General features: G+C 37.6%; 1 protein-coding gene across 1 annotated transcript; it reads left to right on the plus strand.

Annotated features, from left to right (window-relative positions):
* Window positions 1–13918: 13918 nt before the first annotated feature.
* Window positions 13919–58965, plus strand: gal3st3 (galactose-3-O-sulfotransferase 3). The gene is made up of 3 exons (XM_028474292.1): window positions 13919–14200; window positions 50904–51006; window positions 55137–58965. The coding sequence occupies exons 2-3, from the start codon at window positions 50924–50926 to the stop codon at window positions 56389–56391; spliced, it is 1338 nt and encodes a 445-aa protein (XP_028330093.1). The 5' UTR covers window positions 13919–14200; window positions 50904–50923; the 3' UTR covers window positions 56392–58965.
* Window positions 58966–72089: the final 13124 nt, after the last annotated feature.

Genomic DNA, 72089 nt, shown 5'->3' on the forward strand with positions numbered 1-72089 from the left:
CCTAACAGCTACTGCCTTCACTTCCTGGCTAAATTCAAGGTTACATTGAAAAATCGCTGACTAGGCCACTGGGAGTGAGGCCCAAGGCCAAGGCAGGCTGACTTGATAATACTGTATCGTGTTTTTCTGCAGTCAGTGTCTTCTCCTCGTCCTTCTCTTTCTCTGCTCTGTTTCAGGTGTCGTGAAGCTGATGATGGCAGTTCCTGATCTGTGGTTCACGGCTCAACTAGTCTGAGACACTCTGATGTTCTATCTCTCTATCCTGTTCTGTTGGTCCTTCTGTCCACTAACCCCAACCAGTTGACGCAGATGGCTGCCACCTCTGAACCTGGTTCTGCTGGAGATTTCTTTCTGTTAAAAGGGAGTTGTTTCTTCCCACTGTCGCTAAATGCTTGTTCATGTGGATCTTGTTGGGTTCTCTCTTTCTTATCATGAATTTTATATTTTGATAAGCACATTGAGATGACTTTGTTGTAAATTGCGCTATACAAATAAAGTTGAATTGAATTGAAAAATTGCTTGCGTAGGCGTGGTGTGTAGGGGGAGTGCTTGGACTGTACCCACGGCTGCAGTTGGATATGCTTGTAGATTTTCGAAGACCCGCCATTGTGTTACTGACAAAACTTCCGGTTAACTTCAAAACAAGAGCCCTACTTACAGTGTTAAAAAAAGTGTTAAAAAACTAATGGAAGACAAGAAGAGATGCTTTTATTTTGAAAAGGCGATGTTTGATTTTTAGCTTGAAGCCGGTCCCAGGACCATTTTACATTCTGCTCGCAATGCATCATGGGACGGTTGAGGATGACTAGTGTACCCAATGTGCATACTTAAAAAATGTCCACCTCATGATCTGAGTATTTCTCACATACTCAATCTTTTCATACTATTTAATGTGAATGCACTACATAATCATTTTGACGTCAGACTTAGTGTGAGTAGTACGTTAGTGTGACATTTACAACATGGCTAATTTATTTATGTAATCAGAGACCTCTAGTGGTTCATTCTGGGATCACATCACAAAAATTCTCCCACCCTCCCAGAAAGCAGCTGTAGTCCAATCAGTGAGGACTGAGGGGGTTTGTTTTATATTATTTTAGACTTTGCAATGAATGTAGTGTAGTTAAATTAATGGTCTTGTTTTTTCATTTTAATAAAAAGTACCAAATACTTCTACTGTAAGAATACTATAAGATAAAACGTGCCGCATCATGCATAAAAGTGATGGGTGCGTTATGGAGCATTAACGGGGAAGTAAGAGTTTTTCAAAAATCAAATATCCATTTAAAAAATAATAAAGCCTTTATTAAAAGTGAAATATTAGTTGTGGTTTATTTTACACTTCCATCAACACTTGGCCAAAGGCAACTGTTTAGCAGTCAAACAGTAGAACAGAACAGAACACAGCTCCTTCTGTCTGTGTCGGCTCATTGCCTTTGACCTTTGACCTCCACGCTGAGCAATACCTCTGATAGCGGCGAGCCAAAAAACATCAGCACAGCTTTTCTCATCTCCGACCGAGCCGAGACGCTTTTTTACCACTCGCCGCCCACGCTCTGCAGCTTCTGATTTATTCTACCTGAAAACCTTCACCTCTGTGTGGATCCACCGCGCTGGGTTCAAAGAGCTGCACACACACACACACACACACACACGAGAGGACAGTAAAAGATAAAACAGTATGTGTGTGTGTGTTGATAGATCTGCGAGGAACGCTGCAGGTTTTCTCTGCACTAATAAACGAGCCACTATTATCCAAACCAGATCCGCCCAATCAGAGCTTCCGTCTCACTTTATGAATTACTTGAGGAGAGTAAAGGAGCTCTGGTTTCAGCTACACTTTATATTTAGAGCACAGTAATCCACACCGCTCACATCTAATTGCAAACACAAGTGTAAAAACACCTTCGTACACCATAAGACGCAGATACTTAAATGATAAAGATGAAGGGAAAGAAGGGCTTGTTTTCTAGCGCAGATTAAACTGAGCTGTTGAAACACATCAACAAACTGAAACCAGGGTGACATCATCGATGTGACATCAGTGGCCAGTGTTGTGCTAGCTACTAAAAAACAGTAACATTATAGTTACTATATAGCGAGTAATAGTTGCCTTACTTGGGTGCTTTCATGCTGGTTTAGTCCCGGATTTGGTTTGAACATAGACTGCAGAAAAGATGGACGGGACAAGTGAAGCTTTTTTTTTTTTTAGAGCTCCCCCTGCTGACTGGCTGCAGTATAGGTCATTAACCCCGCCTCAATGATAACAAATGGGATGTGGGTCAAACTGTAAAGTTAAGACTCGTCACATGCTGTGATCATTAGTTATTATTAGGGATGTAATGATTAATCGTAAGGCAGTTAAAAATCGATTCATAGGTATCACGGTTGATAACGATTTTCTGAAAATTGAATCGCAGTACTTTTTTTAACCAGCAGAGGAGCTATCCACAAGTGTAGGCAGCGGGCGGAGTCTGCTAATACTTTATTTCTGGCCACCTTCTACTCTTAAATATGTTAATAAATGATTCATTACCCCTTAAGCACCGAAAGAATATCTGTAATATTACTTGAATATCTGTAAAAGTCACGTTTTTTCTATTAGCTCTGTCTGCTAGCATAGCTTCTCTTCTTCACTGCAAGATATCTGCATGCCAACCGACCACTGTGTTACCAGCGCCCTCTGCTGGTCCAAACAAATATGACGTAAATCAGTGTAATCAGGTTTTTTTTTTTGTTTTTTTTTTTAAAGTCCAATTGTTAAGGCACAAAATACATTTTCAGTTGCACTTTTAAAAGAAAAAGAACTATTATGCAGTTTTACATTGTTTATTATAGAACCAGAATTTAAATTAATAGGCATCATTTTCATTTGTATTATTCCTTTATTTATTTCATTCCAGATTTATTTTTAGTTAAATTGCATTGTTTTGAATTGTTTATCAAGGAATTCTTTTGACAATGAAAAATAAAAGGAAAATAGTACAGTATTTTCTAGTTTTTTTCCCAAAAAAAAATTTGTCTACATTCCCATTTTGTAAAATAAATCGTGAGAGAATCGTATCGTGAACCTAGTATTGTGAATCGAATCGTATCGGGAGTTGAGTGAATCATTACATCCCTAGTTATTATCGCCCTACATTGTGTTCAAGTGCTCTTTTTAAAAAATAAGTTATTTGAGGATGGAAAATGGGATTTGACGTCATATATGATGATGAGTGACAGCCTCGGATCTTGCGTAGCTCTCTTTATGAATAACATAAGCAGTTACATTGTGAAGCAGAGCCGAGACTCCATTAAACTTTGCCGTTCAGTTTTTTGGTCTTTTTTAATCCACTAGTATTAGTACTGACCTTTATGATCTGATCATCTGAACAAGACGTTGGTAGAATTTCTAGCGGGAAAGACACTTAAGTTGGTGGCTGCGTACGTCATCAGGGAAGTATGTTAAATGGGTGAAGCGTTTTACCAGGGCTCCTCCCATCCGACGCTACCGTGCAGACTCAAATTTTCTAGATGGCAGCGCCCCATAAGCGTTGTATTTTGGCTTCAAGAACGTTGAGTGGGAACAGCTACAGTGCACGCCCACTGGGTCTGAATGGGTGGAGGACTAGGCTTTACATCGATCTGACTGGCCGATATTTTGCAATTTCTGCAATTATTGTGATCTGCTGTAATAATGACTTAATTCGCCAACCTGCAAAATGACATTGTTGTTATGAAAGCTTTTTGTAGGTGCTCCCATTGCATTAATTAATCCGTCTCATTTAAAGCGAAGAGTTCCACACCACCGACATGTTTGCTCTACGTGAGATGGCTCTATACTTGTAACATTTCACTTGCATCTATTGGTCAGAGCGTAGCACTGGGCCCAGTCTGCATCTGCTTTTAGCATCTGTGTGCACACATGACAGCGCGCATATGTGTCCAAAGGTATCCAACTTACTGTAAAAGTTTAGAAGAAGTTTAGAGGTGTCTTGATGCAACTTTTTCTCTACGGTTTTTGGCCAATATCCAATATGCCGATATTTTACAGTTCATTTGGCTGATTATCGATGTTTCTTTCTCTCACAACTAACTGCAGAGATCGTTGAGTTTTTGTAATGGAATTAAAAAACAGTATTATTCTGCAGACTCTGTCATGTTGGCCCTCTGACAAACACAGACATAAGACAAAGCTAAAACATGATGGAACATCAGTAATCATTTCTTGTGGAACATAAGAAAAATACTTAAACAAATGTTCTTTCAAAAACATGTCATATATGTTGCGGCAGTTTTGATGAATGAGACAGAGTCAAGTTTTAGGGTTGCTGGTTCGATGCGGACACAGGGTTTATTATGTCAAAGGTTTTTGGGCAACAGACTGGTCTGTGGGGGGCTGGCTAGGGTAATGTAATTTAAAAAGAAGGGACAGTTAGTTTAAACTAATGGTGGGAAAAGTGCCGAAAATGTCTTGAAAGTGGAAAAAATGTCCATAAAATGCAATGGAATTTGTTGGAGAAGTGGCAGAAATGGGAGTAATGTAGCAAAAAAGCATTAAAGCAAAAGTGATGATTCAAATATGGCAAATTTGGTGTCGTTGCAGAAAAATGGTAAAAACAAGCAAAAATGGGTTCAAATTGCAAAAAAATTAATGAATTTTAAAAAATTCATGAATTTTTTTAGTTTCTTGAAGGCATCATGCCATCCACTCCCAGTGTCTTGTGACCCCAAGGTTGAGAATCCCTGCACTAACCAACTATAGCTTCTCCTTCCACTCATATTTGTGGCTTATTTTTCTTCCCCACAATTAATGATCACTTCATCCATTAGTGGTGATAATAATCATAATGCTGATCACGACACGTCCTACCTTCAATAAACCAATTCAACCACAAACCACTAACGAGCTGAGGAGGAAATGGAGAAAAACCGAGCCATCAATCAATCAGAATTCTATCGGCACCAAACCGTCCACTCAGCACGGAGGCGTCATGCTTTATTGCGTAGCCGCAAAACAAACTAAAAGCAGTGAGTCATAATAGCAGCAGGGTGTTTAACAAGCTGTGGACAAACTCTACAGCTCATCACAGAGAGGATCAATAGATCTACCTTCTACTGTTGAATAATAAGCCCACACGGACTGTGCGGCGTACATAGCAAACACAGTAGCTCATTAAACCGTTGAACCGTCACAGTCTAGATCGTTACTCAATCTGTCAGTCACCAACCCAGCAAACACGTCCAAATAGAGCGACTGTTAAATTTTAAATCTAAATGGTAAATGTAAATATAAATGTAAAATAAAAATGTTGGATCTAAATGGTAAATATAAATGTTAAATATGAAATCGAAACATAAATGTTAAATATAAAAGTTAACTCTCAATGATAAATATGAATGTTGATTCTAAATGTTTAATATAAACGTTGAATCTAAATGTTAAATGATAAATGTAAAAGTAAATCTAAATGTTACATGTAAATCTGAATGCTAAATCTAAATATTAAATCTCAATGGTAAATATAAATGTAAATCTAAATGATGAATGTAAATGTTACATGTAAATCTAAATGTTAAATCAAAATCTAAATGTTAAATCAAAATCTAAATGTTAAATCAAAATGTAAATGCTAAATGTAAATGCTAAATGTTAAATGCAAATGTTAAATTGAAATCTAAATGTTAAGTCTAAATGTCACGGGTGAAACTAAATATTTAGCTATTAAGCAAAGTGCCAAAATAAAAGCTCATCCTAGTGAATTTGCATATTAGCTTAATATTTAGTTTCACCCGAGACATTTATATCTAGATTTAATATTTTACATTTAACATTGACATTATATTTTTACGAGAAAAAAAACATCAACTTTCACAAGTATTGCTGTAAATCTGGTCAAAAGTAACAATACTGTAAGTTTTTTTTGTTTTTTTTTGTTTTGCTAAATGTTGCAAAAAGTTACTGTTTATGTTAGCATGTACAACTTTACAATCGGTGCGCCATACGTAGAGGACCATAACCCCGATTTGGAGTTTGGTTGTAGATGTTGGAGTAGAGCGGGCCGAAAGTAAAGAAGCAGAAGAATTTCAGATCAAAACAATCAGAGAACCTGCTGCTGCCTCAAAACCCCTACGGAGCTCCCGGGAAGGAGATCATTAAGGCGACACTCCAGCAAATGAATACTGCTGCTGCCAAGCTGGAGGACGCATCACAGACTCTGTTTTTAAAGCCAAACGCTGACGTTCTTCCAAAAAAAACCATTGAGCAGATGTCTGCACACTTAGAGGCCGAATGAAAGTTTAAAAAAGCCGAAAGAGCTCCAGATATTCAACTACGGTGTTTGTGAGATACATTCTTAAATCTAAATTGGAGTTAAAGCTTCTGGCAATGATCATTTTTTATCAAATAAAGACATTATGTCGGCGTCATAGGTCAAAAAATCAAATCTAATCATTTGCTTGGAAAAAAAGGTGGAAAAGAACAATTTGTGCTTTAAAAACACACTTATTGACATTGATGGAAAATATTCTTGCATTGAATTGTGGGATGTGGAGTCCCGTTGACCAGTGGTTCTCAACCTTGGAGTCAGGACCCGATTTGGGGTCGCAAGACACTCGCAAAAAATTTCAAGAAACTATTTGAGCCCATGTTTGCTTATTTTTATGCTAATTCTGCAACTACTTCACTCTTTCTCACCATGTTTTTGCTGCTTTTAATGCATTTTTGCGACATTACTCCAATTTCTGCCACTTCTCCATCAAATTTCAAAACCTTTTTTGCAATTTTTTTTCACTTTCAAGACATTTTTTGCACTTATAAACCCTTTCCACGTGCAAGCGTATAAATATAGTGCTTTTATTTTGAAGGGGATTAGTTTCCAAACAGAATCTCGTGTAAATTCGTGGTTTATCTGTAAAGCAACATTTATTCAATATCTAATGGGGTGGGATGATACACTTGGTTTACAATACCATACGATGGGCAAGGGGTTCTCAACCTTGGAGACGGGACCCCATTTGTGGTTGCGATACACCGGAAGGGGGTCACCATATGCCTCCATGAAACTTGGAATCTTTTTTGAACAATTTGAGCTCATCTTTGCTTATTATTACCCTTTTTCTACAACTACACCAAACTTTTCATCATATTTGTGCTCCTTTTAATGCATTTTTGCGACATTACTCCCTTTTCTGTCACTTCTCCATCGCATTCAAGATATTTTCAGCACTTAAAAACCCTTTCCACTACTTTTTACACCTAATGTTGCCTATGTTGATCCATTATTGTTGCTTTTAACCTATTTTCACCATATTTCATGCTTATTTTTGCCAATTTAATCACATTCATGACTTGTCATGTCCATTATTTGCCAATTTAACTACTTTTAAGCCAATATAGACACAACCCTTTATTACCACATTTTCTGACCGTTTTTGGCCAACTTTCAACCACTTTCTGTGGTTTGTAAAGTCCAATTTCACCACCTTTTCCACCATTTTTGGTCACTTTTAACCCATTTTATTTCTGAATAAAACAAGGATTTACATCTTTAAGATGACTATATACTATGGCGCAAATGATACTAAACGTGCTGGATAACAGTGGATAATATTCAGATAAATAGATAAATAAATGTGGTTATCACAGATTCATAGAACAATGAACAATCACGAAACTGAATAACCTCCATGCAATAAATTCCATACGTTTAGTTTAGCACGTAGCTGCGGTGCTGACTGAGTAAAGTCTTCTTGTCTTCTTTGATGAATGTAAAAATTATTTGAAAAATCTGCAATTAGTGGCTGCTTCTTGTTGTGCTTTAAATACCATAAACCCATGAGTTTGTGCACACGATTCATTGAAGAGGGTGTTAAATCAGTAAGAAAATCCACCTGGTAAAAGCTTGTATCCGTGACAATTAGCTACTCCAGTTAATACTAAACACTCTTTTGTTAAGAAAAGAATAGGAATAATGCATGAACGGAGCCTCCATTCTTAGCTTTGCCCTGGAGCTAACGAATCGCTGATCATTCCCTTGTTTGCTGCAAATTTACATTTCAACTGTGTGTGTGTGTGTGTGTGTGTGCGTGTGTGTGCGTGTGTGTGTGTGTGTGTGTTGAGATTAAAATGAGCTGAGCAGCAGCTTTTGTATTTGCGGGTAAGAAACAAGTCCACATGAGGGAGGAGGGTGACCACAGCAGACACTAGAATGTAATGTAGTGTTGTATTTACTACTTCTACTTCTTTCAGCTCATGCCTAACTGGTAGCAACACACATTAGGATTGAATCAATCTGAAGAGATGTTTTATCTGTAGCAGGAAGATAAAAAAAAAAAAAAATCATCCATAAAACCATAGGTGGAGTTTGAGTTCTTGCCGGGGGGGAGGGGGCAAAAGAATAAAATAGAATAAGATATATTGACCTCAAGTCTCAAGATTCAACCGCAATGTGTGTAACATGAATGAACAAAAATGACGAGTAACATACTTGATCATGACGACAAAAATGTGCGTTGACGCGTCGTTTAATGTTGTAAATTCATGATAAAAACAGGCCGGCGGCCGCTTTCTGCTTAATTTTTGGTGCAGTAGCATACATGAACTGCTGGGTGCAGTGTCGCTCCACTATTCACATTGCGAAGAAAAATTGCGCAACAGAAGAAGAACCAACCTAAAGTCTCAAAAGTTTGGGACCATTTGAGGTAAAACAACAAATGAATTCATCATATATATTTGAAAGTGTCTATTTCTACGGTTGCCGTACAGACGGTGCTATTGATACAATTACCGAAGCACAAGTACGTAATGTATTAGGTTTAGGGTTAGGATTAAGTTTAGGGTTAGGTTTAGATTATGACCTAATATTGCAACAATTTTTAGGGTTAGGGTTAGAGTAAGGTTTGGTCTTAGTCACGTGACCTTAACTGACCAATGACTGACCTATCACGTGACCTAAACTGGCCAAATAGGAGTGCTGCGTATGGATAAAATGTCGGTATATTGATACGGCAACCGTACGGATAGCCACTGCCTATATATTTTGTACAGTCACTTTGTTTTTATGGCACTTAAAATATTTCTATATCATGTACATTATATTAAGAATTTTATTTTTTCAAATGAATTTGGGAAAAATGTAATGAAAACTTTTGACCACCAGAGGGCGGCAAAGCTAAGCTCCCCAAGGTCGGGTCAAACTTGTAGATATGTTTAAGGCTAACCTGCCCTCAGATACAGAAAGTAGAGTTTCTCTGTTTACACGGAGACGGAGAGGGAAGTTATGCACAGGGACATCACTTTTGAACCGTCTGTTACTATATGTGATTCTAATGGATGCTTTGTTATAGTCTCAGGCAAATTGCAGGATACTCCTGTGGTTCTGGCTTCGGTATACACTCCCACATGGGATGATGAAAAATTTATATCCAAATTTATTTCCTCTCTACCTAATCTATCAGACCTTCCCATCATTACTGCGGGTGATTTTAATTTGTTACAAGATACAACTCTTGATGGATCATCTACGAAACAGACCACCCTAACAAAATCAGCTGCTACTTTGAAATTCCATGCTGACCAATTGGGACTGGTGGACCCTTGGAGGACCAGGTTCCCTTCTAATAAGGAGTTCTCCTCCTTCTCTCATGTTCACTGTAGCTACTCGTGAATAGATTTTTTCCTGGTAGATAATAAGCTGTTTCACAATACTGTCGCCTGTGAATATCACAGTACAGTAATTTCCGATCATGCCCCTACATCAGTTGACATTTCTTTTTCCCCCTGCAGACCGGCTCACAAATTCTGGAAATTTAATTCACAGTTGCTTTTGGAAGCTAAATTCAAAGATTTTCTTACCAAAGCAACACATTTCGTCTTTGAAATTAATGATATGCCTGATATCAGCAGTGATATACTGTGGGACTCCTTCAAAGCTTATCTGCGTGGGCAGATTTTCTCATTTGTAACCCATTTTAAAAAATAACTCTCTAAATTAAAAGAATTATCAGATAAAATACACATTTTAGATGCTGAATATGCCACGAACCCTTCAGCTGCATTATATGAGGAAATGTTGCAGTTACAATCTCAACATGATTTTTTGTCTACCAGCAAAGTTGAGATTCAGCTTTTACAAACAAAGCAACGCTTCTATGAACAAGGTGACAAACCTGGCAAACTTTTGGCATACCAAGCCCGAGCCGCCAGTGCCTCTAGACATATACCCAAAATAGCGTCTCCGAATGGGTTAGTCACAATGGACCCCAGGGAAATATGTAATACCTTTTCTTGTTATTACTTGACACTTTACTCATCTGAGATCTCCTCTTGTATTTGGTCAGAGCCTAATTCTTCGGAATGTTTATCATACCCTCAAGTAGACAACAATGTATTTAATAATCTAGGTGCCCCCATAGCAGTTGCCGAGGTCCTAGAGGCTATCAGCTCTTTACAAAGCTTCAAATCTCCTGGCCCGGTCGGATACTCCACGGAATTTTTAAAAACTTTTTCCAACATGCTAGCTCCAATCCTGGTGAAGGTATTTAACGATACATTCACAAATGGGAGACTACCTTCTACATTCTCAGAAGCATCAATAACCTTATTGCTTAAGGACAAAGATCCCCTCCATTGTGGCAGTTACAGGCACATTTCCCTCCTTAATGTTGACTTTAAAATTGTATCCAAAATACTCGCCATTCACCTTCAGAAGGTCACTCCAACTCTAATGAACCCAGATCAGACTGGCTTAGTCTCTGTGCGACAGTCTTTTCATAATACTAGAAGGTTATTAAACATTACATGCTCCTCATCACAGACTGTAACCCGGCCGAAATAATTTTATCATTAGACACCGAGAAAGCATTTCACCGCGTGGAATGGGGCTACCTGTTCGTTATTTTACGCAAATTTGGTTTTAGCCCCAACTTCATATCATGGATTAAGCTTCTTTACACCTCTTCCGTGGCTAGTATTAATATTAATGGAATAAAATCAAAATAATTTTCTTTATCCCATGGCATCCGGCAGGAACGTCCTCTTTCTCCGTCCCTGTTTGCTCTTGCAGTCGAACCTTTAGCCCTATGGCTTTGCAATGAAAGGAAATTTGAAGGGATTTCTAGATTTGGTATCTCTCACAAATTATCTCTATACGCAGATGACCTACTGCTTTCTCTCGCCAACCCAACCTCATCCATCCCTGCTATCTTAGATATTTGAGAACAATTCAGAAGGTTATCTGGCTATAAAATTAACCTGCACAAAAGTGAGTATCTTCCAAAATATCTCCCCTGCAGAGAACCTCCCACCCTCCCTCTTTTCATTTAGAAAGGTGACCCAAGGATTAAAATACCTTTGCATTATTGTAACAAAATCACTCCGAATTGTTTGCTAAAAATTTTCTACCACTCGTCGAGCGTTGTAAATCGGATTTTGCTAGGTGGTCTACTATTCCTTTGTCTCTTCTTCCCTGTTTTCTTTATATCTTTGACCACGTCCTGGTATTCGTCCGCAAATCTTTTTTTACCACCCCTGATCAGTTGATTAACTAATTTTTATGGTGCAATAAAAGAGCTCGCGTAAAGAGGTCAACTCTTCAACTCCTTAAATCTCTTGGAGGTTTGGCCTTACCAGACCTTCGCCGATACTATTGGGCTAGCAATGTCAATAAAATCTTTTTCTGGAACATTAAGATTGCTCTCAATGAGCGTCCTCTATGGGCCGCATTGGAACTAGCCTCCACGCCTATCGCATTATGGTCAGTCGTTTGCTCACAGTTACCTCTACCAACCAAACGTGTAGCACAGAACACCGTTGTTTCTGAGACCTTAAAAATTTGGACTCAATTTAGGAAACATTTTGGTCTACATTCCTCATTGATATTAGCCCCAGTCTTTCGAAACCCTTTATTCCTTCCATCTTGTTCTGACCTTGCATTTGAATCCTGGTCAAACAAGGGTCTACAGACCCTTGAAGACCTCTATAATGATGGTATTTTCTCTTCATTCGCAGACTTGTCAAAAAAATTCACTCTCCCTCAATCTCATTTATTTAGTTTTTTCCAGATCCGGCACTTTTTGCAAAATCAATTCCCTCACTTTCCTAACTGCCCCCCTGAGACCTTGATGGATTCCCTTCTCTGTCTAAAAATAACACAAAAATCTTTTTTAGAATGAACCCGACCTCCCTGAATTCCCTGAGAGCTGTCTGGGATCGAGACCTCTAAATAACTATATCTGATGAACAATGGAGCCGTATCCTTAATCTCGTTCACACATCCTCAATATGCGCGAGGCACAAACTCCTACAGTGCAAGATCCTGCACAGGAGCCACTTCACTAATGCAAGGTTAGCTAAGAATTATCCAGATAGAGCGGACTCCTGTAACAGATGTAAACTCGGACCAGCTGATCACAAGCACATGTTTAGGTCGTGCCCCAAACTTTTTGAATTTTGGCGTGCCATTTTCGACACGTTGGGAACGGTCCTTGGCCGCACAGTGAACCTTGACCCCCTTGTCGCTCTTTTTGGATTGCTGCCATCACTTGGTTGGCCCAAAACCTCACAACATATTATTGCTTTCACTACCTTGCTTGCGAAGAGGCTCATCCTCCTCAAATGGACGCATGCATCCCCACCTACACATAATAGATGGATTCAGGAAATTTTCCGATGCGTGGGACTACCAATGTCCCGTGAGGTTCCTCAGGGATCTGTTCTTGGACCCCTTCTGTTTAGCCTTTATATGCTTCCTTTAGGACAGATTTTACACAACTATAAGGTTGATTATCAGAGCTACGCAGATGACACACAACTATATCTATCACTGAAACCCAGATGACTATGGTCCCATACAGGTGTTGTGTGACTGATTAGAAAAAGTAAACTGCTGGATGAGTGAGAAATTCCTTCAACTAAACCATGACAAGATGGAGGTTATTGTCTTTGGTAACAAGGAAAAGAGGACTGCTATCAGCAAGTATCTTGAGTCTCAAGCTCTTTAAAAGCTAAAGACCAAGTCAAAAACCTCGGTGTTCTGATTGACTCAGATCTTACATTCAGCATCAGATCAAATCTATCACAAAAACATCTTCTACCACCTAAAGAACATCTCCAGAGTGAAAGGTTTAATGACTCAGAAAGATCAGGAGAAACTGGTCCATGCTTTTATCTCCAGCAGACTGGACTATTGTAATGGTCTTCATCAAACATCTACAGCTGGTTCAGAACGCTGCAGCTCAGGTTTTAACCAGAACAAAGAGATCAGAACACATTAGTCCAGTTTTAAAGTCTTTACACTGGCTCCCAGTCAGACTTTAAAGTTCTGCTGCTGGTGTATAAATCTGTGAATGGGTTTGGTCCAGAATACATCAGTGAGATGTTAGTCAGGTATGAACCCAGCATTTTCCTTAGTAAGTTAAAGACACTGTTTTTCTCTGCTGCGTATGATTGAGAACGAGATTTTAGGTCATTTTGTTATTGTCTTTGTTGATGATTTTAAATGTTTTTGTTTGTTTGTTGCTGACTTTAATGATCTTATAGATTTTAAGCTGTTGAATGTTTTCTGTTGCACTTGTGGATCATGTAAAGCACAATGAGTTGCCCATACAAATACATGTGCCTTGACTTGTGTTGGATGTAAGTGTGTGTGTGTGTGTGTGTGTGTGTGTGTGTGTGTGTGGTGGATGTAAAAGTGTGTGTGTGTGTTGGATGTAAAAATGTGTGTGTGCGTGGTGGATGTAAAAGTGTGTGTGCGTGTGTGTGTGTGGTGGATGTAAAAGTGTGTGTGTGTGTGTGTGTGTGCGTGGTGGATGTAAAAGTGTGTGTGCGTGTGTGTGTGTGGTGGATGTAAAAGTGTGTGTGTGTGTGTGTGTGTGTGTGTGTGTGTGTGTGTGTGGGTGTGTGTGTGTGTGTGTGTGTGTGTGTGTGTGTGTGTGTGTGGTGGTTGGGGGGAGATGTGGGGGTAGATGACTGGGTGCGTGTCAGTGCGCATCCTCGCGTCACGGGGACAAAACGCGCGCATTGGCTGCAGCTACAGACGACCCGGTGCTACAACAGCTCCGGTAGAACGGAGAGCCGCTCCGAGTCTCCACCGACGGACGGACGGACGGACGGACGGACAGACTGCTACAGCTGAGGGACCGGTGGGCCACCGACGGACGGACGGGCACGAGGAGGACCCGCGGACAGCGTCCTAGTGTGGGCTCTGACATGACAAAGGTGTGTGTGTGTGTGTGTGTGTGTGTCCGCGGCATCCCGGTCCACGCGGTGTGTTCGTTGTCGGTTTGTGTGTCCGACAATAGGCTCACATCTCCGGGGTAGAGAAATGATGATGAATGAATGATTTCCACACATTAAAGACCATCACAATAAAATGATTGATTCAGCTTTAAATGATGTTTGACATGAAATATGTTTAATATGTTTGTGTTTCCTCTCAGTGCTGATTCACTGCACAGACACAATGAGTTGAACTGTTTATTTAGTAGAGATGGGACGATATACAAAGAGATACATAATACAATACGATATATTGAAAAGGAGGAAAAAATAGGCTTTTTGAAACATAACCATGATTTTATTTGACTTTAACTCTGGACATGACGTAACATCTGTGTGTAACGTTTTTAACTCTAGTAAATATAGTCAATAACTGTCTAATACCACCATGTTCCTTCATTTGTCATTTGCACATTTATTGTCTTTATTATGCCGTTGTTGTAGTTTTGTTTTGTTTTTATTTCTATTTTTTTCTAATTTGTGTGTGTGTCCCACAGTTGTTTTTGTACTATTGATCCCATGTTTGTATCTATTTTGTTCTATGTCTGCTATTCTGTTGTGTTGCTGCAATGTGTGAATTAACTTTAAAATAATGTCCATTATATTCTATTATATATAATATTACCTAAGAAATAAACAACAACATTTTCCTATTTAAAGTGAATAGAGCAAAATGGAACACATAAACATTCTAGTGAATTCTAGTCTAAAATTAAAATCAAACCATTTGTATAAGTTTAAAAAACAAACAAACTAAGATATGGACATGTTTTTTATATATATATATATATATTTTTTAAATGTTTTTACGTTTTTGTAATTTATTTTTTTCTTCTTTTCTAATTCAATATTACCATGGCTTGACTTGGGCATAGACTTTGTCTCCTGCAGTTATAAAGTTCTATATATGTTCGCTAGGTACAGATGTAGCAGATATTGATACTTCATGCTCTTACTATCGACGTTAGATCTTATTGTGACGTTTTAATATTGCTTAGTATTTAGCTTTAGCTTTCACTCTTTTCTCACTTGATTTGTTTTGACTTTCTACAACAAAATATCGTATCTGTCATCTATCTAAACCATTTTTATTTATGTATCTGAATAATATCCACTGTTATCCAGGATGCTTATTGTTATTTGTGCCATAATATATATCATTTTAAAGACGTAAATCCTTGTTTTAATCAGGAATAAAATGGGTCAAAAGTGAAAACCACAGATATTGGTAAAAAGGGTTCAGAAGTGTCAATATTGGCTTAAAAGTGGCAGAAATGGGAGGAACAGTTTGTGGAAAATGGCAAATAATGGGCATGGCAAATCGTAAATGTGGTTAAACTTGCAAAAATAAACATGAAATATGGTGAAAAGAGGGTAAAAGTGACAATAATGGGTCAACATATGCAACATTAGGTGGAAAAGTGGTGGAAAGGGTTAAAAAGTGTCGAAAATGTTTTGAAATTTAAAAAAAAAAGTTGCAGAAAATGCATTGAAATTTGATAGAGAAGTGTCAGAAATTGAAGTTATGTAGCAAAAATGCATTAAAAGGAGCAAAAATATGGCAATAAAAAGTGATGAAAATAGGTTCAAATATGTCATGTTTGGTGTAGTTGCAGGAAAAGGGTAAAAATAAAGAAAAATGGCTCTAAATGTTCAAAAAAAAAAAAAAGAAATTCTATCATAGGGTATCATGCGCCCCACCTCTAATAGAGACTGAATAAACATTGCTTTATAGATAAACCACCAATTGACGTTTCATTCTGTTCCCTAATTCACTTCAAAATAAAATCATTTTTTTTATACGCTTGTAATTGTAATGACCTACTTTTGGGTCTCGACCCCCGGTTTGGTTTATGCGAACCATCAGGCGCCTGAAACTGCTGCGTGTTCGGTTCAATACTTTCCACAACGCACAGAGGGGATTTATTTCCATCAGACAATGAAGCTGATGGAAAGAACATCAGTCACACACGTTCAACTGTAACATTATGATTATTCAATATGTATTTATTTTCAATGTGACGTCATGTTAGTTCTCATCTTATTGTTCAAATCTAGTTTTTATCCAATGTTTTGTGTCTTTCCTCATGTTTGTATCCAAACTCTGCTCATAATGAAGTGATTGACTTCCTAGGTCATAAATAAGAGGCTGTTTTTCATCCAAAAAATGCATGAAAATCTGATAAACGCTGCGTGTAATTTAGCACTAAGCTGTGAGCACATGTGTGATACTGTAAAGTAACCCACGTAGGGCTTTGGTTGGAGCTGAATGTCAAAGTAAAAGCCTTGACATGATTATTCATGTTTGTGTTTGAGGTGAACTGAGTCATCATTGGCATAAAGACGTTGACCGTACAAATCTTACAGACAGAATATAATAAAAACATTTAGAAAAGGCTTTTAAAAGATTAATTTTAATCCATTTATTACAATTTTGCAAAAAAAATATCTTCAAATGTAGTTATTATTTTCATCATCATAATCATTATTTTTTTTTACTATGACAATAATAATGTGAATTTCATTATAGAGTAATTAAAAAAAAATCTCTTTAAACAAGTTATTACTATTATAAATATAATATTGTAAATTATTTTTTAATGTAGCTATCATTATTCCTAATTTATGTAGTTATTATTTAGTATTGTAATGTTGGAAGAATATTTTGCAAATGCTCAGTTATTAAAACATTTAAAATAAATATTTGAATAAATACATTTTTATTTTTTCAAAATAAAATTATTTCAATATAATACAGTATATATTTTATCACGATTCCATTATTATTGTTATCCTTATAATTGTTTTTTAATCAAATATATATTTTTAATTTGATTTATTTAAACAATTTATTTTTAGTTATTATTATTTTCAACATTAGTAGCTATGATAATTCTTAATTTATGTAGTTATTATTGCTACTGTTTCGTATTGTAATGTTGGAAGAATATTTAAAAAAATGCTCAATGTTTAAAACATGAAAAAAATAGTTATTTTTTAATAAAATTATTTTAATGTTATTTTGATCACATTAGCATTAATATTGTTTTTCTTATAATGATTATTTTTTTTATTTAAAAACGTTTTTTATTTAATTAAACAATTTATCTTTAATTGTAGTTATTATTTTTATTTACATTAAAAGGACTTTTATAATGCAGACAGAATTATGCATAACAATCAGATAACCTGAACATATGTTTTTTACCTGTGAATAATTTTCATTAAAGTGAGGGACTTTAGTGTGAGTAAATATCTTCACAGAAAGAGGAACAGATAACCAATGAGCTGCTCTGAATGTGAGGTTAGGTGTGGTTCTCATGGTCAGAGGAACAGCAACAATAATCGTCATCATCATGATCATCATCATGCCACTCATTTTTCTAATGAATGACTGTGTAAAATGTACAGTCATGGAGGTGTGGTGATGGAACACCCAAATGCAGAAGCAAAACTCATAAATCCAGTTCATATAACAGGTACAACAGGAAGAAGATGATGATCCATGCCAACACAAAACCCGATGTAACTTAACCTGGCGGTTGGAACGGCAATGAACCAGTAAATGTTCTGTGTTGGAACGCAAGCAGGAATACATGAAAGCACAGAAAGACACAAGAACTAACAAAGATCAAAGACGACTAAAGACGATCAAAGACGACTAAAGACGATCAAAGACGACTAAAAGCTACAGATAGAAAGGGATGTCCCGAGATTAGGGATGTAACGATTCACTCAACTCCCGATACGATTCGATTCACGATACTGGGTTCACGATACGATTCTCTCACGATTTATTTTACAAAATACAAACACAAACATACTTTTATTATATATTTGGTCGTGTGGAATGATAGAAAATGCTCGATTATGCTTTGAGCGTTCAAAAATAGAAACACATTTTTTCTACTCACTTAAAGAACTTGATTATTACTGTTATTAAATACGTGATTTGTTCATTTTGTTGTTTTTTTGTTCGTTTTCAAGAAGGATAGTCATAATTTTTAACTTCTTCATTAAAGGTTACTCTTTTTTTTACCCTTTTTGTTGAAATTTTTTTGGGGGACCCTAAAGATTTTTGGAATTTTTCAAAGAGGGACGCAAAAGAAAGAGTTTCAGGACCACTTCCCCAATCGAACTTCTGGTACATGCTTGTTTTATTCAGTATCTCTTGGATGTATAAATCGGCCAAAACCACACGATTTTGTGTGATTTGATATTTAGATTTAGATTTAATATTTAACATTTAGATTTAGATTTCATATTTAGATTTAGATTTTAGATTTAACATTTAGATTTCATATTTAACAGGATCACAATTACAAATATTGCTGTAAATCTGGTCAAAATGAACATAAACATTTTTCAAATACCTTTTTTAAACGTGTTGTAAAAAGTTGCTGTTTATTTTAGCATGTGCAACTTTACAATCGGGCCCCATGCCATCTGTTTGCTACGCTGTAGACATTAGGCTTTTTGTTTAATGGTGAAAAATATTGTGTAAATGTGATATTCTCCTACAATATGTTGGTAAGGGTTTAGACATGTCATATAGTGTAGCTATTTCCATTTTAGGGGGGGAAGTCCGTCATATCATGAGATTTCGTAGGGAGATTTTGAAATTCCTGTCCCATTTTGGCCACCAGTTTATGTTCAAAAATTGCGTGTAAACACGTGATTATGTTCCAAACATGCATGTGAAAGAATATTCCAGGGACAACGCAATAACCGTCCAGCCTTGAAGAAAACGTGGCAAGGTATTACTCAAGCTGGTACCATATGTGTGGGATTTCGTAGCGAGATTTTGCGCGAGATTAAACATTTCTGTCCCAATTTTGTTAAGAAAGTGCGCGTAAATGCGTGATTATGTCCCAAAACATGCATGTGAAAGTGTATTCCAAGGAGAACGCAACAACCGTTCAGTCTTGAGGAAAACGTTGCAAGGGATTACTCAAGCTAGTACCATGTTGTGTGTGGGATTTCGAAGCGAGAATTCAAATTTCTCACCAGTTTACGGTCAACAATTGCGCGTCAATGCGTGATTATGTCCCAAAACATACGTTCTCCTTGAAATATGCTTTCACATGCAACAACTACCCTTTAGTCTTGAAGTTTTGTGTGGGATTTCGTAGTAAGATTTTGCTCAAGATTTAAAGTTTCTGTCCCAATTTGCCCACCAATTTACTGTAAATTGTACATAAATGCGTGATTATTTCCCATGACAAAAACATGGCAAGGAATTATTCGAGCTAGTACTACGTTGTGGGGGATTTCGTAGCGAGATTTTAAATTTGTGTCCCTTTAACCACCAGTTTACGGTCAAAAATAGCACGTAATTGCATGATTATGTCCCAAAACATGCATGTGAAAGTTAATTCCAGGCAACAACCGTCCAGTCTTGAGGAAAACATGGCAAGGAATTACTGGAGCTAGTACCATGTTGTGTGTGGGATTTTGTAGCGAGATTTAAAGTTTCTGTCCCAATTTGGCCACCAATACGGTCAGAAATTTGCCAGAAAATGCGTGATTATGTCCCATGACGAAGACGTGGCAAGGAATTACTCGAGCTAGTACATGTTGTGTGGGATTTTGTAGCGAGATTTGAATTTTCTCTCCCTTTGACCACCAGCTTAGGGTCAAAAACTGCAGAATTATGCATAACAATCAGATAACCTGAACATATGTTTTTTACCTGTGAATAATTTTCATTAAAGTGAGGGACTTTAGTGTGAGTAAATATCTTCACAGAAAGAGGAACAGATAACAATGAGCTGCTCTGAATGTGAGGTTAGGTGTGGTTCTCATGGTCAGAGGAACAGCCACAATAATCGTCATCATCATGATCATCATCATGCCACTCCTTTTTCTAATGAATGACTGTGTAAAATGTACAGTCATGGAGGTGTGGTGATGGAACACCCAAATGCAGAAGCAAAACTCATAAATCCAGTTCATATAACAGGTACAACAGGAAGAAGATGATGATCCATGCCAACACAAAACCTGATGTAACTTAACCTGGCGGATGGAACGGCAATGAACCAGTAAATGTTCTGTGTTGGAACGCAAGCAGGAATACATGAAAGCACAGAAAGACACAAGAACTAACAACGATCAAAGACGACTAAAGACGATCAAAGACGACTAAAAGCTACAGATAGAAAGGGATGTCCCGAGATTAGGGATGTAACGATTCACTCAACTTCCGATACGATTCGATTCACGATACTGGGTTCACGATACGATTCTCTCACGATTTATTTTACAAAATGGGACTGTAGAAAAATGATGACTGAAAAATATTCCATTATTTTTTGGGGGAAAATAATATAAAATACTGTACTATTTTTATTTTATTTTTCATTGTCTAAAGAATCCCTTGATAAACTATTCAAAACAATGCAATTTAACAAAAAATAAATCTTGAATGAAATAAATAAAGGAAAAATACAAATGAAGAAGAAGCCTATTAATTTAAATTCTGGTTCTATAGTAAACACTGCAAAACTACATAATAGTTCCTTTTCTTTTTAGAAGTGCAACTGAAAATATATTTTGTGCCTTAACAATTGGAAAAAAATGTAATTTCACTGTATTTAGGTCAGATATTTGTTTGGACCAGCAGAGGGCGCTGGTAACCCAGTGGTCGGTTGGCCTGCAGATATCTTGCAGTGAAGAAGAGATGCTATGCTAGCAGACAGAGCTAATAGAGAAATGTGACCTTTTACAGATATTCACGCAATATTACAGATATTTTTTGGTGCTAAAGGAGTATGGTATCATTTATGAACATGTTTAAAATTAGAAGGCGGCCAGAAAGAAAGTATTAGCAGATTCCGCACGTCACCAACACTTCTGGATAGCGCCCCCTGCTGGTTAAAAAAAGTAATGCGATTCAATTTTCACAGTATCGATGTGAATCGTGATACCTATGAATCGATTTTTAACTGCCTTACGATTAATCGTTACATCCCTACCCGATATGACATCATATGACACATATCAGGATAGATATGTCCCGATATGACTTTTTCACTTCCAGTATGATATTGCAGCCTTTCGTATCGGCCGATGTTGAGCCGAATCGGCACCAATCAAACATACTTTTATTATATATTTGGTCGTGTGGAATGTTAGAAAATGCTCGATTATGCTTTGAGCGTTAAAAAATAGAAACTTATTTTTTCTACTCACTTAAAGAACTTGATTATTACTGTTATTAAATACGTGATTTGTTCATTTTGTTGTTTTTTTGTTCGTTTTCAAGAAGGATAGTCATAATTTTTAACTTCTTCATTAAAGGTTACTCTATTTTTAACCCTTTTTGTTGAAATTTTTTTGGGGGACCCTAAAGATTTTTGGAATTTTTCAAAGAGGGACGCAAAAGGAAGAGTTTCAGGACCACTTCCCCAATCGAACTTCTGGTACATGCTTGTTTTATTCAATATCTCTTGGATGTATAAATTGGCCAAAACCACACGATTTTGTGTGATTTGATATTTAGATTTAGATTTAATATTTAACATTTAGATTTAGATTTCATATTTAGATTTAGATTTTAGATTTAACATTTAGATTTCATATTTAACAGGATCACAATTACAAATATTGCTGTAAATCTGGTCAAAATGAACATAAACATTTTTCAAATACCTTTTTTAAACGTGTTGTAAAAAGTTGCTGTTTATTTTAGCATGTGCAACTTTACAATCGGGCCCCATACCATCTGTTTGCTACGCTGTAGACATTAGGCTTTTTGTTTAATGGTGAAAAATATTGTGTAAATGTGATATTCTCCTACAATATGTTGGTAAGGGTTTAGACGTGTCATATAGTGTAGCTATTTCCATTTTAGGGGGGGAAGTCCGTCATATCATGAGATTTCGTAGGGAGATTTTGAAATTCCTGTCCCATTTTGGCCACCAGTTTATGTTCAAAAATTGCGTGTAAACACGTGATTATGTTCCAAACATGCATGTGAAAGAATATTCCAGGGACAACGCAATAACCGTCCAGCCTTGAAGAAAACGTGGCAAGGTATTACTCAAGCTGGTACCATATGTGTGGGATTTCGTAGCGAGATTTTGCGCGAGATTAAACATTTCTGTCCCAATTTTGTTAAGAAAGTGCGCGTAAATGCGTGATTATGTCCCAAAACATGCATGTGAAAGTATATTCCAAGGAGAACGCAACAACCGTTCAGTCTTGAGGAAAACGTTGCAAGGGATTACTCAAGCTAGTACCATGTTGTGTGTGGGATTTCGTAGCGAGAATTCAAATTTCTCACCAGTTTACGGTCAACAATTGCGCGTCAATGCGTGATTATGTCCCAAAACATACGTTCTCCTTGAAATATGCTTTCACATGCAACAACTACCCTTTAGTCTTGAAGTTTTGTGTGGGATTTCGTAGCAAGATTTTGCTCAAGATTTAAAGTTTCTGTCCCAATTTGCCCACCAATTTACTGTAAATTGTACATAAATGCGTGATTATTTCCCATGACAAAAACATGGCAAGGAATTATTCGAGCTAGTACTACGTTGTGGGGGATTTCGTAGCGAGATTTTAAATTTGTGTCCCTTTAACCACCAGTTTACGGTCAAAAATAGCACGTAATTGCATGATTATGTCCCAAACATGCATGTGAAAGTTAATTCCAGGCAACAACCGTCCAGTCTTGAGGAAAACATGGCAAGGAATTACTGGAGCTAGTACCATGTTGTGTGTGGGATTTTGGAGCGAGATTTAAAGTTTCTGTCCCAATTTGGCCACCAATACGGTCAGAAATTTGCTAGAATATCTTGTGCAAAATCGTCGCGAGATTTTGCACAAGATTGGAAATGTCTGTCCCAATTTGACCACCAGTTTAAGGTAAAAAATTCCACGTAATTGCGTGATTATGTTCCAAAACATGCATGCGAAAGTTAATTCCAGGGAGAACACAACAACCGTCCAGTCTTGAGGAAAACGTGGCAAGGAATTGCTGGAGCTAGAACCATATTGTGTTCATTTCCAAGTCACCTTCTCCCATTATCTGTATTCCATCCGTCTCCACTCTTTTCTATCATTTCTCCTCCTCTGCTCTCCTCGTTCTGTCTCTTTTCCTTTGAGCCTTCAGGATGTAGGTTACCCAAAGCAGTGAAGGTGACTCCATAAACACTTCCACCAACACGCTGCAAAAACCTTCCTCCTATCGTTCCCGATCGCGTCCTTTCCCAAAGCATAGGAGCGAGTGATGAATGCGCTGTGGGCTGGTGAAACGACGACGATGCAAATAACAATAGACATGGAGGTCAGGACAGTAAACAGACTCTTGGAAGCAGCCGCCAAGTCTGTCAAAAAGGAAGAGAGGAAGATGAAGTGCAGCGGGTGGACGGGACCCTCAATCCTCACCTCTGGAGTCGGTTTAGGCCGAGGACGCCTTTTACAGAGCGAGGGCTTTATTTACGCAGCATCAGGCGGTGATTTACGGCTCTTTGGATGCTGCTGCTAATGCTGCTGCTGCAGAGTCCCTGAACGCGGCAGGTTTCAGGCCCCGAGCCAAAGGGGGGGAAGTGTTTACTGCTCAGGGAGCGACAACGGGCGAGTCCTCCCTTCGCCCTCATCACAGAATACCAGAGCAGCTCTGTGAAGAGTGAGTGCAAGGGTCAGCGGTCGCTCCAAATTGTCTTTGAGCAATCAAAGTTTGGACTTTTATTCACATTTTTAAAATCAAAATAGAATCTCAAATATTTGTGTGGTTCCAGCCCACTTTAGTGATAAAACATAAACCGTCAAAATAATCAGCAGCAGCTGAACGAAACAAAAGGAAAGAACAAATAAGACATGAACTGAAAGCCCAAATAATTCATTGTTTATTGTGAAATTGTTAATTTGTATGGAAACAAAACTTTGCTTACTACAATTTTAAGAAAAAGCTCATATTAAGATCATTCAAGATTCTGGAATTAATGTTTTTTGTGAGATTTGGTCACATAGATGGGTCAAACTTTTATTCTATCTTTTATTTTCTATATTGTGATTATTTCTACATAACACACAACAAACTGTGGTGCTCTGATTGGAGAAGTTTGGCCTTCAGGTTTCAAAATAAAAGCCTGTATTGGACGTCTAGACCAGTGGTTCTCAAACGTTTTTGGCTTGAGTACCCCCTCTTTCTTATTTTTCAATCAAGTACCCCCTTTCAACATTTAGCTTAGGAAACTATTTAAAAGAAACTATCGAGCATAATGATAAAATGAAGTAGTAAAACATTTTAAATAATCTCATGTTGTAAATAAGTGTAAAAAAACTGTATTTATTGCAGTCGTTCCCAACCTTTTTTGGATCGTGACCCCATTTTAATATCTAGAATTTTTGGTGACTCCAAAGACATTTTTTTTTCTACATTTAGTTTTTGACCATGTTCGAGCTCAGATTTAAAAAAATCATTTGTTTCCAGCATTTTTGTTTAAATAGATTTATATTTTACAAAGTGAACGTATAGAAATACAGCTGTTTTACATTGTGTGTGTTGTTTTGATTTAAAAAAAAAAAAAAAAAAAAGAATAATAATTAAAAATCATTCAAATTTTTTTTTTTTTTAATTTTTCAGAAATTTCAGGCGACCCCACGAGGTGGCTCCTGGGGCTCAAAATGGCGATATACGACATAAATCACAATATTTTTTAATTCAAATGAAGTTTTACCAGAAAGACAATTCTGTGTTAAATTTGCTAATGAAAAATTCCACACAGGCTCATTTATATCACTGTGCAATAAGTGGCACTTTTGGCTTTTTCTCATATTAGGGACAAAGTGTGAGTGAGTTCTGTAGTGTGACTTATTTAGGGGAAGGTCTGTGTTAGGAAGCACTATATATTTTATTAGCTCTAAAATATAAATATATCGATATGGGCGATATTGTCATTTTCTATATTGCCAAAATAGAATACTCAATATATCTTAAATCTCGACATATTGCCCAGACCTATTCCATTTAAAAGTTTGCCAAATTCCCTTTTCTGTTTTGTTCCCGCTTCATCAACTTTCCCTGATCAGATGCTTTTAAACTTCGTGCAATACACGCTTTATAACGTTAATGGAGTTGCCTATTTATTTTGTATATATCTGCTGTATTTGCACTAAATGTGATGACAATTAGGTGTGAGATTATAGGTCACATTACGGTGTATGTAAATACATGATATTGTCCCAAAAGTTGCATGTGAAGGTATATTTCAAGTTATATTGTAATTAAAGCTTGACTTTGTTTATTAATTTAAAAATTATATCAATTTAATAACTTTGCGTCACGTCCGGTTTTCTTGTTTGTTTTCTTTGATCGCAGACATTGAAAATTTCTACCCTTCATTCATCACTGAATTATTCCATAACAAGATGGAGCTATTAAAGATAATCTAAGCTGAGTTTGAAAAGCCTGATTGTGGCAAAAACAAGCAACAGACGGTTCAAATAGTCAATCAGATCATCAGAAAACACTGATTAGGAGAAAAGCCACAGTTCAGTGTGTGTGTGTGTGTGCGTCAAAGTGTGTTAATGCTGAGAATTAATCGGACACACGAGGCAGACCCGTAGACCTCAGACATGTCCCGCGTCCTGGCAGCTCTGTCAGGTCCAGCTGCTCTGAGAGGGAAACGAAGACGCTCTGACCATCTGTGCTCATGTCTGACTCGCTTCTCTCTGCTCAGAGCTCTGTGCTGCTCCCTCCGCCTCCTCCTCCTCCTCCTTCTCCTCCTCTTCCTCCTCCTCCTCCTCCTCCTCTTCCTCCTCTCATTTCAATCAGCGCACTGATTGTTCCGACTCTGATTTGGGAACAAAATGTGCACGGTTTACATAGTCTATGATCATTATGTGGTACACTCCTTAATCTAAAAATGATGTTCCACTTGTTTCTTTTCCTACTTTAAAGCCACCACTGGTGTAATCTAGTTGTGTCTAGACCAGGGGTCACCAACCTTTACTACCGAATAATCCGAAGGGTTACCAGTTTGATATACATCGCTTAAATACTACATTTTTACGGTTTCACCTTAATTAAAGGTTAAAATAATAAGGTAAAGTAGCAGTAACTTAAAAAGGTAGGAAACGTTTCAACACTTTTTCTTTTCTTAATTCATTAAATTGTTTCATTTCATTTCATTTTTGTGGCCATACCAGCTTGTCATTGCCCGACCCCCTAAGCAGGTCTGGGCCTGGTTAATAGTTGGATGGGAAAACACTGAGAATTCCAGATGCCATTATGGGGTAGCCGTCACCCCAGTGGTATCTGCCATTGTGTCCTTGGGCAAGACACTTCACCCACATTGCCTAGTATGAATGTAGTGTATGAGTGAGTGTTGGTGGTGGTCAGAAGGACGGATGGCCCACTATGGCAGCCTCGATTCCATCAGTCTGCCCCAGGGCAGCTGTGGCTACAATAGTAGCTTACTACCACTAAGTGTGGAGTGAAAGAATCATCCCCTTTGAGTGTCCAAAAAAGCACTATATAGAATTGATAAATTATTACTATTATTACTGATTTTAATTACATTTCATAGGAAACTTTTATGTTTCTATTTTACGAGACATTTAACAACTTTTTAACTAATCGTAAAACATGGAAAATTTGCACTATTTAACTATTTTTTTAATACAAAAACCTCCACAGCAGTATGTAACTCTACTCAGGCTCTGACTACATCTGTCACATGTATTTACAGTATATTTGTGAGGTTGAATCCTGACAAGTAAATCAGATTGTGGATAAAGCTCAAACAGGCTTGAGGTCGATGCGGGATACCTGATGCCCACGAGCACCATGTTGATGCCCACTGCTCTAGACAAAAAGTGGATTTAAGAGTAAAAAATCCAATATCATGCATTTACATGCAATTTTCCACCGTGAAACAGATGCTAAAATGTGACGTGAAATCTCGCACCAAATCTTGCGTGATTTTGCCGTCGCATTCGGTGCAAATACAGCAAATAAATGACAACGGTCAACTACATTAAACGTATTAAGCTTGTTTTTTCACGATTTTGGGAAGTTTAATCTAGTGCTACGAAATCTCACAATAAGAAATCTTGCGCTACGAAATCTTACCTCAAGAAATCTAGCACAAATAAATCTCGCACTACGAAATCTCACGATAAGAAATCTAGCGCTCCAAAAATCGCACACCAAGTCTTGTATTCTGTAAAAATATAGCACATCTATACAAAATAAACAAGGATCAACTACATTAAACCTATTAAGTGTGTTTTTTCATGATTTTGAGAAATCATTAAAAGCCTGTAATGACGTCTGACTAGGGAAAGTTGATGAAACGAAAACAAAGCACAAAAGGGAAATGGGTAAACTCTGAAATGGAATTGTAGATATGCTTTGGGTTTACTTACTTCAGTGGGAACTAAAACACGTTATTAACAAGAACATTTACCATTACTATATATCAGAAGTCTCCAACCACCAATGCAAAGACATACAATATTGGAATCAATCCACAGGATAGTTTCTTGAGACGTCCATAATTTGAAACCTGAAGTGCAATAAGGCTTCTTTGTTGCTTCCTAAAGCTCCAAACGTGTCAAATCAGAGCACTCTTGCTATGTGTGATGTAGAAATAATCACAATATAGAAAACTGAAGATAGAATAAAAGTTTGACCCATTTGTGACCAAATCTTTTTTTTTGTGTTGCTGGGTCATGCTCTTATTTTGGCAGGGTTATATCCGCTGCCGGTTTTGTTGGTGTCGAGAGATGAAGACAGATGGATGTGAGATTTTCACGGGGTTTGGGCCGGACTCCAGGGAACGTTCCCATTTCTCTCTGGATGTCTGCTGGGCTGAATCCAGCAGTCGTGGATTAAAACGATCCAGGCAGAAAGATTATGAACCACAAAGTCTTCTATCTGGACGGCCCGGCTGTTCCACTGGAGCCTGAAATGCATTATTTATCAGTGATACTGACAGCATCTCCGTTTGGTTTGTTGTTGTTATTCTCAGACAAACTTTGGAGTCAAATCTTTGAGCTGTGACCTCCTCAGGGAGGAACTTTGCTCTTTAGATTTCTGAAAAGTTGCTGTAAACAAAGGCTTTTAACTTTGAAGAGTACAGCACCAAAATTAATCAGTACAGATGAAGCAAGACAAATACTTTAAATGTTTTATTTAGAAATATGGAGATGTTGTTTTGGGGTAATATTAAACATTAGCTGAGTTTCATCCTGGAAATGATAAGCTACGTTTTAGATGAAGCACTAATGAATATTTATCCTGTTTTTACCAACAGTTTATAAGGAAATTTATATTTTTTGCCATCCATTACTTTGACAAATTGAGAATACACAACTACAGAAAACTAACGAAGACTATAGAATGAATTATGCGCCAAGGAATATATACACTTACCTACAGATTTTAGGAGAACATCACACATTTCCCCATATTTCTCTGCATTAAAAGTCTGGTTAAATGTGTTTAGAAGAAATGTACAGAAAAATGACCCAAATCAAGTTGAATTGAATCTCGTTTGACGAAATCTCACGCTATGAAATCTAGCGCTCGAACTCTCACGCCAAGAAATCTAGCACTACGAAGTCTCATGCAAAGAAATCTCATGTTAAGAAATCTTGCGCTAGAATCTCACGCTATGAGATATCGCGCTATGAGACCTCACGCTAAGAAATCTCACGCTAAGAAATCTCACGCTAAGAAATCTCTCAATACAAAATATCTTGCTACAAAATCTTGCCAAAGAAACTCCGTACTACGAAATCTCACGTTAAGCAGTCTTGCGCTATTATTTCTCATGCTACGATAGCTTTTAGCTTTACGAATTTTCACACCAAGAAATCTAAAAAGTAAATAGTTTGGAAGTTTTTAAAAAAAATCAGGTGGCAACATTGAGTACCTAATGTTTTCAATTTGATTCTTTTCAGTATTCATTTCCTTTTATAAAGTTGCTCTCGTGCACTCTTTCAGATGCGCTTTTTCATTTATTTCTACAGTTTTTTGCTGTTGTTTTTTTTTTGTGGCTAAGTTGAAGCTGCATATTATTGTCAAATTAGAGAGCTAACAGTTTTGGCGCGTACTTAACACTGCTCCTTATGTCATTTGTGTCGGAGAAAGCTGTGCGGATGCCTTCTGATAAATTTTTTAACAGACAGACGTGGTTATTGTAATGAATTACCAGTGAACGTAGTCAGAGGTGAAAGAATCGGTCTCCCTTCTATTCCAAGAAACCGTAACCACACTCATGTATAATGTAGTGGCTCCTCTTTCAAATGATTAGATCAACCACATCTTCAAATCTATTAATGATGCAGGAAACCACACGACTGTTTCAGCTCCTGCTAATGTGGTGGTTAACTCCTGACAGTCCTCCCTAAGTTCATGAGATATGTTCTGTTGAATGGCTAACGTAACATTGTGGTGAGGCGGTTTCCCCAACAAAGCAAGTTGTGATTCAGATTATAATAATCCGATTAGAGCATTTCACATAACTGTTTCTGTAATCAGATTACGGTCCTAAACGGGATTAAAGTGACCTACTGGCATGAACCGTCACCAGATGTTTTCACATTGTTCTGTCATCTTTGACCTTGGTTTCCCTCTCTGGTTCTGACGAGACCTGTTGGGTTCTGAGTCGATAAGATCTTGCTTGTGTTGCTGTTCCCATGACCCTTAAGGAAACATAAACCCTGCTTTCTTTGACGACTGGAAAGTCTACACTAATGCCACGTCGAACAAAGCGCAAAGAACACATGATTCTGGTCTGAATTGATGTACCACGTTGGCCTCTGTAACAGCACGACATTTGATTGCTTATCCTTAGAATCGCTCGTTGAGGAACCGGATACTCTGAAGTAACAATCACTTTCCAGCCTCTGTTCCAAGGCAGAGACTCTTACCTGAGAGTTCTTGACCTGAACACATTCCTGGGTCTGAGAAAGAAGACGGGCATTTGGGGTCATCATAAAATTAGACTATTTTCAAAACAAAGATGTTTCATAGATATTTATATTCTTTAATTGGCTGTGAGTGAACATTACTGTACAATTTTGTATTAATGGCTATTACTGTGTGTGGTACCAAGACAAGACAAAGACTTTTGGGACTCTAGACCGAGTCAAGACTAAAAGCAAGACGAGACGAAACCCAGACAAGACCAAAACCATAAAAATCAATTTTCAAAACCATTAAAAGGTTGAACAGTTGAAGAGCATTTTTTCTTTAATTTTAGTTTCTTTTAAGTACATTTGACAGACGAAACCACGGTGTCTGCAACTCTTTGTAAACACAACTCAACGGAAGATCTCAAATCTTGAGAAGTTTGTTCAATTAAATTACTCTTGTTTGAATTTAAAATCCACCGATAAGTCTAGAATCATTTCGAAACATCTGAAATTAAGGTGCTGATTTGTCCGGTTTTGAGTATTTCAACACTAGCTATGACCGTGCTAATGATAGACGCATCTACCATAGTGACCAGCAGTTGAATTAAATGCCCCTTCATGTCTGTAGGGAGCACAAGAGAGAAGAATAACAACAGTTTTCTCATAATATGTCTATATCAGTGGTTCTAAAACTTGTTTAGCTGAAGAACCCCATTCTCTTATTTCTGAATCCAAGTACCCCCTTTGTCCAGATTCAACATTTTGCTCAGAATACTATAAAAAAAACCTACTATAGAGCATAATGATGGAATGAATGGGTGTTAACACACATTTTTAAAGAATCTAACTTTGTAAATAACTGCAAAGAATCTGTATTTAGTGCCTCCTGAATAGATTTATTTCTAAAGTTTCCAGTCATCTCCCACCTGGTGTTGAACTAAAACTGACCCTTGTATTTTCAGTTCATGTTCTATTCAAGATCATTTCTATCATCATTATCATGATTATTGTTTTGAACCAAAAATACACATTTTATTTGTTAATTTTGTACGATCTCTCTCAAGTATTCTCAAGTATTTGAGAAATACTGGTCTCGATAATGCGTCAATCAAACGTAGTTGGAAGTGTCGAAGCCGGAGAGGGGGGCAGGGATATAGACGATTCCTAAATTTGACCTTCTTTGCAACCTGTCGTCATACTTCAGCTAATGAATCAATGCTAACACGGTACGATCTAAACGACTGGTAAACTTGACCGATTCCTGCACTTTGTCTTTTTTTTTTTGTGGAGCTGAAATATGACTTATTTATGAAACTTAGTTTTTTCCTTCAACATCACCTCAGCTCAAGTCCTCTATCTTTTTGTGTGTGTGTGTGCGCGCGCGTGTGTGTGTTCATGTGCTTAATAATTCCCATCAGTGCCTTTGTGTGTTTAGAGGTGTTTATGAGGTGGAAGGGTTGTGCACAGAGCGCCCATTCCTCTGGGAATGTCGTCTGGCCCCTCTTTAATTAATCCGTTTTTCTGGCCGGAGGCTCTCTGATATCAGTCCATTACAGAGAGTCTGTCTGCACCCGATCCCAGACCGCAGAAGGCAGGTCTACACACACACACACACACACAGAAAAACACAAACATGGAGCAAGAAATACCATCAGTGAGCCAACTTTAGAACTTTCTGATTGACCATATATTACTTTAGGAAGATTAGTTTAAGATGGAACATCAACTACTGTTCACACCTCAGCAGAATCCGATCCTCAAGAATCCAGTGTTTCCAGGTTAAAGATAACTTCTCCCAGTAAAGTCACTCTACATCAGACATGGGAGAATGGTGGCCCAGGAAGCCATTGCGACACCCGGTCTAATGTAGTGCGGCCCCCCAAAGTAAACCCACAAAATGATTCCAAAAGGTCAGAAAAATGCACAGAATGGCAAAAAAAAAAAAATTCACAATACACGCAATTACTTCCAAAAACACACAAGAAAGCTACAAAAATAACAAAATGACTCACAACACACAAAAAACAACAAAAATACATAGAATGAGGTGAACTGTACATGGCAACAACAAAAACACAAATGAGAAAAGAATAGACTAAATGCCAATAAAAAAATCCATAAAATGATAACAATTGACAGTGACAACCAAAAGCACAAAAATACACACAATTACTCCAAAAAACACACAAGAAAACTACAAATAATCATTTCCACACAAAAGCACAAAATGTCTTACAACACACAAACAACAACAAAAACACAGAGAATCAGGGAAGAATATATATTGCAACAATAAAAACACACAAAATGAGAGAAAAATATACTAATTGGCAGTAAAAATACACAAAATGACTCCAAAAACAGAAAGCCAGAAGAAATATCAGACTAAACCCCCTTTTCTTCCCCGTACTAATGCTCTGATTGGTCATTATTCTAAATGTTGATGATCACATAATCACTACATTTAACTACACAGTTAAATGTACTCCATCTTTCAGTTTGTGAATCTATTTTCTGACTCTCTCTCATCTGCCTGTTTGAAGCCGTTTCTCTTTGTATGCGCTGTGTTCTGGGCTCAGTGATGCAGTGGGTCATTAACACACACACACACACACACACACACAGCCACCAGCAGGACTGTAAATACAAACCATGACAGCTACAGTACGTGATCCACACTCACTTCCTGTGAATGAACGTTCACTTCCACGCTGGTTACCTCCCTTTACTCCGTCTTACTCGCTGCTTGGCGTTGACGTGAGCCTGCAGGCGGTGCTCCGTCTGTTTTTGACATTTTTAGAACGAGGATAAGTTGTGAGAACAGCTCCTTCATTGTTCCAGCATGGTTGATTATTCAGAGCCACCAGCTATCCGGAGGCATCACCCCCCGTACATAAAGGGACGGACACGCTGTGGTGGTTCGTCGTCATCACTCGCACATTGCGATGCAGTGACACAGTGAATCCTATTGTTGGATCAGTGGTTGCACTTTGACCTCTCCACTAAGTCTCAGAGCAGATTCAGCCACGCTGTAAAGGATGTGAGTCAATATTCCCATGATTGAATTCAATTACCATAATCTAGTCCACAATACAGATGCATTGCTATGTATCTCCCATTGGTGGTTAGCTAGTAGATAATCAACAGAACATAGGCCTGGGCAATATATGAAGAGTCAAGATTTATTGAGATTTCTGTTTTGACGATATAGAAAATTAGAATATCGCCTATAACAGTATATTTAGTTTTATATCTAATTTTGTATTAAAATACTTGTTTTAGCCCCTTTTTGCTTATTTTTTACTATTTTTCTGCAACTACACCAAACTTACCATATTTTAACCTTTTTTCATCACTTTTTCTTGCCATATTTTTGCTTTTTTTAATGCTTTTTTTTGCTACATTACTCCCATTTCTGCGTATAAACCCTTTCCACCACTTTTCCACAAAATGTCACATATGTTGAGCATTATTGTCACTTTTATCCTCTTTTCACCATATTTCATGCTTAATTTTGCCAATTTAATGACATTCACAATTTGTCATGCCCATTATTTGCCAGTTTAAGCTAATTGTTCCTACTTTTTTTTAATCACTTTTTCTGTCTGTTTTTGGCCACTCTAATGTGCAACTTTTAACCAATATCTGTGGTTTTTAAAATCCCATTTCACCACTTTTTCCACCATTTTTTGTCACTTTTAACCAATTTTATTTCTGATTAAAACAAGGATTTCCATCTTTAAGATGACTATATACTATGGAGCAAATAATAACAAACGTTCCTGGATAACAGTGAATATTATTCAGATAAATAAATAAATGTGTTTATCAGATTCATAGAACAATGGACCATCATTTTGTTGACTTTATTGATGAACCCCAAAAATCTCTCCCCTTTATCCCCCTTATAGATGAACCTGTCTCTACATGACTGTTCTTCAATGTTCATGTCTGTGTTCAACCACCTTCAGCTACAGTGGGGGTCCCTGGTGTCTGGGACCTTTATTTTAGAGGTCACGGGCTGAGAAGGTTGAGAATCACTGTCTTAGAGGAGAAATAAAAAGCCAAAAGTGACACATATCGTGCAGCTGTTTGTTAATAATTGTGACTGTCAGCAAACATAACCAAGAATTATCTTTCTGTTAAGACTTTATTGAGTTAAAAAATATCAAGATTTATATCGTATAAATATCAAGATATGTCTCCTCCAGCTTGGGAACTTTTTATTTACCAGGCCTGATTCCTGATGCCTGAGCCCCTAAGATAACTCTAAACAATGTTCTAAACCTTGTTTAAATAACTAAACAACATTCATTGATTTGAAATGTTTTCTCTTGCACTTTTTGATCATGTAAAGCACATTGAGTTGCCTTGTGTATGAAATGCGCTACACAAATGCATTAACCTTGCCTTGCCTTGCCTAAACCACGAGTGTCAAACTCAAGGCCCGGGGGCTGAATCCGGCCCTTTACAGCATCCAATGTGGCCCACAGGAGAAAGTAAAACCAACAGATGAAACCAAATCATTGTGTAAACTACCAAATAATTCAGTTATAAATCGCTCAGTCCTTCCAAAGTCGCACATTCAATGAAACTCAGTAACATTTACAGGAGCTCGCAAATGTTCTGTGCCTACATCACACGGCTGCAGTCATTTTTAACCGAAAATTAACGAAATATCTTAGAATTTTCCCTAAAATCCTGCAATTTCTAACAAACCATCTCACTAAATTACACAAAAATTGGTCACCAAAGTGAGGAATGTTGAAGGGAAGATACTGCAGTGACTGACACCTGTCAATTATTGCTCAGATATTGTCGGTGCCTTACGTACTTTACATATTTATTTCTACAGGAAGCGGAAACTAGGCCACGATGATGTTGAAATGCTTTTTTCCTGATCAAAAAACCCTTTTTTAACCCTAAATCTAACTCTAAACCCTTACTCCTACTCTTGCCCTAATGCTTGCCCTAATAAGCTTATCATCCCTTAGCTTTACTGCTACACTTACACTTAGTGCAAGTTGTTTTACACACTTTCTGTTTTTGTGGTTGTTCAGATGCTGCATCCTCAGTGACAGACTGTTTGGTTAACTTAAGTGCTTAGGTGTTAATGTGGATAAAGCCTTTCTAAGTGCTCTGTATTTGCTCGCAGAGATTTTTGATCTCACACATGTTGCATTGATCTACTTTGTATTGATCGTATTGCTAGATTATTGGCTGAAAGTTTGTTATCGTCAGCGTTCAGTGTTAGGGTTTATTGCTTTATGTTAACCAGGCGAGGGAAACTGGTTTGATTTCAAGAGGTCCCCAAAGGAAATATACATAAGGACAATAAAAGAAAACAAAATTACTCTCGAAACACACAAGATGCAGACAAAAATACAGAACATGACAGAAAATTATACAAAACAACAACAACAATACACAAAATGACTCACAATGCATACAAAAATACTGAAAATGATACAAAACAATGACAAAATTACTCAAGAAAACCACAGGATGAAAATGAGAGAAATTTGTAACAGACGTTCAAAAGATGCGCAAAATGAGTCCAGAAACAAACAAGATCATGCACACAAAATGCGGAAAATGACTGGAATGTGTAAAACACGACGACAAAAATACACCAGATTACTGCAGAAACACACAAGGTGCATACAAAAACACAAAAAATTATACAAAACAATGACAAAATTACTCTAGAAACACACAGGATGAATATAAAAAAAAAGAAATGCAGGGAAAAGTACACGAAGCGAAATGAAAAAGGCACAAATTTACTCCAGAAACATACACGACGCACACAAAAATACAGAAAATTGTACAAAATGACAACAGAAATAAAGAATGTATACAAAATGAGGACAAAAATACACAATATTACTCCAAAATCCACTAAACCCTTTGATCTCACAAATGTAATCAAAGCATCATATCTTCGTGGCCCCCACATTGATATGTCGCCCATCTCTGATGTACACACTAGCACAAGCAGCTTGTGTGCAACAGGGCAATTTGCGGTTGTTTGTCCTAATACCCGCCATGACCTTCTAACGACCTCAGCATTATGAACAAAGTCCTTTTTTCTGAAGTGAAAGCATGGAGTGAATGGAAACGGGTCACTGACTATACTTATCACAGATGACCCTGAACAGCTAGCAAACAAACTATTCACACAAACAACCCTAACATTGTGTTCCCATTGGTTCTTTTTATGGATAGTTTTACAACGATTGCTGATCTGTTCAAGAATAGTGGAAAAATACATTTTGAACAATGTTTGTTGAAAACCAGAGGTGGAATATGAAACAGCTTCTGCACAGACTATCAAAAAGAAAATTAGCTTCTGAAAAAAGCTTTATAGTTAAAAACAGAACGAATAAAGACACTTCCCCACTAGTTTAAAAAAACATTTTTTTTTTTTGGTTTCCCTGGTACTCTTATGTCCCTGTATCTGGATCAACTGATTCCAATGAGTATTGTGGATGAATTGGTCTAGTCATCATCTTGATCTTAAAGCCAACTTTACATGACCATAGTGTGAATTCTTGATCCCTACATCAAGAGGTTTTCTATTTAACGGATCGGTTCTGAAGAGTGAGTCGATGGTTTTCAGAAGAAAAAAACAGTTCTGATTTTGACGTATTCAAGTGTTTTCGGGGGACTGGCAAAATATCAACAATGGTTTTCAATCTGTGAAAACACCGGCTTTGCCACTAGTTTAAGAATTCTAAAGCGTTTTGGAAATGCTTCCTAAAAGAAAAATCATCTTTACTGGTGCGTCACAGATTGTTAGCTGTAACCCTCCCCATCCGTATTCCCTTATATTCATCCGTACACGCTGCTAAGGATGCTGGGGGTTGTTTCTACACTAATTACCACAGGCAAGCTCTCCGTCCGTCCACCTCAGTGGCCTTTGCAGCTGTCTGATGAAAGCCGACAAGCCTTTTAAACAAGCTTGCACATATTCCACTGTGGCCGCGACGAGCCTTTAATGTCCCCCCTACCCTCCCCCGTCTCCTACCCTGTCAGTGTTTCAGCCTAATTGCAGCATGCGGGAGGCTCTTTTGGTTTTTTGCTCTTAGAATCAAAGCTTTCCAGCTGGAGATGCTGCTGCTGTTCAGGAGTATCTGGAAGCATGTGGGTCCTAGCGACTGCAGAAAATACATAGTAATTATGGGGGGAAAACGGCCATGTTATATTTATCAATGGGGATTCTGCCCGTTACTGTTTCAAAGTTGCCATTTATGTTTATCTTTAAAGGCCAAGGGTACAAAAAACATCAGCACATCAGAGAAGAAAGCAGCATTGCATATGGATCAGCCACACAAACCCTCTGGAGTTCTTGATAACAAAACAAGACACTCTTTGTTTGAAACTCTATTGTTATGATCTGGAACCTTTGTTCCAATGGTTTTTTGGGGTTACCCTGGTCCTTCCACGTCTCTGTATCTGGATCAACTGATTCCAACTTGGTCCACTCATCATCTTGATCTCCTGGCCCAAAAAAAACACAAAAACCAACTTTTTTACCATAAATGACCATAGTTTGAATTCTTGATTCCTTCGTCAAGAGGTTTTCTATTTAATGGATCAGTTCTTAAGAGTAAGTTGATGGTTATCAGAAGGTTGTGTGCAATTGCATTGGGAAAAAACATGGTTCTGCGCTCTTATTTTGAAAGGAAAACCCCATTCATCCACTTCTCAGTTTGAGCAAAATCTTGTTTTTCAAAAATGATCACAGTGGTTCTCAAACTTTTTGTGTTTCGCCCTCTTTGAAGGATTAACATTTTTCAGGCTCATCCCAATAAAATATTAACAAAATGGGTAAAGAAAATGTAACCTTTATTTTTTTTAAAAAAAAAGGTCAAATAGTTACTATTCTTCGTCAAAACTCATAAACAAAACATAAACTGTTCCATTACATAATATAGAAGAGTCAATTTTCTAGACAAAGAAAAACTTTTCAGGCTGCTTTTTTATTTAGTTTATGGATAAAAAAAAATCCAAAGACACTCGGGGCTTGAGTGAATTTTGCAAATATATTGCACAAGTGGTTTGTTTGATTCTTGCGCATCATTTTTTTGTGCACGTAAACCTTTCTAAATGCAAATTTTACGATTTTAATCCAAATGCAACTTCTGTATGATTTATTTCATACAGGTCTCAGATTAATCCAGTTTCCAATTGTTTTTACTCACTTTTTAGTATTTGTTTTACTTTTGCTGTAGTGATATTGTATAAGTATCATCTCACTGTAAACCATATTTACCAATAAACCTGAACAGATTCAAAGTTATCCTACAGAAATTGACTTAGTGAGTGTAGATGACAAAATCTGCTTAATACGAGTCTTGGAAATATAATATACAATGTTTTTTTAATTCATTAATTTGGGTTTTGAGTCCTGACCAGATGAGAATGAATGACTTAGTGAATACCAACTATCTGGATCTGTGAGTCCACTAGATCCTTGTCGTCAATCTATTGGCCTAAAATCACTGCTAGGTTTTTGTTTTTCATCCTTTGGTTGAAAGTAAGTTCCTCTGATCAGGGCGTTGCTAACCTTCGGTTCTGCTTTAGAGCAACAGCCTTGACAACAGAGGATAGGGCCTTATTAAAATGAAAAGTAGAAGCAGAGTGATCCTACTGAGCAGAATATAAATGCAGAAGAGGAGATATTGTGGACGTGGAAGAGCTTGGTTGTTTCCTTCTGAAAGGAAGGCCGGCAGAATCTAAATAACATAAATATGACTGGAAACTATTTGTATGTATGTGGGGAAACCTTCAATTCCAAACAAACACGAGGCAAACACTGAAAGTTAAATAAAATTGTACAACGTTACCTTCGAAATTGATGCAAGTATCATTTTTTAAAAGACACACATTACTTGTAATGCAACATACTCGGAGGTGATATGAGATTTTCTCAGCCTCCTAGCTAATAATAACTAGAAAACTTGTTTCATTCTAATAAAAAGTACACATGAAGGTTTCCAACATGAACTTTAGCTAAGAAATCAGTGAATGGAAGGTTTCACATTTATTATTATTCAAGACTGTTTAATCTTTCTCTAAGAAAAACTTCCTGTTTATCTACTAAAGAGGGATATGGACCCTCCTCCTTTGGATTAAAGAAGAAATTAAACATTGAAAGTAAAAACAAACATATTTGGTTTTATTCTCATGCCAATATTTTTAGATTCAAAACTTTTGGTAATGAACCTTGTTGTTTCCCCATCATCTTAAATAGTTTCTGTATTTTGTTGCGTAAAAAAGGTGTTTTATTTTCCATTCCTTACAAGTTGCAAGTTTGCAATCTTTATCTGGAAAAAACAGATTTTAGGTGAGATTATAACATAATATATTGTAAATATCTGAGGGGTTTGATGTCGAAGGACCCAAATACAGAGAGGGAGGCAGCAGACAGGAGTAACGCTTCTAAATTAGCGTTTGAAACTCAAAAACAATGAAAAACACTCCAAGAGACAAATCGTGAGGCACTGGGAACATGAGGAGCAACAAACTCCTTCAATAGTGAGGGTAGGCAATCAAGGAATTAGGCACACCTGTGTGAAGACAGGAGGGAATCCTGTTACCATAAACTGAGCCAAACTAAGCTGCTACAGTTATCGACTGTTCTCCACCAATTAGAACCTTAGAATAAACATTGATATAGATTTTTCTGCAAAACCTTCTCTGAAAAAGACAGAGTTTTGTATCAACAGCAGAACCAAAAAAAAAATGCATGAAATGAGCCGCGGTCGTTCACAGATGTGTGAGAAGTTGGTCATATCAGTGCAACCAAATGTGTGAAATCTCCAAATGTCAGTTTGACAAAACGCGGGACAGTGAATCCCTTGGAATGACACTCAGACAGCGTGAGTGTGACTTCCCCGCGGCTCTTTGAATGACGCATGCTGACAGCGCGGTCCGCTTCAAAAAGTGCTGCTGTCGTCATTTACTTCACGGCCGTTAGTTTTTCAGCTTTGCTTACGATCAGGAACCCATCGTAGGGGAACAAACGGAGGACGTGGTTTGACTCTGCCAAAGGGGGCATTGTGTCGCTGATGCTTCCTGTTTGTTCTTTCATTTGATTCAATTACTTTTATCAATAAGAAGCAGTTCAACACTTCTTCATCTTTTGTCTCATCTCCTTATTCTGCCTCACTGGATCCTGTTCTCCCCCCTCCTCCCTCACGTTCCCTGGTGTCCTTGCCTCACCCTGCATTACCCTCCCCAACACATCCCCCCACCCCTTCTCTGGGGTACCATTAAGGTGAAATAAATCCTGAATCTCTTGGTCCATGGGGAGTCTAATCCACAGACGAGTAATGATCCAGACGCGCTCCCTGGCATACACACACATTCTTTCTCACACACACACACACACACACATACATGTTTCAAGGCAGACATGCATGTGATCCCATCCCCATCCCTTCTTCACGTCTCTAGTAAATCCAGGAACAGGGTGGGGCACATCTCTTAAAAAGCTCTGCGAGGACCACTCTTTACAGTAAACATGGAGGACTGATGGAGATAGGGGGCGGAGCTTCATAGAAGGTCATTGAGATGCAGCAGGAAATTCTAGAGGCTTTTTCTAAACTTTTTTTAAACACAGTTTTAGATTTTGGACAAAGCGGCAAACGATTTCCTACTTGTTAAGCCTTATTTTTCAACCTACTAACGTGGAGTGAGCCGTGAACCAAAAGCACAATATTTTCCAATATTAACCCACCAAAATTTTAGAATTGAAATCACTACTTTTTAAATTAATATGACAAGAAGCTATTTATATAGTGGTGCGACTTAACTGTGGACTTTTCGGTCACTTGGCAGCACCGTTTAATGAGTAAAAATGTAAACTGTAATGAATAGGGTTGCAAGGGGGCGGAACATTTCGGGTAAATTTCCACGACAACAGGAATATAGGGAATATTCAAAAATAGAAACTTTTTTCATAGCAAATATTTATTGGAATTAATCAGAAATCTGGAGTAAATTTAAATAATTGTATCATATCTAAACATAAATATTAGCATCCATGCAAAACAAATAATACAGTTCAACAGATTTATTTAATTTATTTATTTATTATTTAATTATTAAAGTTTTGTAAACATCTTGTTTTTTAGGACTTTCAGAAAGTAGTACAATCTTAAACTTAAAAGAAAAAATTCTAACTCATTACTTCTGACCGTCCCTGATACCAATAATTCAATTCAGTTTTCTTTTTATAGCATAAATTACAACAATAGTCATCTCAAAGTGCTCAATAACTGCTCTTTAAGTACAAACAGTACAGTGTTTGTTTTAACCTATATTATTTAATTGAACAGTCAAATCTTTTACAACAAAAACCTTCAAGTAAAATTTCACTCATTTTATTTAAAAATAGGGTTGGGGTTAGGCTTTTCGCCTTTTGCAGGGGGCGTGGCCTCAATACCCCTACATGTGTCATCTCAAATATAGTAATGTATGAAATCTGGTTGTTTGAGTCAAGTTGATGCTAAAATACATTTTCTCAACTATCTTTAACCTCTCTGTTAAGGGCCAACCTCCAATTTTGTAATTTCCCCACTTTTGCAACCTTAATTGCGAATAACTTTAAAATATGAATCAATTTTTGATAAAGTGAAAGCACTACTACAAACACTCCTGGATTCTACCAGATTCCAGATGGTAAAGATCTGCCTTTGAGATTTTTATTCCAATTGTGTTTTCATTGGTTGGTTGCTAACGGCTAACACGTGGGACGTCCTGATGGTGTACTCTGGTAACCCAAGTCTCTCAAGCAGATTTAGCTTCACCAAAACTTAAGCAGAGAGAGATCAAAGGATGAGGAAAATGATTTCATCTAATATTCTGAGGATTTAGGAGATTAACTTTAAGATTTAGATGAAAACAAACAAGATTCCTGGAAAGAAAATCATTTTTCTGGATTATCTTCAAAAACCTCAGATGATTTCTTGGAATGTCCATGTTTCCCAATGAATTGAAGTTTTCCTGTTCCACTTTTGACTAAACCTTTATTTTAATACTACATTCAGTGTTTGTCCTTGAGCAGCTGCTGATGTTGAAGACGCGTCTTGGTATCAGGCGACAGCTGTCACACCCCCCACAGGCCTCCGTTCTGTCGCCAGTTGCTCCGTTCTTCCTTCTGGCGTGGATGCTTCATGAAGTCCTTGAGACCAAAGTCAAGCCCGAGTCACTGCACAGCGTAGAAAATGCAAATGGTCAGGTGTGACGCGTATTAATCCCTACGGGGAGGAGGATAACTGATGCTGACCTCCGGTCGGCAGCTGTCCAGCGTTTTGCTCAAGGACATTTTCTACACGAAGGGCTTAAAAAAAGAGTTTATTTTAATTTCTATTTGCATTTTGGGGACACAAACCTGAAGGCATTGGTGTGTCGGATAAACTTAGACCTCTGTCTCAAAACTTTTTGAGGAGTCCAACGAAATCATTAATGCAAAGAACTTTTTCCACGAGAGCAGAGTCTGTGTTTATTATAGTACACTCAACTATCTTAGTTATGAAATGACTGCATTCTACCTTCTCTACTAAACCCCAATGCTTGTGGTGAAAATTCAAAAACTGCCTTGATTGTGGATTATGGCTCAGTCACTCTCTAACATCAACCGTTGATAGTTACTAGCTTTTATAGGAGGGGCGGGGCAAACAGTGGTGGTTCATGATAAAACCAATAGCAAAATGAAGTTGTAATAGCCAGGTTTCAACCCACTGAAGGCAGTCACTAATCAATTTTTACAACAAAAAACTTTTACTGAAATGTCAAGAGTTGGACAAGAATCAATCAATATCAATACTTCATACCAAATACATTTGTTTTCTGGAATTTAGTTACTCTGTACAAGTAATTTACTGAGCCTGGAAAATAGTCTGTACAAAAGTACAGTCATCTTATGTAGGGACGTTTGTTTTCCATATCAAATTTTCCCTAATTCCCTTTCGGTGTATAGCCATTTTGTTTCATTCCGTTTTGTTGGCTCTCCCTGATTTGAAGTTCCAAAAATAATGCCCAAATGCGTAATAGGGAATAATTATTGTAAATATTACATTTTTTTCTATGCTGCAGAAATCGAAATCGGACGCTCAAAATCTCGCATGACTGAGCGCTTTTACAAGATTTTGTGAGACAAGATTTTGCGTCATATTTGACTTCACATGCCTATACTGTATGCTATGTATAGTTATCGGCAATCCAACAGATTGAGTGGAAATTGTTACCTCAGATGAATTGTGTAGATTGTACTGATTGTTTTTTTTTGTTTTTTAGTGTGAAATATCTTTTAAAGAAGGAGGTCATGGTTTGATGCAGTGCTTTGTTGGCTTTTTTTTTGATCGACTGAGATAAAAGTTCTTCTTTTATCATCAAGGAACTGTGTCTATAAATGACTACTCCATCCAATCAAAGCACACAGTAATTTTAGGCTGCCATCTCCTTTGAAAACTAGCCGTAAATACCGTACTTGTGAGCACAAGTGGAAGTACTTTGCAGATTTGTCTTGGGGTGTCTGCATTGACAGTCCTCATGTTACAGATGCAGATGGCCCAAGCATGGCTCGTCTCTCTGGTGGATTGGCTCCAACAGCTGGGCGTGTGTGTGTGTATATCTGTCTGTCAGGGCTCTGTGTGTCGCCCCTGTTGGACGCTTTCAGACAGACGCACGTGTTGAAATAGAAGCGTCTGAATCTCTCCTACCTTGGTCACGGTTCCTGTAGTGATTAGGATTCATCATAGAGACGTCAGCACAGCTGACAGTATCATGGAGTGAAGCAGCTGTTAATGCCCCAGTAGCTTTCAGCTACTTTCATACGCTCATTAGGCCGCACTCAGCTATGTATACAGCGTGTGTGTGCGTATGAGTGTAGATGTGCAGTGAACATCTGTATTTGCTTCATCGGTAACTTCCACGTCACTGCAGAGATGCGGAACTTGTACAGATCTGCTGGAATGCTGTGATATTTAAAATTGCTCAATGTTTTTATTCAGGTTTTACAAACATAGATGTGAAAGTAAACTCCTTTCTGGATTATTGTTGAATAAGCTTCTCATTTTAGCCTTTGATTATAGCACTCAGGGTCAAACGCTCATTTTTATACTATTTCATTGTCAATTTTAAATTTAAATTTTATTTTCATTATTGTTTATGTGCTAACACGATGCAAGTCTTGTATATTGTTAAATTTCCTAAATATGCTACTTTAATGTGATGGATTTGAAAGTTGTCGTGATTATTTAGGTGGACAGAAGTTGGTAAAATGGCGGCCGAAGATCTTGTTATTTTCATTCTTCTGTTTGTTTATCAGTTATTATGCCAGCTAGCTAGCTAGATTGCTAGTTGGTCTGTTAGTATATAAAGGTATAAAACTGTCATATTTCAGATTCCCTTACCGGTTTTCAGTCTAGTTAGTCAATCTTTTTGCTAGCTACCACCATTAGCCTTAGCTAACTACCACCATTAGCCTTAGCTAACTACCACCATTAGCCTTGGCCACTTGCTAACATTTAGGTTAGTCGATTAGCTCCCTGGCTAGCTTCTTGCCAATATTCTGCAGAAAAGGATGACTACAGTATAAAAATAGCCTATCTATTATTTATGAGACTTTGTTGATACAATTTTAACATCTACCAGTATTTTATTGACAAAGATAATCACAGTAAAAATCTACATGCTCCTTGCCAAATTGAAACTAGAGGCTGCGTCTTTTGTGTTTTACATAAAGTACTTCTTTAGTGTAATACTATTAAAAAAACACACTTGAGAATCAATTCACCACCTACATAATGATCCTGTTTGTCCAAATAATTTTCTGCCTGTGAATATGGGTTGTTCATTATGCTAGCTAGCTAGCTAGTTGGTCTGTTAGTAAATAAGTGTTAAAACGGCCATATTTCACACTCACTGTTCACTTGCCTGTTTACAGTTTAGTCAGTCAATCCGTCTGCTAGCTTCCCCCCATTAGCCTTAGCTACCTATCCCCGTTAGCGTCGGAATTTGCTAACATTTAGGTTAGTCGATTAGCTCCCTAGCTAGCTTCTTGCTAATATTCCACAGAAAAGGATGACTACAGTATTAAAAGAGCCTAACATGGATTTTCGATTATTCATAACAATTTTAACATATATTTCATTGACAAAGCTATGATGTCATTTAAAATCTGGTAGTTTCTTGCCAAATTTGAACTAAAGCTGATGATTTTGAACCTCCTGAACATTTCAGCATCTTATTATTTTTATTTTCATTTTTATTTAATTTTATTAATTAGAACCTCCTCTGCTTCAAATAACCGCTTTTTAAAATAGCTTTATGATGGTAAACTGCCCAATGCTGCTAGCTATAGTCCCTTCAGGAAGCCATAGCTAAGCTAGCGGCTGCCGTGGCTAAGCTACGTTAAGGTGTAGGGATTGTTTAAAGTGCTCTGCTGAGGCAGCGTCTTTTGTATATTACAGAAAGTGCTTCTTTAATGTAATACTATAAATAAAAATAAAAAAAAACACTCGAGGGTTAATTCACTGCCCACACATCATCCTGTCTGTCCTCCGTTTGCCTGAATCATTTTCTGGTAATGGAGCGATCGCGTTGTTGGATCTTTCTTTTATTTCTGAAGCGATCGTAGCAGAAACCCGATCAGACCTTTTTAATTAAAGAGGGTTGGAGAGCTGGGTGAAGGAGATGATGTGAAAGAAGGGGAGGACGACGAGGGGCGGTGATGGAGGGGGAGGGGGAGGGGGAAGGGGAAGGGGAGGGGGAAGGGGAGGGGGAGGGGGAAGCCACCTAAATCTCTTTCTTATTAACTGTCGGTGATACACGATAGTGCCCCCCCCCCCCCACACACACACACACACACTGGCAGCAGCCCCTGCATGGCTTCATTGTGCCGACGTCGTCCTATCACGGCCGAGCATCAGCTGCAGCTCTGATCTCGTTACTCACCCAATCAGTATCTGAGCTTCATCTCATCACGGCTTCATTTACAGCCACGTTTTCTAATGCAAAGTGGATCAGGAAACCTTTGAATATATTTGACTGACCTGGACGTGGTGACGTGTTACAACAGACAGGAAAACTGTGTACGTCATGTTCCACTGATGTTTAGTTTGAAGTGTCTTTCACTAATAAATGCAAAGTATGTAAACACGTCTTTCACTTTGACTCTGGCTGAAGAAGCTTCTTTAAGGAGCTTTAATGTCCTCAAAAACTTTATAAACGTCTCAAATTAAAAAAAAACAACATTCATGTATTTGAACCTTCACGGAAAATAAAATATGAAACAAAGACCTTAAAATGCTGATCAGTTTGGAAACTTTTCATGGAAATGAACTGAAATTTATGGGAACTATTTGTAATAAACAGAAAATATTTTAGCATCACCCAGATTTTATTCAAGTATACTTGAAAATATGTCATGCACATGATGGCGCATTGCTTACTGCAGGGGTATTGAGGCCACGCCCCCTGTCCAAACGTAACCCTATTTTCTAAAATGTTTGAGATTTTATTAAAAATAAAATAAAGATGTTTATAAAACTTGAAAAATTGTAAATCTGTACTTTGAAATGAATCGACTGGAATGAGAAGCTTTTTAAATGTATTATTTATATATATTTATATATGTATTTGGATACTATCAAAATTTCTCAGAATTTCATGTTAATTCCAATTTAAAATTTCTATTTTTGAACATTCCAGAAATTCTCGAGCTTAAGTTTCCTGTGGAAATTAACTTTTTTTTTTACCCGATATTGCAATTTCTATTCTTCGTCTTGTAGTTATGATCACCGTTGCCAGATTGGACGATATCCTGTCTTATTGGTTATTTAAAAAATGTATAATTTTGCAAGCATAAAAGTGGTTTCCAACCTTTGTTGGATCGTGACCCCATTGTTATATATTCTAGAATTAGGTTTTTGATCATGTTTGTTATATTGTATTACAAATATATATTAGCTAGGATTAGTGCAAAAAGTGACCAGATGCGCCAGCTCAGATTTTTTTTATTCTGCATTTATTTTGAGCTACTGTATATATATTTTTGAGAAAGTGAAAGTATAGAATAGTTGTGTAAAATTGTGTTATAATTTGAAAAATATTTTAAATGGGTAAAAAAAAAATTTTTTTTTTTTTTTACACATCAATTACTTGATATTTTAGGCGAACCCACATGGGGTCACGAAGCCAAGGTTGAAAAACACTGACCTTTTTGGCTCTTTAAGCAGAAAATCATCAGCTTTATTTGTCAACCCTGGCTTTGCTACAATATGCTTCATTAATGCGTTCTCCTGTATTCTGGTGTCATAACATTCAAGTTTCAACTGCAACTGTTAAACTTTTCCTCAACTTCCCAAATCCTCCAAAACGTCTTTTCATCCGCTTCAATTCAAAGTCTCATCTATGTGTGTGTGCACTGTTTCTGAGTTTGTTTCACACGCCCTGTTATTTCTGTCTGCTTTAATCCTGCTGCCTGCATATTCCTAAAAAACGCTCACATTGTGCATAACTCAGAATATCGAGAGCCCAGAGAGAGTTTCCCATTAGTTTGCACTCCGCTGTGCTGCTGTCTTTAAATAATTGCCTCTGCACAGCCAAACTGAGGTGTTTCCAAAAAAAAATCCGGCAATTAAGTGTCTTAGTGGCTGGTTCCTGGTAGGTCTCTAATCTCCCGTGGGAGTGGAGCAGATTGACAGTAAGAGGAGAAAGATGTGACGAGGGTGGTGAAAAATGAGAATTAAAAAAACAGAAGAACATCACTATGTCGTGTTTAATGTGATGGATCGTCCTGCTCGGGCACTTTCCAAGTTACCGGAGGTTGTTTTTCACGCTGTTATGAAATACGATGGCAGCGATGGACTCGGTTTGAATATTGGGAAAACATGAGGGTGGATATATCTACGACTACAATCAGACTGCATTATTACGAACAGTCTAAAAGGGAGGGAGACACGCACACATGATTTATTAATGACACAGGAGCTCTTACAGAAAGGACTAAAAGTCTGTCGTTTCCTAACAGTCCAATCTAGTCTGGATGTTTTTATATCTGTGCAGATTTTTTTTTTAATAATAATAATGAATAACAATTTTATATAGCGCTTTTTTGGGAACTCAAAGTTGCTTTACAGAATACAGGAAAAATTCAAATAAATAGATAACAATGAAAGTAAAAGAAAAGTTCAGGAAAAGCTAAAACTTTAAGACGGTGGGTTTTAAGGAGGGTTTTAAAGTTCTGTGCTGAGTCTGCATTTTTGATGGGTTGAGGGAGTGAGTTACCAGAGGGCGGGGGCGGGAGCCAGTGGAGCTGTTGGAGGATGGGGGTGATGTGTTCGCTGGACCGAGTGTGCGTGAGAAGACGGGCAGCAGAGTTCTGGATGTGTTGTAGTTTGTGTAAGTGAGTGGTGGGGGGTCCGTAGAGAAGGCTATTGTTGTTATTAAGTCTGGAGGTGATGAAGGCGTGAAAGAGAATTTCAGCTGTGGTCTGGGAGAGGGAGGGACGGAGGCGGGCGATATTCCGGAGGTGAATGTAATGTGTGACTAAAATGAGTGGGTGGAGTCCATTATGAAGCCAAGGTTCTGTACGGAGGTGGAGGGGGTGACATTGTGGCCGTCAATGAGGAGGGTGATGTTCTGAACAGAGAGAAGAAGAGATTTGGGTCCGGTGAAGAGGAGTTCAGTTTTATTGTCGTTGAGTTTAAGGAAGTCATTTTCCATCCAGGTTTTGATGTCAGAGATGCAGTTGTTGATGGTGGAGAGGATGACGGGGGTGATGGATTTGTTGAAATGTAAAGTTGAGTATCGTCGGCGTAGCAGTGGAAATTGAGTCCATGTTGGCAAATGATTTCACCGAGGGGGAGCATGTAGATTGTGAAGAGGAGGGGGCCGAGCACTGAACCTTGGGGAACACCGTGGGTGACGGGGGAAGTGTGGGATTGCAGTTGTTGACGTAGACAATGTGGTGACGGTCGGAGAGGTAGGAGGTCAACCAGAGGAGTGCTGAACCAGCGGAGGAGGATGGTGTGATTGATGGTGTTGAACGCAGCGGACAGGTCGAGCAGGAGGATTGATAATGAACCAGTGTCAGCGACAACGAGGAGATCATTAGTGACATTGAGGAGGGCCGTTTCTGTGCTGTGGTGGAAGACGAATCCGGACCGGAATGTTTCGAAGAGCTGAGAGGAGTGAAGATGTTGGTGGAGTTGGGTGATGACCGAGCGTTTCAGGATTTTTGACAGTAACAAGAGATTGGAGATGGCTCTTAAATTCAAAATGATTGGATTTCTTTTGGATCACATGGATGTGATCAAGACGTTTTCTGATGATTGTAGCAGTTAAAGCAGGAATGGTTTGAGGTGTTTGCATGGCCTCCAGATTCACCACAACTCACTTTAATTCAACATATGTGAAATATTCTGGAAAACCAACACAATTTCTAGAAATTTTCCCAGATTTTTACCAAATTTTAACCAAAGATAGACCTTAGAGGAGTGGTTGAAGAACAGTCATGTGGAGACATAAGGGGGTTTGTTATTATTTCAGCACAGTGTATAGTCATCTTAAAGATGTAAATCCTTGTTTTAATCAGAAATAAAATGGGTTAAAAGTGACCAAAAATGGCGGAAAAGGTGGTAAAATGGGATTTTAAAAACTACAGAAATTGGTGAAAAGTTGTAAATTAGAAACAGACAGAAAAAGACAGAAAGTGTTTAAAAAAAAAAAAGGCTCAAAATTGGAACAGTTAGTTTAAACTGACAAATAATGAGCATGACAAATCATGAATAAGCATGAAATATGGTGAAAAGAGGTTAAAAGTAACAATAATATGGATGCAGAATGCAGAAAAGGTATTGAAATTTGATAGAGAAGTCACAGAAATAGGAGTAATGTAGCAAAAATGCATCAAAAGGAGTAAAAATAAAATGATGGAAATAGGTTAAAATATGGCAGGTTTGGTGTCATTGCAGAAAAATGTAAAAATAAGCAAAAAAATTCTCCAATTGTTAAAAAAAAAAATTCTTAGTTTCTTGAAGGCATCTGGTGACCCCCTCCCAGTGTCTTGCGACCTCAAATGGGGTCCTGACCCCAAGGTTGAGAACCCCTGCCTTAGACCACATGTCAAACTCGAGGCCCGGGGGCAAAATCCAGCAAGTCAGAGATCCAATTCAGAGCATCCGCAATTTACCGAATAATTCAGTTGTAAATTGTGGTTGAAAGAACTAAAATGTTTCCAAAATCCTGCAGTTTTTCTTAAATTACATTATTCCACAAAATCTCCCCAAATTAGATATAAAATTGGTCAAAAAAAAAAAATCAAAGGTAATGTAAGTATCTGTCACTTATTGCTTTTAAATTAATTAAATTAAATTGGGGTTTTAAGCCTTTATTGGTACTGTATATGTTGTTACACATAAATTTGTCCTCTGCCGTCTGTCCCCCATCCCTGGGGGGCAGACGGCAGCCATTTTGCGGCGCCTGGAGAGCAGTTCTGGGTTAAGGGACTTGCTCAACATCCCACAGTGATGGCCCAGGTGCTTACATATTGTTGATTTCTTCCATACTTTGTCTAATTCATAACTGGAAGTGCAAACTTGGGCACATAAATGTTGAAATTGTCGGTTTTTTTTCCACCTAAAACCTAATAAACTGCCTCTCATCACATTCTGTCAGCTCAACCTCAGCTTAAGCTTCCTCGTGCACACCCTAACTTTATCTCTTTGTCTCTCCTCCCCCCCCCCCACAGGGACACTGAAGCAGAGAGAGATGTCGCAGAAAAAGGTTTTCTTGGTTTTTGTTGCCATCAGCACTGTCAGCCTGCTGCTGCACCATGGGGGCCACTTTAGCTGGTGAGTGACTCTAATATACGTTCCTCCTTCCCCATAAGCCCATCTGGCATTAATTACACAGAAAAGATAAATCCGACAAAGGCAGCGGCGCTATGTCAAATTAATGGGCCCGTCAGTATTTTTAAGCCCACATATGCAGCAGACTTTGATGCACTACGCTGGTCAGGGGACCAATTATGGAATTCTGTTTTCACACATTGTCTCTTATACCATGGGTTGGGCCTCAGAAGTGTCCGTTTTATCATCTTTCCCTGTTGAGATGACTTTACTGGCTGTCAAGCTTCCTTAAATTGATCCAAAAATGCTTAATAGTGTTAATATAGTCAATAACAATCCATGTATTGTTCATTCATTAGGTAGTTTTTCATTATGTAAGAAAAACATGAAAAAAAAACACTCATTATTTGACATTTGTTTCCGAAACCAAAATGAAAAAACAGAAAACGCCTTGTTTTTCAAATTCAAGCTCTTTTGCTTCGGTACAGGAAACTAAAAACGGAAAACAAACACATTTATTCGTTGAAATAATGAGTGTTTTTTTTTTTTCGTTTTTCACGTTTTTCTTACATAATGAAAAACGAATGAATGAATGATGCACGGATTAACGACTGTTACTAATTAACAAAAATGGGATGGTTACGCTGAAATCACGTGAGATTTTGCCGTAGGCGGAGGTTGAGATTCTTGCTAGGGGAGGCAAAAAAAAAAAAAATGTACATATAGACCGTCTCGAGATTGGAACAACACCGCTCAATCCACCGCTTCATATCCAGACAAGCGCGCACTGATCGCGGTGTTAGCTCGTTAGCTGTTTCAGCCGCCTGTTTTCTCAGTGCATGGGTCTACTGATCACCCGCCGTGTCCGCCATGTTGTAAACAAAACTCTGAGCTGCTACGAGAAACAGGAGGGTCAAATGTCATCACGCTGCTGAACTCCTTTAAAACTTTTTCACTTGGTTTTATTTTGTGAACATTTGTATTTTACACCCTCATTTTTTTATTACCTATAGTCTCTGTGTTTTTGGAACCTAAAATATTTGTATATTATGTAGATTATAATCTAACTTTTGACCACTGGGGGGGGGGGGGGGGGGGGGGGGGGGGTGCCTCCCGGCACTTCAGATTAAGCTTTTCATTCATTTTTAGTCACAGGATAACATGATTACTACTTGAACTGTAACACGTTCAAGTATTATGAACAGGATTATGGGTTGAACTGGACACATTGGTTTGTTTGTGACACTTTCTAGATGTTCAGTCACAGTTTTTCTGATGGAAATAGCGTTTAAATACGTGATATTGTCCCACAAACATGCATGTGATGCATTTCCATGTCATGTTGGGGCCTGATTGTGAGTAAAGAGTGAGAGTTTTTGTACGGACGTTCAGTTTTTTCCGTCCGTTTTCCACGATCTCAGAAAATTGGAGGCCCTAGTTTGGAAGATGTAACCCACACGTGTCATTGTTTAAATTACCAAAATATTCTATTGTAGATACGTAGCTCAGTTGATCTATTTTCACAATGTCAACGAAACATCACAAAATATGTAGGTTCTTGTCATTTTCTTGTGCCTATGTCACACGACTGCATTCTTTTTGAACTAGAAATGGTCGAAGGCGCTCTCAGTTATCCTGCAATTTCAACAAAATGACTCTAAATTACACAAAAATTGGTCCCGAAATCAAGGAATTTTGAAGTGAAGATCCTGCAGGCACTGATACTTGTCATGTATTGCTTGGATATTGTTGGTCCTTTAATACTGTGTGTCTGTCACTTACACATGGAAGGTCAAACCAGGGTACAATAATGTTGGTGTCACTCTTTTTTCCTGCCCAAAATCTGCAGACCACTTGAGATCCATTGATTGATCAGGGGTGTCAAACTCATTTTAGCTCAGGGGCCAAATACAGACCAGTTTGATTTCAAGTGTTCCACAGATTTTAGGCAGGTCATTTTGCAGAATCTTGGAAAAATTGAGTTTTTTTTTATTGGACAATTTTAGCCCATTTTTTTCTTATTTTTAACCTTTTTCAACAACTACACCAAACTTGTCTTATTTTAACCTATTTCCATCACTTTTTCACGCCATATTTTTGCTCCTTTTAATGCATTTTTGCTACATTACTCCCATTTCTGCCACTTCTCCATCAAAATGTTCTCACTTTTCAGCACTTATCAGCCCTTTCCACCACTTTTCCACCTAACGTCACATATGTTGACCCATTATTGTCACTTTTTAACCTCTTTTCACCATATTTCATGCTTATTTTTGCCAGTTCAACCACATTCATGACTTTCCATTTGATTATTATCCAGTTGAAACTCATTGTTTCAATACTGACTCTTTGAACCCTTTTTAACACTTTTTCTGTCTGTTTTTGGCCACTCAAATTTTCATCTTTCAACCAATTTCTGTGGGTTTTTTTCCTCCATTTTAACCACATTTACCATTTGTCATGGCCATTATTAGCCAGTTTTACGTAATTGTTCCTTTTTATAAGCCAATATTGACATTTTGAACCCTTTTTACCACCTTTGTCACTATTTGTTTCCACCACATGACTGTTCTTCACTGTTCAATGTACAGTGGGGGTCTCCAGTCTCTGGCACCTTTATTTTGGGGGTTGAGGGCTAAAAACTTTGAGAACCACTGATCGACAGATCTAAAGGATTTTTTAATGTGCTTAAAATTGTCAGTGTTTAATAAAAGATGATGACACCAAATACTCCAAAGTATCTCATACAGATATTAGGAGGGAGGATCAGAGACATCCATCTATTATAAACGTGTGATTATTATTACTTTCACACTGAACATGATGCAGGACAATCACTAGCTTTTATTACTCCTGCTGTGCTTTTACTCATCCTCATTATTTTGCACTCTTTACTCCATCCTCGCTGTGCTTTCCTTTGTCTTTCCCACTTTTTATTTCCTTCACATTTCCACCGCCTGTTCCGTCCCTAATGTCAATCTTTCATTCATAGCAGCAGCTTCGTCTTTTATTAAAGGGTAACGGAGCTTTAAATCACTCTTTTTTTTTTGTACATTTTGGGGAAAATGTGCAAAAAGTCCAAATTTATTCAGATTTATAAGATCTGTGAAATTCAGAGATCGTGACGTCAAATCACATGGGTTCAGAGGCAGCCAATCAGTGCCGCTCATTAAATCGCCCGAAATACTTCAACATTAATTAAAAAAATCAACAAAATTTTTTAGATTTAATATTTTTAAAAAGAAAATAAATGAAAACAACACAGAAAAATAAAAATACTAAAACATGTACAAAACGTATAAAATGATGATCAAATAGTATCAAAGAAAGACCTATGTGCATAATAACAAAAAAACAGAAAAAATTCAAACTGCCAATAAATTAAAGTATAAATAGGAGGGACCTAAATTAAGATGTTTGACTACAATTATGCTATAATGCCAATAAACAGTTAGAAATATATATAATAACATTCTCAAAAAAAGAAAGAAACATAACTTAAAATAATTCACAAATATAAAAAAAAGCCACACAAAAAAATCCTCAATATTTGCAGGGAAATTGTGATTTTTTGTGCTTATATTAAGACGGCATTTTTAATCACAAATTGTTCAAATAAAAAAAAAATACTGCAATTTTCCCCCAAATTATTCCCTGCCATTTACTCAAATTCAAAGAAAATAGTTCAAGAACTCAAAGAACACTGATTGATTTGGAAAAATTAAAAAAGCAATTTAGGAGATAAATATTTGGACCTGACAAAAGGTTTTGAGAAAGTATGCAAATGTTTTAGTTTTTATTTTCAGTAAAAATCTGAGTATAAAGTAAAAAAATCTGGGGATAAATAAACGTTTAAGGGGGAAAAAATACATTAAAAATATATATATTTTCAGTAAACTTGAATTCTTCCGAAGATTTGTGGGAAAAAAAAAAGTCTGTTTTTTCTTTGTTCCGAGCTGATGTCAAAGATATTCCCATTACAAGCCTTCAGATGTGGATGTCATGTGAGTTTGTTAGAAAGTTGAAAAATGAAAATAAAGCCACTATAACTCTGAAACGTTATATTTAAAGAAGAGTTTAAGACTCTAAAAATGAATAAATAAATAAATAAATCACTCTTTTTCTCCCACCAGGACCATGGAGGCCTTCCATCTTGGATGTCCTGCCCTGCGCTCGCACCCCGCCCCGGGCCTCAAGCCCAAGCACACCAACGTGGTCTTCCTGAAAACCCACAAAACGGCCAGCACCACCATGCAGAACCTGCTGTTCCGCTTCGCCGAGCGCAACAACCTGACGGTGGCGCTGCCCGTGCAGGCCTGTGGCCACCAGTTCTGCTACCCACGCTCCTTCACCTCGCGCTTTGTCCACCCGCACACGCTGCCGCCCAACGTCTTCACCAGTCACATGCGCTTCAACAGAGCCGAGCTGCAGCGGCTGATGCCCAACGACACCATGTACGTGACCATCTTGAGGGAGCCGGGCTCCATGTTTGAGTCTTTGTTCAGTTACTACAACCAGTACTGCCAGAGCTTCAAGAGGGTCCCCAACGGGTCCCTGGAGGCATTTTTAGATGAGCCCTGGCGATATTACCGACCAGAGGAGAAAGACTCGATGTATGCACGAAACACCCTGACCTTTGACCTGGGTGGAGACAAAGACCACTCCTCTGCAGATGTGGCGTATGCGCGAACATTTGTGTCAGAGGTCGAGCGAGTTTTCTCCTTGGTCATGATCGCCGAGCACTTTGATGAATCGCTGATTCTGCTTCGTCACCTGCTTTCGTGGGATATGGATGACATTTTATATGTGAAGCTGAACATGCGGACACCAAGCTCCAAGCGAAGTCTGACTCCAGGTCTTTCCAGGAAGATCCGAGCATGGAATTCTTTGGACGCACGTCTGTACGACCACTTTAACACGTCACTGTGGCGCCGGCTGTCGGCTCTTGGTCCCGCCTGCGTGGCGAGGGAAGTGCGACTTCTTCGGCGTGCCCAGGAGAGGTTGATGAGAAGCTGCTTCGGAGGAGGGTTGCCACTGCTTCGCTCTGCCGCCCAAATCAAAAACAAGGACCTCCGGCCCTGGCAGCCCAGCGGGAAAGTGGACATTGTGGGCTACGAGCTCCCAGTTAACGTCAGCCAAGGATTCTCCAGCCAGGCTCACGAACTGTGCCTGAAGCTCATCATGCCGGAGGTCCAGTACACGCAGGTGCTGCTGCGTTCCCAGTCTCTGCGCTACCGGAGAGGCTACCAGCAACGCACTCCGCAGCAGCCAATACGCACAGTACTGCCTCGGCACGGTCAAATCCACCGCAGTCAACCTCCTCCTGCAGGCCCCGCCTTAGGAACCGGAACCAGGTCCACGTCCACCTCAAAACCAGCAAGAACTTAAAGGTCACACCACAAAGTTACTGTTGGAAAGTATAACCAGAGTGTGAAGCAAACCCTGCACCCTCATGCAATGATTCCTGATTGCTTGGTGTAGTTGGAACTTTGGGGAAATAATGATTTAGTTTGCGCCTCCCGGTTTCCTCCAGGAAGTGCCAGGATTTGAACTTGTATTTCCTGGTTTCTAACGGTATATACCGAATCAGGGCCAGAGGACGCGGAGGGAAAACCCTTGCCTGGACAAAGCTGCGTCTCTCACTCCGCTGCACGCCTTAGCCAGCCCAACCAAAGTGGATGAGAGAGCGATATTTATAAACCTCTCTTTGAAGCCAATGTGGACATGCGACGAGGATTCAATGGGGAAGGGGAGACTCGGGTCTATTGTGAGGCACAGAGTGCGCTTTGTGTGCATCACACTGGTTTGGTGTCAAATTACTTGCTCCTATTCTCTGTTTTCTCAAACTCCCTTTTGCTCTCATACCACTTTAAATCCTTGAGAGAGTCGTAATGACATAAAGGGAGCGACTGTCAGGCCTCCAAAGAGGCTCCTAAAAGGCCAGACAGCCATCAAGATTGCATCAGGACAAAAAACTCACTTCTGTTGCTGATGCTAAATGTGCAAGCTAAAGCATTTGGGACAGATGTGGAGAACTGTATGTATTCGTTGGTTCAGTACACACACATAGGAAGCCTTGCATCCATTATCAACGTTTTGGTCTCCATCCATTTGTTCTGCTTTGGACTCACAAGCAGCAACATCGAGTCTTAATCTTTAAATAACACTTTCTTACTTTGGGGGAATGATTCTAAAGCTTGGCGATGGATGCAATAAGGCTCTCGTCCGACAAAAAACCAAAACATAAACCAACGCAACAGGACAAGACGTGAAGGCTGTGTGGTGGGCAGTGTTTGAATATTTAATCCTCTCTCCGGTTGCGCTCCTATGGGTCATGCTCTCGGGTTTCACTGCTGTACATTTTTATTATTAAGGACATGTTGTAGAACCAAGTTCCTGAAAGCAAACGAGGACAAATCACAAGTGCGGTCATGGTTATCCTCCGATGTTGTCTGGGCTTCTTTAAACCTCTGGTGGTAGTTTGGGACGATGTTATATTTTTGTTATCCAACCACAACAAAGGCAACAATGTGCTAAAAACAGTCTATTATTTATGATCAGGACTAAAACCAGTCCCAACACTGTCATTTTAAGTGTTTCCTTTTGTTCATGAATCACTGGATAAAAAACGCTGTCTTCGTCGAGTTGTTTGCACAGCTTCGGGCGGCGGACGTGCAACAAGAGGCGGTTTTAAATATTCAACGTTTGCTTGTTTTACATAATGCAAAGGTGCACAGACCATCTCTGAAATCCGCTTGTTTTATAACGAGCGCTGTGGCTGTTCCTGTGGCTGTGAATGTAACGTTTCATTCAGCGGTGCTTGACTTTTGTGTCACAGGCTGGTGGATAGAAGAAGGAACACTCACAGGAAGATCTGCACATGCTGAAGACTTTTTATGATGTAATGTGATACATTTTATATATTTTACATCCATACACTGTAAGGAAAACTCAGATTTGTTTTGTTTTTTATGTGTGTTATGAAACCAAATCCTCAGGAGCTCATATTTAAAACAGTCAAACTCATATTATCACCAACAAACAACCGGTTGGACCAGAAAAGCCATGTTTTTGTGAAGGAAAAAAAAGCAAAAATTCAAGTTTTCACTATTACCTGAATGTTCTACAATTGATTCAAAAAAGTACTTGAATTTGCAACTCATTTTATGGCAGAATTCTAATGGATCATTTTCGTGAATTTTACAGGTTTTAGAAGAAAAAAATAGTGATTCAATATTACTGCAAGCCCAATCCTAATTTGGTGGATTTCGTGAGATGTTTCAAAGTCATATTTTTGCTGTATTTATACATACTGGTGCATTACTGACACTATTTTTGTGTTTATATGCGATTTAGTAAAAAATGTGCAGTCACTTTTACTTAATGGATTTGTTCTCAATGAATAATTTGTTCTCCATGAACTACATTTTGTTCATATTTATAAAATGACATGCTGTTAAACATTAATATTTTAATAAAACAAATGCAGCGAATGGTAAAAGAACAGGAACGTTAAAGGTGTTTTTTTTCACCTTCAAAAAAGAAAAAAGGGAATTTTTGATGCGTCTTAAATTCAGCTTTTGGTTTGTAAAATTGTAGACGAACAAATGAATGATTTTTTAAAAAAAAACTATTTTCATCTAAATTAGGAGAAATACAGTTTCAGTAGACGTGTCAACGTAGACTAAAGCTAATATTAAGGCTGATCAGTTCACTGATACTGTCAATTTGTCTGATCTGTTTGATGACGCATATGGGAATGAATTACATTATTGTTTTGTTTCAACTATTGTTCTAATACAGACATGGGCAACATGTGGCCCTCTGTCTATCTTTGTATGGCCCCCAAAGTAATGACTCAAAAAAACACACAAAATTACAGAGAAATTACAAGAAAATACTTTAAAAACACAGAAATTCACAAAATGAGAGAAAAATACACAAAATGACACCAAAAATACAAGAAATTACTTTAGAAACGCATGAATGACAAAAAAATGCTGAAAATGAGAAAACGATCAACAAAAACACACAAAATCACTCCACAAACCACAATAAAACGTAATACACTAAGGGAGTATGCTACGAATCTAGATGACCTCTTATTGCGCTAACTTTCGGGATTTAATCAGTGTGTGCTGGACTACAAAGCTCGCTGGAGCTTAATCACTATGGCAATTAATGCTGAACGGCTAATCTGGTCGCGACCAGGTTGTGCTTTGGCTTGGATGTTAGCGAGTCCTAAAGCCCCGCCTCCTGACCAATCAGCTCTCTAGACAACTACCTGCCCATTGGTAGAAGATCCTGGTTAGTGTAAATCTGACAGCTGCGTTTATAAAGAAGATGATTAGTGATAAATGTGATCCTTTCATTTACCGATGAAAGGATTACATTAGCCTGTGTCATCGTAATCGCGGACCTGTGAAATCATTCGTTTATTCATTCATTTATGAATTAAATCATGAATTAATACGCTGGGGCTGACATTATCAGCAGGAACATGCACAATGTGCTCTCGTCCCAGTGTGTGTGATGGAGTTCTGCTTGAATAGAAACACGTGTGTGCTGTAATAAAGTTTAACTGCAGAGCACTGTCCATTTATCATCCAATGGATTAATATCATCAATAATCTCGCGCTTTTACGCATTCAAGCAGCTTCCTGTCTGAGTTCTCTCATTCCTGCCTTTTCTGTAACAACAGGGTCGTCTTTGGTCTGAATTATGGATTTTAATTATTCATTTCATTTTAAACTTCAGCAGCCTGGTCGGTACCAAGTTATGAAGTGGATCAGATCTGAGCGAGTATAAAAGCTCCGCCTCCTGTTGTACACTGCACCCACACTGTTGCTCTTCACTGTCGTCATGGGTTTATTTCATTATATTTGATCATAAGCTGTTCCTCCATTCATTGTACAGTCTGCCAGTTCTCTCCACTGATTGGTCAGACGCTGCAGACGATTGGTCTCCACCCCCTTCTTGTGCACGTAGCGAGGCTGTAATCACTTAGTTTAAATTAGCGTGATGTGATCCTAGGTGATCGACGTTTGTAGGACAGCTCCTGTCTGACAGGGAGTGTTTGCTTAGTTGAAGCCAGCTAACGGAGATGAATCCTCTCTAGATTCGTAGCATACCCCCAAAAAGCCAACATAAACACACAAAACAGTATATAAAGATGGCAAAACATTTTTTTAAATGCCCAGATTTGTAATTATTCTAAATGCTGGAGTGAATTCATTTGTTTGTTTAGCAGATTTTAGCATAAAGACAATAATGCTCATTTGTATCCACAGTCCACAATAATGTGGCCCTCGGATCACATTATTGTGGCCCCCCGCTGTGATAAAAGTTGCCCATGTCTAATGTTCAGGATCTGTTTATGATAAAAATGGTGTTCTGGTTTATTCCCGCGCTAAATCCCAACGTTCACACAAATGCCATCTTTGATTAATGAGAAGATGAGGTTGAGAAAACACGACGTTGGAGCTGTTTTGATTGAACGAGCTCTGCTTTTTCCTCAGTTGGTCGCAGTGAAAGGTCGAAATTATTAAAAATCACTCGAGGAAGAAAAACTAAAGCCATCATTTGCATATTAGCTGTGTGTGTGTGTGCGCGTGTGTGTCATTGTCAGCGTTCTGGACTTTTCAGTGTTTGTTGAATGGGGGTACGTGTACGTGTACCCCTCGGGGTACTCAGTGGCACTACAGGTGGTACTTGACAGAGAGAGGCAAATTTACAAATGAAACATGAGGTTTTCTAATGTTTATTTTTAGTTAAAAATGATAATCACACTGAATATTACCAACAACCCACAAAAACACACAAACTGGAAAAATATGCTGAATAAAAAAAAGAACAAACAAGCAGCGAAACACTCGAAATGAGAGAAAAATACACAAAATCACTACAAAAATCACAGAGAAACATACAAAATGACGTAAAAAAGAACAACCAAACGACACTAAAAACACACATTGAAATAGAATACACACAAAAACACACGAAATAAGAGAATAATGTACAGAATAATATAAAAAAACAGGCAAACAACAACAAAAGGACAAATAACAAACACAATAATGAACTGAAAATACTTAGGGTCAGTCTTGGTTTCACATTAGGTGGGAAATGATAAAAACTATTGAAATATATTCATCCAGGAGACACTAAAACCAGTTTAATTCCACTTATTTACGATGGGACCCATTGACGTGTGTTATCATTCATTCCATCATTACACTCTATAGTTGTTTTATTCATAGAATTCTGAGCAAAATGTTGAAGTTGAACAAATGGTGGGGTTACTTGGACAAAAGAGTGTGAGAACCACTGATGTAGATGAAGTAGATGCTGAAGCTGGAGACAATCGGAGCTAGGGGCCCAAAAGCTTTGTAAAGTCCACTGGCAAAATGTCACAATAAAAGTTTGAATGATTTCAACTCTTCCCGACTCTCTGCTTTTTTATGGGATTCCACGTCGGCACTTGGTTTGATGGGACGTGATTGAAGCAATCAAGTTGCTGTAACCTCTTTATGCGCGGCCTGCTGTTGCCATGGTTGCGCTTTTATCCAAAACATTTATAGGATTTATTCTTCACATGACACAAGGCGACGAGAGCAAATCAACGTAACGCAGAGCTGGAAACTGAAGTGTAATCAGACAGAAAAACATATAGAGGTAATATGTTGTAGCTTAGTGTGAGTGCTTTCCTTGATTGTGTTATCATTCAACTTAAAAAGGTCAGAAACATAATCATCATCATCCTCAGTCAGGAGCAGAACGTCCACTTAGCGTTAGCATCACTGCTGCTAATTCAGTAACTTTTTGTTTGATTTTTTTTAAATTGATTTGAGCCCAAACAACATCAGAGAGAACAAACATTTCAGTCTATAAAACTATGATATATATCGTCTTAGTTTGAAAACACCAGAGACAAATCATTTTAAAAACACACAAAATGAAAACAGAAATACACAAAACAACATTAATACACAGAAAAACTATAAAAATACACAAAACGACAACATTAATACGCAGAAAAACTATAAAAATACACAAAACGACAACATTAATACGCAGAAAAACTCCAAAAATATACAAAACGACAACATTGATACACAGAAAAACTATAAAAATACACAAAACGACAACATTGATACACAGAAAAACTATAAAAATACACAAAACGACAACATTGATACACAGAAAAACTATAAAAATACACAAAACGACAACATTGATACACAGAAAAACTATAAAAATATACAAAACGACAACATTAATACACAGAAAAACTCTAAAAATATACAAAACGACAACATTGAGACACAGAAAAACTATAAAAATACACAAAATGACAACATTGATACACAGAAAAACTATAAAAATACACAAAACGACAACATTAATACACAGAAAAACATAAAAACATAAAAAGACACATTAATACAAAGTATAACTCCAAAAATACACAAATTGACAACATTAAAACAAAAAATACACAAAACAACAACATTAATACACAGAATAACTAAAAAAAACACACAAAATGACACATTATTACGAAATTTTATTTCAAAACACACAAAACGACAACATTGATACATAAAATAACTTCAAAAATACATTAAATTACAACATTATTATACAAAATATTTCCAAAAACACAAAAATACTACATTGATACACAGAAATAAAAAAAAAGAACTAAACTAAACAAAAAATCGACAACATTAATACAAAGAATAACATCAAAAACATACAAAACAATAGCATTAATACAAAGAATAATTCCAAAAATACACAAACCCACTACATTGTGTGCTATAAGAGTGTTCAAGCTACCTCCTGTTTTCAGTCAGGTGTGCCTCATCTATTGATTGCCCTCCCTCACTATGTAAAGGAGGGGACGGCTTTCTCGCCCACTAGTTTCTGTCTATGGTTGGTATTTGTTTCTGGGTTTTCTCAGTTTTTATTTTACTTTTTTGTACTCCTGACTCTTGCATAATTCTGACCAAGCGGTTCTAATAACTGTTGCTCATCTGTAAACGTCCTCCTTTCAAAGGGGTTTTCCCGTTAGTGTCTGAGCCCTCGGTGTTTCCCACACTCACACAGCTCAGCTGCTCTGCTGCTCAGCTGATCAGCTGCTCAGCTGCTCTGCTGCTCTGCTGATCTGCTGCTCTGCTGCTCTGCTGCTCAGCTGCTCTGCTGATCTGCTCTCAGGCTGTGTTGGCGGCAGATGCTTGGAGCGATGGAGCTAAATGTATCTTTAGCTTTGTGAGTCACAGTGAGCAGCGAAGAGGCACCACTGCACAGGTTCTCATGTGTTACCATGTGTGTGTGTCGTCAGTGAGTCAGATTGGGTTTAGAACAAAGTACCTGTGTAAGTTACATGAGCCGCTCATCTCTGATCAGGTGGGTTTAGCCTTATTGAAGCTGTACTCTCTGCTCCAGTAGAATTGTCTTTGTTTTAAAACAAATATGTACACAACAGTAACAAGACGATGAGAATCAAACTAATTTGCTTTATTAAAACCAAACCGTAAACATAAAACAGAGCCAGAAATTGGCAACTGCCGGTTCAGGGAACACATGCAGCCCTCAGTCTAGATTTTCTGTGGCCCCCAAAAGAAAAAAGAAAAGTACACCAGAAACTCAGAGGACGACCACAGATATACAGAAAAAGTATAGAAAACAGCAAAAATACACAAACATGACTCCTGCAACACAAAATGATTCCAAAAACACACGAAAAGGGAAAAAAAGCATAAACAATGACATCAGAAGTGACAGAAAACTATGCAAAATCACAAACAAATGACAATAGAAATACACAAAACTTCACACAACAACAACAGAAATAAATAACATAAATGCACAAAAAACACACAAGATAACAAAAATAATGGAAAAACACGTAAAACAGCAACATAGATACACAAAATGAATCCAAAAATACACAAGATGATTACAAAAATAACTGTAAAATTTACAAAACGACCACAAAAACACACAAACTCTTTTTGAAATCTTGTATTAATGCTCGGGTGTTATTATAAATCTCTACATTAAACCCTCAGAATGAAATGCTTGATCACTTTAGACTTTCTATGGGAACAGAAATATTATGAGTTATGTGACGATAACATGATTTATGAACGACGATTGGATAAAATCTCCAAAATGGCCACTTTTACATATATACGAATCCAAAATTTGATTTAAAAAATGACTTCAAAGATGTTTCGGGCACAAATTAAAAACAAACTTTTATCTAAAGTGCTTTGTCATTGTCTTTTGACTAAAATGTCAAGTTTATTCAATATGTAGTCATCAGCACTATTTCAGTTATAGTCAGGTTTCAAGTCGACTAAATGACATTTAGATTTTATTCAATTACCATTGATCAACCTGATATGAGACAAAATTATAGTTTTGGTTTTATTAGTTAACAAAAACATCCATATATTTTTTAGATTATTAAAAATAAAAAAATGTAGTAAGTCTAGTTATTTTTTTACTAAAAAATGTAGTCGACGAAAACTATGAAGAACTTTTTTGTTAACAAAAAAAGTAACGGCAAATTTTGATTTAATTAGTCTTTTAGTTAAAATGCAACTTAGATTTAGTCAAAATGTTGTAATCAGGACAATTTCAGTTATTGTCAAGTTTTAAATCAACGAAATGAAATTAAGATTACAGTCGACTCAATCTGTTACAAATATCGTCGACTAAAATAGAAAGAGTTTACAATTTTTTTTTAAAGAATCAATTACAATCGATCAACCTGGTGTGCGACGAAATTCTAGTTTTGTTTTTAGCAGTTAAAAATATTTATATATTATGATATAGTTTTCATTTATACATTTTGAAAATTTGTTGTAGTCTAATTATTGTCACTTAAAAAAACTTTGTCGACAAAAACTATGATGAAAATTTTTTGCCGACTAAACAAAATAAACTGCAAATTTTGATTTAGTTTTAGTATTTTGACTAAAATTTTGACTTAGTTTTAGTCAAAATTTATTCATCAGGACTATTTCAGTTATAGTCAAGTTTCAAGTCAACTAAATTATATTAAGATTTTAGTCGACTCAATCTGTTACAAATACAGTCGACTAAAATAAATTAAATTCATGCACTTTTTAAAGATTCAATTACCATTGATCAACTTTATATGAGACAAAAACATAGTTTGTTTTTTTATTAGTTAGCAAAAATATTAATATATTTTAGTTTCCATTCATAGGTTTTGTTTTGTATTTTTAGTCATAGTCTAGTTAATGTCACTTAAAACATGTAGTCGAAGAAATCTATTTTTTGCCAACAAAAAATTTGCAGCAAATTTTTCTATTTAGTCTTTTGACTAAAATGCAACTTAGTTTTAGTCAAAGTTTAGTCATTTCGGTTAACTCAATCTATTACAGATATAGTCGACTAAATTATAAAGCTTTTTTAGACTCTCAGTTGTCTTTGATCAACCCGATGTGGGACAAAATAATAGTTTTTGTTTTTATCAATTAACAAAAATATAAATATATTTTTAGATACTTAAAAAAAAATGTTGTGATATAGTTTTCATTCACAAATTAAAAAAAAAACCCAACCCTAGTCATAGTCTAGTTATTGTCACTTAAAAAAACAAAAACTAAGATGAAAATTATTGTCACTTTTAACCTCTTTTCATCATATATCATGCTTATTTTTGCCAATTTATTTCTTTTCTCAGATTAAGCTAATTGTCCCCTCCCTTCGTTTTTGCCACTTTTAAGACAATATTGACACATTGACCCTTTTTACCACTTTTTCTGTCTGTTTTTGGCCACTCGAATTTGCCACATTTAACCAATTTCTGTGGTTTTTAAAACCCCATTTCACCACCTTCTCCACCATTTTTGGTCACTTTTAACCCATTTTATTTCTGATTAAAACAAGGATTTATATCTTTAAGATGACTATATACTTTGGCACAAATAATGTGTTCAACCACCTTCAGGTGCAGTGGGGGTCCCTGGTCTCTGGCACCTTTATTTTGGGGGGTCGCGTGCTACAAAGCAGAACTGACGAGTCGACACAAAAAGCTAAAAAGCAACATAAAAACACATGCACGGCTGAGAACTGAAAACATTTTCTGTCTTTCATCGCCTTCCAGAAGCTGAGTTACAAACACGTCGTACACATCTGCCCTGAGGCCTGCAGTCGCTTGTTTAAATTCCTCAGAGCTGCAGCTTCTTTCTGCAGAGCAACAGTGTGAGACCCCCCCTTGCCCCCACACAGGGGGCTGTGATCTAAAATAAACTGTTTATCCACACGCTGACACCTGCTCTGTAGCTGGGAGGCAGAGCCACCATGACACACACAAGAACAGCGAGGATGTGGTTTCAAAAGGAGATATGACTGTAAATATAAGTGAGGAGTCACACACACACACACACACACACACACACACACACACACACACACACACACACACACACACACACACACACACATCAGGCCTGCGTAGGTAGTGTTGCCTCTGTAAACAGTTGTTTCTTATGTGGTGCTGAATGTATAGCCGACATATTTTGAACATTGAGCTCATTTTTCTTTCATTTGTAAAACAGCAGAAAAATAAATCTAAATGTAAATGTTCAACGTAAATCTAAATGTTAAATTGGTTGCCAAGTGTAAAGCTAAATGTTGAATTTTTCTTTCATTTGTAAAAGAGCATGTTCTACATCATTGTTAAAAATGTGTGCACATGAAAAATAAATCTAAATGTAAATGTTAAATCTAAATCTAAATGTTAAATCGGTTGCCAAGTGTAAAGCTACAGTAAATATTTCATTTTACTTTCATTTGTAAAACAGCATGTTCTATATCATTGTTAAAAATGTGTACACATGAAAAAACAAATATAAATATAAATGTTAAATGTAAATGTTAAATCTTAATCATAATGTTAAATCTTAATCTAAATGTTAAATCTAAATGTAAATGTTAAATCCTAATCTAAATGTTAAATCTAAATCTAAATGTTAAATTGGTTGCCAGGTGTAAAGCTAAATATTTTGAAAATTATGCAAAGTGGGCAGGTCAGTGCCTGCAGATCCCGAGACCCCGCCCACAGTGATTTCGTGACATTAAGATTTAGAATCAGAATCAGAATAGTTTTTTATTGCCAAGTACATTTACATGTAAGAGGAATTTGTCTCGGTGTATTGGTGCACAAAAAAAAAAAAACAAGGTGAAAAATATAAAGGATAATAAAAAACAAAACATGTACAAAGGGAACATGAAAGAAAAAAAATTTGAAGTCCAGTGAGCAGATTTACTTTTAACATTTAGATTTAGATTTTACATTCATATTTAAGTTTTACATTTAGATTTAAATTCTACATTTAGATTTAACATTTACATTTAGATTTAACATTTACATTTAGATTTAACATTTACATTTAGATTTTATTTTACACATGAAAATAATATAGAACATGCTGTTTTACATGAATTTCTCTCAAATGAAAAAAAATTAGCTAAATTTGAGTAAAGTGAGCTAAATGTTCAAGATGTGTCAGCTGAAACAGTCACTGAGTTTTGACATTCGGCACGGCATAGTTCTCCACCACACTTGAAGTAATCATGCAGGGAGGAGGAGCAGGAGGAGGAGGAGGAAGAGCAGGAGGAGGAGCAGGAGGAGGAGCAGCAGGAGGAGGAGGAAGAGCAGGAGGAGGAGGAAGAGCAGGAGGAGGAGGAGGAGCAGGAGGAGGAGCAGCAGGAGGAGGAGCAGGAAGAGGAGCAGGAGGAGCAGTAGGAGGAGCAGCAGGAGGAGGAGGAGCAGCAGGAGGAGCAGCAGCAGGAGGAGGAGCAGGAGGAGGAGCAGCAGGAGGAGGAGGAGGAGCAGGAGGAGGAGCAGCAGGAGAAGGAGCAGGAAGAGGAGCAGGAGGAGGAGCAGGAGGAGGAGCAGCGGGAGCGGGAGGAGGAGGAGGAGGAGGAGCTCGAGGAGGAGCAGCAGGAGGAGGAGGAGGAAGAGGAGCAGGAGGAGCAGCAGGAGGAGGAGGAGGAAGAGGAGCAGGAGGAGCAGCAGGAGGAGGAGGAGGAAGAGGAGCAGGAGGAGAGTGTGTGTAGGTGCATCAAAGAACATGAGAAATGAATCAAAGAAACAAATACATTTAGCAAAATGACCCAAATTGACGCAGATCTGACACACTTTTGTCCTTCAAACTTTTCACCAAATACCTTTTGTCTGTTTGAGCGACTGCTTTGTTTATTTAATTGATAGTAATCATAGTTTCCTTTCCTTAACTTAACGCACGGCTCTCTGAGCATCTTTTTATTTTGTGCAGTAATGAGACGCCCTTAAAAAGCAAAATGTTCAAAGCCTGTCGTCTGTTTCTCAGAGAGCAAAGCTCGTAGCACAGTTTGCCTCATTACAAACAGCTTTCTGCACATTTACATTCAGCTTTAGCCTTACCTTTGATCATGTCAACAAACTACAAACACACACACACACACTTTGCATGTCTTGATACGATATATGCAGATATTAAACAATACGATATGCGTCATTATTACAGGATCAATAACTACAAATTTCACCTTTACAAGTCCAAAATTGTATGAAATACAATTTATTTCATTTTATTTTTTACTTGCGAGATCAAGTAAATGGTATCTAACTGTATCTGTAACTGTAACAACTTTGAATGCAAATGGAGTGAAATTACCAAAAAACCGCATCATGGAACAATATCACAGCCGTCAACTATTATAATTGCAAAGATACTTAATTTAGAACTTAATTAAAACTTCATTTAGAACTAATGTGTGCAACACACTGAATGGGTCCCGACCAGTGGGCGTGCACTGTAGCTGTTCCCACTCAACGTTTTTGAAGCCAAAATACGGCACTTAGGGAGTTGCCATCTTGCAAATTTGACGTTAGTTGGAGCCAGAGTGTGCGCAGTAGGGTCCTAGTAGCACGCCCCGCCCATTTTATGTACTGCCCAATCATTGTCAAATCCCATTTTTTCAACCTCAAAAAAAACTTATTTAATACAAACTTCACAGAAAAATTAGCACTTGAACACAATGTAGGGTGATAATAACTAATGATAACAGCAGAGTTTAGAGTATTTTATCTTCACAGTTTGACCCCCATCCCATCTGTTATCATTGAGGAGGCGGGGTTTAGGACCTATACTGCAGCCAGTCAGCAGGGGAAGCTCTAAAAATAAAAGCTTCACTTCCCCGGGCAGTTTGTCCCGTCCATTCTTTTTACAGTCTATGGTTCTAACCCTGGTGGGGTCCTTTTTAGTTAGCTTTTTTTTTTTTTTTTAACACAAAAAAATACTTGATAATGTATATTTTTTAAGGTTAAACAAAAATGAATCCCTCTCAAAATAAAACAATAGCTGTTTGTTGTTGTTGTTGTTGTTGTTGCTGTTGTTTTTAACCAATGAATGAAATAGAAAACAGGTCCATCTCGTATTTTTTGGTCTAGATGTGTCAGTGTGTGTTGAAGCCTTTGTGTCACTCAGGAGTATCTTCAGTTTCCCTGAGCGCACAAAGCAAATAACGGCGTCTCTGTTTCAGTGAGATGAGTTCTTCTTCTTCTTCTTCTGCTGCTGCTGCTGCTGCTGCTGCTGCTGCTGAGGCTCAGAAAGTCATTTTCAAAGTAATGATTTTAGAACGCTGAGCTCACACTGAATACATCACCTTTTTTTTTTATCACGACACCTCCATGTGTTCCAGGTGAGACGGAGGTAAGGAGAAAGAGTTGAGATGAGGACAGTACTCTCACTTCATCTCTCAGATTGTTTCAATAATGCAACGGTCCATCGCATCCTTCCATAAATCATTCACAACACTCGACTTCTCTTTCTTCTTCTCACTTTCCTGAACTCGGCTCAGTAAAAACAACGTCTGGATGAACACCAACGTGTGGCAGTTTATCTCTGATAAAAAAAAAAAACAGTCAGAAAGAGAAACTATTTATTTATATTTATTTATAGAGACGCCACAAATGCATTTTAACTTATTTACATGATAGAAATATTTCAGGAATACATAATATAGTAGTTTTTCCATAGTCTTAACTATATTATCAACTTTTTGTCTTTGAGGGGAAATCTTTTATTCCTCTGTTTTGAGTTCCTGTGTAAAATTATTTTTCCAAAATGAAAGAAGAAAAACTTTGTCTTATCCCAAATTGTATTTTATTTTATTAAAGTGACAAAAATGTGTAATAAAGAGAGTTTTGAAGAGAAAAACAAAGAAGAAAAACCATTTTCTGTGTATGTTATCCATGGCATGTTTTGTTCTTGCAACAAAATGAAGTAGTAATACTTTTATTCTTTTGCTCAATTGTGACCATCTCCAGCCCTCCCTTGGGAAGAGTAAGCCAGGCTTTATTAGGAAGAAAAAACATAATAAAAAAGAGGGCTGTGCTATACCCGAGTGAAGGGGGGAAATACAAGGGAAAGGGAGTTAGGGAGGGTAACAGAAAAGGGGAATGTAAGGGTGAAAACTGCTATGCGAGTGTAGTGAGATACTGTAAGTAGTGAGAGTGTCAGAGGGAGAACAAACCACCACTCAGACATTATGAAAACAGAAGTGAACAGAGGGGGTGAGTGTGTGCTTACAGGTGTGACACAGCCATTTCTAAGTAAATAAATTAGCAAATGTAAAAAACATCTGATCTAATCTATACCTCATTGGTTTATTGATGAATGTAAAAAAAATTAAATAAGAATGAAACCAAAGAGAAATTATATATCAAAGACTTTTTGCGTGTATTTGTTTTTTAAATGCAGTTCTCCTCTAGCTGGCACCCCTATTTGTGAGTGGCTGATCTCATTCATAGACTGAGGAACACACCGGTCTGTGGTAATAGTTGAATAGATGGTTTTTATGTTTTTTGTTGTTGTTTTTTTTGTTTTTCGGTCTGAGAAAATACAAATGTTGAAGGTCTATCAGATTCCCGGTCAGTTTCGGATCCAATGGATGGCGGTAATGCACCTATTGTTAAATGCAAACTGCCAATAAACTCTAAAAAGAAGAAGTAGAAGAAGAAGCTGGTGCCCCGCCCTCTCTCAGCTGAACACCTGAGACTAATCAGCAGTCAGAGAGGGAGGGGGAGATTCATCCTGCAGCACAAACCTGCTCCTGCTCCATTATAAGTAAGTTCATTGTTTCACTTTGGTTTACTGTTGGAAAAAAATCTTCCATTAATTACACTTAATCAAGTGACACTGATGTATATCTGAATATTATATGATAGATTTAGGCTTATAAAAACAGATTAATACTCATCCTCTGAAATTTCCAAAACAATCATGCTTACCTCCCCCATGGAGAACAACATCAAAATGATAGAAAACCCACAAACACAAAGATAGAATTATGGATTAAAAAATGTATAAAAGCTATAAATCAAATCTTTTCTTAAAGTCAAAATTAGGAAACAATTAGATCAAATTTGAAAACATTCTTAAAAGTCTGTAAAATCATGTATCAAGAGTCTTCAAACAGTCATTTTTCTTATTTTGTTTAACTTCTGTATGAATACTTTAAAATTTGTGAGATGTTCCTTAATATTATCGGCTCTGGAGGGATTTTTGATCAATGAAAAGGGGAGGAGCTGCTGGAGACCTCGTATTTTATCCCACCCAAGAAGAAAAAGACAATCACATATGTATTTAGATGAAAAAATGGGGTAACAACAGAAGGATAGGTGAGGGGGAAAAGGCATGTTTTAAACTGAATTCCATAATTCCCGAATTGGAGCTACAAAGGTTTATTGTTTAGTAACAACACTAAATCTGGCTAATTTTGAAGTGCATAAGTTATAATAAAAGAAGTTAACTCAAAATGTATTTATTTTTACAAGCTAAAGACTGGCTGCATTCAAAATGTCATACTAACGTACTACTTATATTAAGTTTGAAAATGAGTATGTAGTGTGTTCACAATCGAAAGCATTAGTATGCCAGAAATACCTGGATGTGCAGTATACTATATCAGGACATTTTTTAAGTACACTAGTCATACTCAACCATCCCATGATGCATTGCTAGCAGAATATAAAATGGTCCTCGGACCAGCCT

Source organism: Gouania willdenowi, chromosome 18 (assembly GCF_900634775.1).
Source record: "Gouania willdenowi chromosome 18, fGouWil2.1, whole genome shotgun sequence".
NCBI classification, from domain to species: Eukaryota; Metazoa; Chordata; class Actinopteri; order Blenniiformes; family Gobiesocidae; genus Gouania; species Gouania willdenowi.

Excerpts from the sequence above, each read along its gene's own strand:
- gal3st3 (XM_028474292.1), top strand. The coding sequence starts at position 50,924 with ATGTCGCAGAAAAAGGTTTTCTTGGTTTTTGTTGCCATCAGCACTGTC. Across the intron at positions 51,007-55,136 it reads CATGGGGGCCACTTTAGCTG|GACCATGGAGGCCTTCCATC; the intron begins GTGAGTGACTCT and ends TTCTCCCACCAG.